Source organism: Meles meles, chromosome 3 (genome assembly GCF_922984935.1).
Source record: "Meles meles chromosome 3, mMelMel3.1 paternal haplotype, whole genome shotgun sequence".
Lineage (NCBI taxonomy): Eukaryota > Metazoa > Chordata > Mammalia > Carnivora > Mustelidae > Meles > Meles meles.
The window spans coordinates 40,668,205-40,740,293 of NC_060068.1; the positions used below are offsets into that span (position 1 = coordinate 40,668,205).

A 72,089-nucleotide genomic window follows, 5' to 3' on the forward strand; every position below is an offset into this window, starting at 1 on the left:
GTTGTACCCGGACACTGTTCCATTTCTTTTTGACGTCTTCTTGAGGGACTACTGAAGTGGTTTTTCCTTCTCCATATTTCTTAGATCCTAAGGGCCTCAGGGATGTATCCCCTTCAGTGTAGAAATAATGTGACCATTGCTCACAGTATTTGGGGACTTTCTGGAGATGACTTCAAAAGCTAAACAAGATTCTCCTGAATGTCCATAAAACGATAAGACATCTTTCATCTCTGCTAAAAAGTTCTTTGAAAACCAGAAAAGAGCGAAAGAGTAATTCAGAGATAAATCTTGGAAAGAAGGTAGAGGATCTAATTGGAGAATCTTTAAAAAAAAAAAATTAGATATGATCCTAAAAACATGATTCTGCAAAGGACCACATAGTAAATATTTTAGGCTTAGGGCCATATGGTTCCTGTCAAAACCGCTCACCTCTGTCATTGTAGCATGAAAGCAGCCATAGACAGTATGTAAATGAATAAACAGCACTGCGTTCCAATGAAACATTATTTATGAATAGCGGAATGTGAATTTCATGTAATTTTCATGTGTCACAACATATTATCTTTCTTTTGATTTTTTTTTCTTAACCATTGAAAAATGTAACAACCATTTTTAGCTCTGGAGACATACCAAGCAGGCGGTCCGGCTGGATTTGATGCAGACTGTATTTTGCCGAACCACATTCTAAAGAAAGGAAAGTGTTAATGCACGTACATGTGTGCGTGTGTGCACACACGCAAAGGTATTAAACTGGGTCTAAAGACAATTCCAAAAGAGTTCCTAGACCTTTAGCAGGAGTGATCTCATTGAAAAAAGTGATAGCTTCCTGAGGTGATTATAGTGAAGTACAAAATTATCACAATACGCGAGCTCCTTGGGGGCAGAGACTATGCCTTATGCATTTCAGTTTCCTTCGCTTGCCTTACAAATAGTCCACATTCAATTTATTTTTTGTCAATTGAATGCGTTTTAATGAGTTTGTTAAAAGCCATCTCATTACATGATAGCCACCCCTTGAATACTAACTAACGATTTAAAGATTCTTGGGCAATTTAGATCAATACACCTGTAACAGAGTATTAAAATATTATCTGTCATTAACATTTGGCTTATTTGTTGGTAATTCCAATCTGGAAAACTGTAACCTGTCTTTAAAAATGTCTTTTAAAAATAACTGAAAAACTAAAGCCACTCTTTTCTATACCTTATCATGTTATCAAAATTCTAGTTGGCAAAAAAATAGGCTATTCAAACTTCAAAGCTCCAATCACATTAGGATAGCCTGAGACTTATGAGGGAGTCAAAGTTAGGTTGCTTTATGACTCAAGAACATCCTTTCTATAGATTCTTAGTGTGACCCTCACTTAACATCAGAACTATAGATAGCAACCCAACTATGTACAGAATATCAGTGTTTCAGACTGATAGGTCCAACAGTTGTAACACAGAAAGAGCAGAAAGTGTACATTGTTTTTTAAGTTTCAAGAATTTTTACCGTTATCCTCAATTTGGTCAGAGCACACCTTAAGAACGTTTTCTACAAAACAATTTTGGAAGGTAAGCTGAACTCGTCTGTTGTCAACACCTTGCACTTTTCTCTCTTCTTCTGTCCCTCCTTCCCTGTCCCTTCCCTGCTCCCCATAAACACACAGGTACGCATCTACATAATATATACTCTCTCCCCAGGATGGCCAATCTGTTATAACATTTTCTCTAAAAAATTTCTTTCCGATCCAATCTTCCTTCATTAAAGCCCAATTTAGAGAGACCAGACCCCAGGCATGACCAGGAGTATCTTGATGCCGCAAACAGTATCTCCTGCAGGAGAGGACCCTCCCCGCTGAGCTCCTTCTCCGAGACACTCTGCGGCACACGCCCAGAGAGACCTCCTCGCTGAGTGATACACAGCACGGAGGGCAGCCGGACGTGAGGGAGGACCAGACCTTGGCAAGTCAACCCAGTGTCCAGTTTCAGACGAAATGACACACCAGAAAGAGGGCTGCATCAGTGTCCCACAGAGCTGTGTGACTACCATCCTGCCTCCCCCACTTCACTCAGGAACCTCACGTGACACCCCCGCACGGAACATCACAGGAGGGCCTGAACGACCGCTCAGCCGGGTTTGCCACATCAGGGAGGGCACCAGGAGCCACTTACAGTGATGGCAGACATGGGCCACAGCATGGGTCTCTGAACAGGGCGGCCTGCCTGCAGATCTGCACTCCCATTCCAGTCTCCCTACAGCAGCTAAAGCCAAGTCTTCAAAAGACATCAGACTGTGTCATTCCCCTTGTCAATATCCCCCAGGGGGCTTTCCATTATGCATGGGATGAAAATCCAAATTTGTCAGCAGGGTGAGCTGCACTCTTGTCTCTACCGTGGTGGGCTCATCCTTTAGCGTGCAACATTGGGTCCCCCTGCCTTCCTGCTTCTGGTTGCTGCGGCCAGTGGGAGGCAGCCTGGGGAACTCTGGAACATGGAGGTGAATGAAAGGATGGTTTCCCCCCAACTAACTCCCTGCTGGCTCAGTCCCCTCCTCTTCAGCTGCTCCCTCCCCTTGCCCACCTCCCTTCACCAGCCCTGGGATACTGCACTGATCCTTGTTGCTTTTCCTAAACCCTGCCCACATCAAAACCCTCTCCAAATAACCCAATTTTAGTGTGCCTTTGGCTTCCTCCTCTGTACGGCCTATAATGCCCTAAATGAGCTGACCTCTGCCTCCTATTCCAGCTTCATATTATTTTTTTTAATTTCATTTCATTTTTCCAGTGTTCCAAGATTCATTGTTTATGCACCACACCCAGCTTCATATTATTGAACTCACTCTCACCTCCTCTCAAGCTGCTTGGGCTTTCTCTCTGGTTCTTAAATATGCCAAGCCTGTCCCTATCTCTGGACCTTTGTCTTTGCCTAAACTGTCCCCTCCATCCCCCATTCATTTACATGGCTGGCTCCTCCCCATTTTTCATCTGGCAAACATTCCCTCCTCAGGCCTTCCCACACTACCCAATCTCTAAAACACCACGCCGCCTGGGATTTTAAGCACCAGAACTATCTAAACTGTCCTAAATAAACAAATAAACAAATAAATAAATAAAATGTTCTTGTTTATTTCTTTGCTTATTTAGTTTTCTGTCTGTCTCTTCTTGCTCTCCAGGACAGCAAGGATCTTCTTGTCTCTTGTTCACCCCTTTAAACTATGAACCCAGAACCACTCCTGATACACAGAAATGCTGCTGCAAAATCCTTTTCTGTTGAATTAATAAACAGCATCTTATATGTTCAATCTACCATGGGAGAAGGAGAAATTTAACTACAGAGCGGTCAAGTTGAAGAAAATCATTAAACCTACGCTGGAAACTTTCCAGTAGTCTTTCAAGAGTAGCAGAGTATTAAATTATCAATGATCTTTTTCAGTCAATAAGTACTTCAATCAATAAATGCCAGTCACTGGGAAAACAATAGTAAGCAAGATAGATCTGACCCTTTATGGGGCTTAAAGACATCTGGTAAGAGAGATAACTGGACAAGGAATCAGGGATATAACAATTTCCCTCGTGAAGTTTAGGGTAATTTGCGGCACACGGAGAGGGTCATGGAGACTCAAAATGCAGAGACTCTTAGACTGAACTGACCCAGAAGACCAGACACTGCCAGTGAGCAGAGTGACAGAGGAAACTAGGTCTTGCAAGCAGTCCATTACCACATATAGTGATACAGGTTATCAAGACTGTCCCTACCTGCTCACGTACCAACCACTCCTCACCTGGGCTCTCCACACCTGGGAGCTTCAACTGTACTGGTGACGAGCTTCCTTTCTACATCGTCAAACTCTGGTTCATATGTGTGACCTCCAACTCTCTTGTCCATGTTTTAGAATGGGAGTCATGTTTTCTCTCTCTCCTGGCACATATGATAATACCCAGCAGAAGAAAGGAGGCAAAATCACCTCCCTTATCCACCTCCACCCAAAATAATGTTTGAGAACAACCGAAGGTCCATTAAACAGAGCCAATAATATGCACAGCCTTTATATCTTATCTAGAAACAATGAGTTGAGTCTGATTATATAATTCTTTTAAAGAAGTATTAGAAATATTATAATACTATATTGTGATAGTCAGTACTTACAAATGAGAAATCCAGGATCTAGTTTTTCTTTGCAAGATTTTAAGTAATCTCTACACCCATTATGGGGTTTGAACTCACAACCCAAGATTAAGAGCTTCAGGCTCCACCAACCAAGCTGATGGGCCGGCTGGGAAACCGGGGCTCCAAAATGGCGGATCTTCCCGCCAACCCTCTCCAAGATGGCGGACTTTCCCGCCACCCTCACTGCAGCCTCCACGTCACCGCCAGGAAACTGAAACTCTCCACCCAGGAACTTCCCAATCGGGAACTGCCCATCACGGACTTCCCCCGCCCCATACTCTCCGATCACCACATACTTTGCCACATACGGACTTGAACCCATGCCGTACCTTGGTCCCACACACTTCCCCTGCCCCATACCCTCGGATCGCCACATACCTTGCCTTATATGGGCGCAAGGCTATGCCCTACTTCAACCCGATAAAAGGACCTTGCCAATTCCCTCCCAGCGTGACTTCCCCGACTCACTATCCCTTTCCCTCTCTCCCTGTGGGTCGCAGAACCTCGCCCGAGGGTGCTTGCAGTAAAGTTCATCTCTCGGATCCATTTGCCTCGTAGCCTTTTTCTCATGTAGCCTTTTTCTCACTCTCGCCGGCGGGAGCAACCTAACACAAGCGAACTAGGCACCCCTCCAGAATCTACTTTTTAAGTCCAAAAGAAAGTATTCTTAGCTCTTAATCTGTATGCAGTTCCAGTCAGGGCAGCGAGAGACAGGATGACTAAGTTGGCCAAAGCTTGGTGGGTCTTCAAATACCAAGGCTAGAACCCACCGGTGAGACTGCCTTGGCCACTGAGGCTTATCTGTGACATCATAAGACCACAGTAAGGTGAAAACCACCCAGGTATCCACGCTGACTATCCAGCAACAAACCTGAAATCAGAATTGTCGCTCACATGGCCTCCAGCATAAGCCTGCTTTCTGCCATTTATACATGAAACGACTAAAAACCTGTCAGGGTAAATGGCTTGCCAAGGTTACATAGTGTATGAGAGTACGAGGGGAAACAGAGTCACGAGGTTAACCCCGTGACTCTTCTAAAAGAATAGCTCAGTTATTTGGTCCTGGGACAGCTCCATGGCGTTGGAAAAGCCATGTCTCCTGAGGGAGATTGGCTTAACAGAGCTTCTTCAGGCATGGCTGTCACCTTATCAGAATGGCATGAGGTGATTCTCGGAAAAGGAAAACAAATGAGGAGTTTTCTGGCTCGGTGCTGAGGAAAGCTGAAATCCATTCAACTCTCTGCTTTTCAGCATTGCTAGTGTATCCTTTTAACGGCAATTGCTTCAACGACCACTGTTGAACTGCACTGAGCCAGGATTAATCCATCGCACAGCTCGGAGCCTACAAATGCATGTTTCGGTGCGTTTCAGAAATGACTCACTAAATCAATCTGTTTCTTCCCCTCTACAAGGTAAAGAGGAGTCAGTCTTTCCCTGAGATGCACCCATAATTTGAACCAAAAAACAGATCCCTCCCCTCTTTTACACAGACCAACTCCCCTATTTCACCCCATATCGTCCCTTTATTTCATCAAAAGTCCCCAGAAGAACTGCAGAAAGGGAAATTCATCTTTGACCCAGGCTGCACCTCTGAGAAGGACCCCTACCTACCACCAACCCTCACTTCAATCCTTGCTGTTGTATGGAAAAGGACACTTGAGGCAAGGACTGGAGGAAGGTAGGGTTAAGGTGGAAGGCGGGACGGGTGTCATGTTTGCTAGGTGTAGCCCTGAGCACGTTAATGGGATCAGAAGCAAAGCACTCACGGCCTCCAGCCTGTGTTCCTGCAAGGGAGGAGGTTGGCTGGGAGCTGGGTCAGAATGACCCATGCGATGCTCATAGTGCCCTGCTCTATTTTGCATGGAGCTACCCAAGGAACCCATGAGGCTAAAGCAGCACCCCTGACATACACAGAGTTTTCCCCTACATTCGCTTGGGCCAAGTACATATTAAAAGATCATCTGGAACTCAATCTAAGGCAACCCAGGGACTCTGCCTCGGCATCCCAGGAGTCAGACAGCAACAGCTGTACTTGGGGAACAGAGCAAGCCATCCGCTGCAGGGGACAAGCAGAAAACAACGGATTCCTGACTTGCTCACCATTCAAACCTCATCTGCACGCTCACTCTTCCTGACCTCTTGGAGGAGATCTCTGGAATTTCCCTCCGTTTTCTCAGTTTGACTGAGGCACAAGAAGAGTTTCTTTGGGGAAATAAATGCCCCTCAAACATGAAAATCAGCACTCCAAACTCCCAATTTCAAGTCCCTTTCCATCTCCACTGTGTTACTGTGTTCGGCCTAGGAACAAATAGAAGGTGGGGTAGGGCCCCTGGACTGCCCTCGCATTCCCAGCTTAATGCTCCCAGGCCTTGCTGCTGGGCCCAGAATCCAGACGCGGGCCCAAGGGGAGGAAGCACAAGGGGAAGGACACAGTCTGAGCATGGCCGTTTTCTCTGGGATCCAACATTTGGCAACATTAACCCAGCTCCTTGTCTCATGAGGCCATTGGAGGGTAACGCGGAGAGCCCCTTCTGGTGACCTCCAACCGAGGCCCTGGATGTGGTGATGCTACTTCTACTGGCTGGTCCAGTCTGACCATCTCAGCTCCTGAGCCCCCAGCGGACACGACCCCCCCCCCCCCGCCTGCCCGTGTGCAGACTCTCCTGTGCTGTCACACCACGTGAGTTCCCTGCCCACACCCTAGTCAGATCCCCACCACCCCACCATTACAGACTCTTGTGCCCCCCAGGAAAATTCAAGCCTTCTGTCCTGCTACTAAAGGGAGTGGGACGGCTCCCGGCACAGCCTTCTGAGTGTGTCATGCTGCCAGGCACACGGCTCTAGCCGCCTCCTCAGAAACGGTCAGACGGCCATCCCTTGTGCCCCTATAAACTCCACAGGAGAACTAGAAATCTGCAGGTGGACTTCTTGAAGACCCTCTCAGGAGGAGAAGAGGGCGACACGGGAGGAGGGAAGAGAAGGCCACCGCTCTCCCACTGCCTTTTCCTGAGTCATTCCTCCTTCCGGCCCGTGTCCTAGGTCCCCTCCAGGTGAGGTTCCAACACCCACTTTGTGCTGCTTCTTTTGCCGGTGCTGTGTGAGTCCCAGGCCCTCACTCGGAAATGCGGGCTTTCTGTTGCTTTTTTGTCTGCCTTTTGGACCTCCGCAAAAACCAGACAGAAGAATCCCATTCCGACAGCTGATGACATCGTAGCACTACTGTTGGCAAACAGATCCCATACTTGAGTCCAGGTGGAGTGAAAAATAGAAATTCGACGTACATAACCAACCCCTTCCACTTACTTATGACAGTTCCTGCCTTTGAAAAAGTTCCAGGCCATGTCTCAGACCTCATGACCACAGATGTCACAGGACAGGATTGAGGGCCTAATGGAATCCAATGGGATTTTTTTCCCCTGTTTTCTCAGCTTTAATTACTAAGGACCATAGCTGTGAGCAAAGACATGGGACAGAGAACTTCCATTAATCGGGGTGAGTTCCGGATCACCTTGCCTTGCCTTCTACTTCTATTTCACTGTCTCTGGCCATCTGTCTGTCTGTCTCTCTCTCACACACACATACACACACACACAGGCACACAGAGACTGCTCAAGCAAATTACCACAAACTTGGCAGCTTCAAACAATACACATGTATTGTTAACAGTTCTGGAGGTCAGAAGCCCGTTATCAATTTCACGGGGCCAAAATCTGAGGGTCAGCAAGGTCACACTCTTTCCAGGGGCCCCGGGGGAGAATATGTTTCCAGTCTTTTCTAGTTCCTTTTCTACCTGCATTTCTTGAGGCAGCTAGGACCCCTTCTTCCAACGTCAAGACCAGAAGCATATCATTCTGCTTCAAGTCATCACATTAACCTCTTCCTCTCCAGTCAAATCTTCCTCTGCTGTGATTGCATTTAGTTCGCACTTGGATAATCTAGGCTATCTCCCCATCTCGGGATCCCTGACTTAATGATATCTTCAAAGTCCCTTTTGCCATAGAAGGGCTACACGGCTGCAAGGACATTCTGTCGAGATTCAGACCTGGATGTTGATGGAGGACATTATCCAGCTTTCCACAGGGAGCAGTGGTGTTCAGGGAAAGAAAGTATCCTTTGCCGGGCACCCGTCTCAAAGCTAACTAAGAGAGACCTTCATAGGTAGAAGACCGTATCAACTGTGTCACCCCACAACCAAGCCCAAACCAGGTCCTTTCACTCATTCAGCTGTAAGGCTGAAAAGCTACACACTCCCTCTTGCAGCTTCCTGTTCAGCTAGAGATGCCATGGGGCAGAGTTCTCGCCGACAAGCCCTAACTGGAAATCTCAAATCCCAGTCTCCCTTCATCCTTCTCACCCTGAAAATAGAAAGGGAGAGCAGAAACTATAGCAGTCACCTCCAAGGGAAAGCTCAGGACACTGACAGGGGTGTTGAGATGCATACGGGTGACTAAACTAGTTCCAACGACCAGGAACACCAGCAGGTGAGAACAGAGCTGTGGGGTCAGCCTGATGGGGACAGATCCCAGCCCCACTTCTCGATGGCTGAGTGACCTGCACTAAATCACTCCCTGTGCCTCATCCTTCCCTCCTGTCATCACGAAGAGGCAATGAGATAGCACAAATACATGTCTGTCCAGCATAAGACCCTGACATATATTAGCTACGGTATTTTCTCTAGCCCAACCCAATTAAAAGGTTGCACCAAATCCTTATTAAGTAGGGAATTCACAATAAATATAATGTAGCCAATTCTGTCAAAACTCACAGTGCAGAAGCTACAAGTCCTACGATGTATCCACAGACAAAAGGAACCAGAGTAAAGGGGATCACACCAGCCCTGCCACCAGCTGCTGAAATGGGGGGAAACGAGGATTTCTACTTCCAGCACAGCAACCATGCTGTCTCGCTGCCCGCCCACTGTCATACACTGAGCACAGCACCCAGACCTCCACGTGCCATCCAGACCACAGTCAGAGTCCCTTATTTTGCACACTTCCAGGAATGGGAAGATAGAGTTCCCAAGAAGCAAGACCAGAACCTAACTTTATTTTTTTGATTTTTAAAATTTATTTATTTGAGACAGAGACAGAAAGCAAGAGCAAGAGCACAGGGGAACAGCAGAGGGAGAGGGAGAAGCAGGCCTCCCCCTGAGCAAGGAGCCCGATGTAGAGCTCAATCCCAGGACCCTAAGATCACCACCTGAGCCAAAGGCAGACGCTTAACTGACGGAGCCACCGAGGTGCCCCTAACTTCCTTTAAAAACACAGATAAGATGACAATTTCTTTTTTTTTTTTAAAGATTTAATTTATTTATTTGACAGGGATACACAGCGAGAGAGGGAACACAAGCAAGGGGAGTGGGAGAGGGAGAAGCAGGCTTCTTGCAGAGCAGGGAGCCTAATGCAGGGCTCGATCCTAGGACCCTGGGATCATGACCTGAACCGAAGGCAGATGCTTAATGCCTGAGCCACCCAGGCTCCCCAAGACGACAATGTCTTTTGTTTTCTTTTTTTTTAAATTTTTATTTATTTATGTATTTCACAGACAGAGATCACAAGTAGGAAGAGCAGCAGGCAGAGAGAGGGGGAAGCAGGCTCCCTGCTGAGCAGAGAGCCCCATGTGGGGCTCGATCCCAGGACTCTGGGATCATGACCTGAGCCGAAGGCAGAGGCTTAACCCACTGAGCCACCCAGGTGCCCGACAATTTCTTTAAACTTAGACTGCCTTAAGCATTAAGGGTCCTTAGAAGGAGTGTGTCATTCCAACACTCTATTTATGGGCAGCTGAAATAAGCCACAAGGATTCAGGGACATGATTTTCAGGACTGAATGGGCTTCCAAGGTGGTTAAGTGAAATCTAATTTGGGCCATTATTAGGACATCTCATGACTACCCCCTTTTGGTAAGACTCACCTGCAGCTCTCAAAGAGTGTTTTCTCCCCTGACATCCTGAACTGAGTCACGCCGATGAAGACCGCGAGCATTACAGTTAGTGGGTTGGAGAGAAAAATACCAGCCCTGGGCACTCACTGCAGTGGATGGAGGACATGAAGTATGGACAGTTGAGGGGACAAGGGGGGCAGAAAGGGAGGTATGAGCAGGGGCTAGAGTGGAGAAGAGCATGACAAGCGAACCACCTGGAAAAGACGATGATCTGACTGGAAGAAGCAGGGAGTCTGATGTCAGCACAAAGAAGCCTGGAAAGATTGGGGCGGGGGGGTGGGACACAGAAAATCAAGAACTCAATTATAAAAATCTCCCCTGGCCAGAGAATGAAGAAGGCAGTCTAACTAACAGTTGGGGCATTTCTCATGTGGCCACTGGGACTGCTGATATTTTTTGTGTGAGTCTAAAAGGACGGCCAGGATGGGTGTGACTTCCCGAGGGTACCAGGAAGGCTCCCAGGACTCTAAACCAATACACCGATTTCCCGGGAGCAGCAGAGTGCTGTCTCTCTGCAGCTCAGAAAAATGCTTTTACATTTTACATCGCTACCATCCTCTAGAACAATGTGACCCAAACACTTTCCGTTGTTGGTACTGCAAAAATTCCTTGTTGTTGCTGTTGTTCGAGAAATCGAGAAAGCCGGCTCAGCAGCAGCTCACCTTATCTCCCTCCTGTCGCTGGAAAGGGCAAGAGCACTTCAGGTGGGAAAGTAAAGATACTGCTAACAGGAAGGGCCCATGGAGAAGCAGGGTGCACCAAGGCCTCACCTGATTTATGCTCACTAATACCTTCTAGGAGGACAGAGACAATGGTGAGCAAGAATTGCATCGCATGGAATGTTTTGCTTCAAAGGATGCTTTGCCTCATTTTCCTGCTGCCCGTACATGCTGCAAATGAGAAAGGGCCCAGCTGACAGCTTTCCTTCTGATTTATAGGAAAGGTCACCTAAATCAAGTCAGCGTTTTGCTAAATATGAAGCTGTCCCATCCTCACCACCCCTCTCCCCGTTCCCATTAGGTTTTCTGTGTATCTGGAGCCGGGCATCTGTACCTATCACAAAAGCAATGGAAATGTCCTAGTGACTACTGTTCAAGGTGATCCAAAATTTAGAGGACAGTAGCTCAGGTCATACATCTACGACTTTCATAATTACTTTGAGTATGAATACGATGCTACTATATATACGTCATGCATGTGGCTAGAATATTCATGGACTCACACAGTAAATACTATTTGGATCAATGAGATTTTCATCTAATATTTATGGCATTGCCAAAAAATGAGACCAGATTCTGTAACATACAATGATATTAGGAAAATAGAACCCATTTTCCCTTACTTAACTTCTGAATTTTAAAGTATTTTCAAATAATACTGGTTTAAAAACTGTATATAATTATTGTACATAATTACAATGCTTTTTAAAGTATATCCCCTTATCTGTAAATAGTGACCTATTTCTCCTTCCAATGACATCATTTTCAATTACCAGAGACCCCCAAGGATAGAAAATAACAGAGTCTCAAAGCAACTACCTTCCTTAGAGGCAGAAAAAAAAAAAAAAAAAAAAACACTGCCACCAGAGATACCAGAAAATAAATTAACAGCAACAGATATTTACATCTCCTCAATAAAGATGCATCATCAGAAAGCCAGAACATAAATAAAGGCAGAGGAAAAACCCTTACACTTGCCCACAAAAAATTTCGCTGATGTGTCCAGAACCTCACAGTCTATAACACTTTCTATATTAAAATAGTATATCTCACCTGCCAAAAGACCAAGGTGAAAGTAGAAGGTCACTGGCGATCTTTGCTATTGTGTGATGGTTTGCCCAACAGCAAAGTTACCAAGGAGTGTGTCCTGTGATTGGGGCATGGCAGAAGAGGTCTGGCACAGTGGTCCAGCATGCACACTGTCAAAATCACAAGTAGGAACACCAGACCTATCCATGGAGCTTGGAATGGTCAGGTCAAACCAAGCTTGCCACAAAACCTAAGGAAAACCCCACACTGTCTGCAGCTCAACTCAGTGTTATTCTTCTTCTTCTTTGGGTCCTGAGGGCTTATTTTCAATTCAAAGGGCTATTCTTTAAATTGAGTCCTTTGGAAAGCCAAATTTCACGAGACAATGTATTCCGAGACAATTCTTCACCCTGCACAAACGTGTTCCTTCTCCTGCTTTCCCTTGATCCAATTCCATCAAACCAATTCAATTGTACAATTCTATTAAGACCATTATTTGTCTTATATTTGACATATCCACTTGGCTTGTATATCGGCTAACCGGGGGGGGGGGGGAGAAACCTTCCCCAAAGGTATTCCGGCCTTTCATGATAAATCATTTCAGATTTCCCTTTGATATCTGCTCTGATATTTTGTTGATTTGGACCTCAGAATGTCTTCTGATTTCTGGGGTTATTTTACTCTTTGTAATAATGCCATTGCCTTGTATCAGAACAAATAAATCCCCACAAATATCTAAAAATAAGTTCAGTTTTAGCATTCACCCTGCTATGCTAATTCCCTAGCATCTGAGAATTTTGGTTCTACTCCAAGAAATGGTCGTCTATCATGTCTAACTTGCTTTTCAGATATTTTCTATGATAAAATACAGGAGTTTACTCCTTTGGCCACACAGAATCATTGCTTTTACATCAGGTGCCTAGCTGCCACGGTAGGCATCCTGGTCTGCGCCATAGGCCAAGGCGTGCTCTGGTACCACTCTTTCTTAAAAAGAGGAGCCTGAACGTGGGGGTGATATTTTGCTGAAATACATTTCTGCCACATTTCCCATAGTGAAAGGCACTGCTCTTCAAAAGAGGTTATGGGCACCCCAAAGGATGCCCTGAGGAAGGTGGGGCTGGTTATGTATCCTCAACTTCTCTATGCACGTGTTTCTAACACTGGTTTTCTCAAGACAGGGCGCTGAGTCACACCGTTCTTGCCCCTCTCATAATACCTGACCAGTCTTACCTCAGTCCATTTTCCCAAGGGGCCAAACAGGGTAGCTGAACACAGAGACAAGATGAATGTTCTTTGAAGCCAAAGTCATCTTAACCAACTCCCAATAAATGCATTGTCAATAATAATTTTACTTTTGTGTGTATTGTCATAATTTTGTATATTTTGTCATGATGTAATAAATGCATGCTTCCAGGGGTGCCTGGGTGGCTCAGTAGGTTAAAGCTTCTGCCTTCGGCTCAGGTCATGATCCCAGGGTCCTGGGATCGAGCCCCGCACCGGGCTCTCTGCTCAGCATGGAGCCTGCTTCCCTTTCTCTCTCTCTGCCTGCCTCTCTATCTGTGATCTCTGTCTGTCAAATAAATTAAAAAAAAAAAAAAAAATTTTTTTAAGTTCTAAAAATAAATAAATAAATACTTCCTGATCCACTGTGTAGGAATAATTATAATGATAAGTGCATCTAGAAGAAAAATATTAACACTTCAAAGGCTTAGGTGATAAGAAATTTTTAAAATTTAAATGTACATAGTTATTTGGGGACTAGAGAAGTAGGGTGAGGTGAAAGACTTTCAAACATAACAATATATTAGGTCAGAACACATTTCTGTGGAGGAAGAACAATAGAAAGTCAATTGCTAACAAAGAAAGAAATGATGCAAGATTTCCTACTGTTACAGAAAAGATTCTTCATGAATTTTTTTTAAAAAGACTATAGGGGGAATCAAATTACTACGGAATTCATATGTGTTGGATACATTTAAAAGAGTCATCTAAAAGTTTAAGGTGTCAGTATTTACCAAATAATGGAAATTATATCCTTTGGAACGTTTAAATATATAATGAAAAATTTTAAGTGACAAGATGAAAGTGTGAAAGGCAGGACTTAATCTGAAGAGTATTATCACATAGTATCTAGGTATGTGAGAGAGAGAGAGAGGAAAGGCTTGCAAGTATCCATATCTGACACCCACCTATGAGTTGATATGCAGTGGCCTTTTAGTCTGGAAAGATTAAATAATTTTGCATTGGCATCTCTGTTATGTCAAACAAGCCAATACAAATAATTTGACATGGCCACCTTTAGTCAAATCCCACCAACTACAGTTAATTCAATGTAACACAATTCCCTGTTGGCTTAGTAGTTTTGGCAACACCAAGGAGGGGTACCATACTAAAAGAAGAGTGAGCAGGACAAAGTGCAGGTAAAGCCAAAGAAAACACCAAACTTACAAAGGAGACATGTGGTTATAAACTTCTGCATGAAAGGTCATTTAAAGACGTCAAGATAGAATATTTGCTGCAGAGCATGGCTGAATGCAGTAGTCTTGCTTCTTTTATTTCTGAACATCTTAGCTTAGCTCTCAGACCCTCATGGTAGAAACCTGAATATGTCAAGTAAACTGAGCCCATCCCAGAGGTCTGCCCCCCGCCAATTTTCCGTGCCACCTCAGACTCCTTTGGATGAACACATGATTCTTATCCTCTCTCACCTCTCTTTCTTCTTTTCTCCCTGAGGGCAATCTATGATCTGTGGAAGATCTGCGGACATGGGGAGGAAAGGGACAACATGTCCATGAAAATTCTCTGTCCGTGCTGGCCTCCACTAAGACGTAATCGGCCTCATGTGGGTCCCAGTATTCCATAGTGGCATCCAGTATGAAGTCTGCCATCCTGCATAGCTTCGGGTGGCCAGGACTCTCTGAGTCCTTCTCAGCCTAAGACAGCATCAGGCAAATGTATGTCATATATCACTACGGAAATTCCATATTCCATACATGGCTGAGATTCATCGAGACTCGCACGTGAAGTAGGGATTACATCAGACATTCTTTTAATTTCAATAAATCAATGGCTTAACATGTACAAAATGTCTACTAGCTGTTCCCAAATAAACTGGACTCACCCAAAAACATCTGCAAATTTTAAACAACACCAAACCGTATATTCTAACATTGCAGTGAATGTGAACTCCATGGGGACACCCCTTCCAAAGCTCCGTATCCAATTCTAAGATCACCTACCCTACTTTTCCCATTCCTTCCCATCAAAATCACAATCCACGTGCCTTCTCCCAGTTCCACTCCCTTACGCTGCATCATGAAGGCCCTCGGTGCTTCCCCTAAATATCCGTGAGTAGCATACTGTGTTCTCTCCATGGGTCTGTGGTCTAACAAAATCATACAACTTAGGGTTTTTCTCTCCTCATCTGCATCTGGTCTTACCCAAGGTTAAATGCTTAAAACAAAGATGGCATTAGTTTTTCCAGGGCCCTGTGGCTATGAGGTGCATCACCTAAAGAAAACATTCTATTAGAAAACAGAAATTGGGGAGTGCCTGGGTGACTCAGCGGGTTAAGCTTCTGCCTTTGGCTCAGGTCATGATCTCAGGGTCCTGGGATCAAGTCCCGCATTGGGCTCCCTGCTCAGCAGGGAGCCTGCTTCTCCCTCTCTCTCTCTCTGCCTGCCTCTCTGCCTACTTGTGATCTCTCTCTGTGTCAAATAAATAAATAAAGTCTTAAAAAAAAAAAAAAAGAAAAGAAAACAGAAATTGGGGATGGGAGGATGGATGCTAAGCTGCCAAACAGCATCCAGTCCAAGTAGAAGAAACTGAGGCAGACACCAATTTCACATTCTTTACAATGCTGTTAAGCAGACGAAACAAAAGCCTGTGGGCTAAAATTAAACAGTGAAAAGAAACAGGTAAATTAAGCAAATTGGTCGTTCACTGAATTGTCTCTCAGCAAATTAACCTAGAACGGACATAATTGGCAATAAAGAAGGAATGGAATTTAAGGAAGATTTAGTAATTGTCCCTGAGGGATGACCTAGCAATTGCAAATGTTGGATGTCATCACAAACAAGCCTTTTAAAGATCACTTTTAAAGCAATGCAGTGAGTGGCTAGAGTGTGGCAATCAGAAATACAGAGTCATGGGACAAATTGGGGGTGGGGGGGAACTGTCCTAATGTTACACAAATGGGTTCTAGTGGCTCGGGATAAATTTCCAGTGACAGCACCATGCATGATTCAGAAAGTGTTGTAGTATCTCAAACAACTTAGACAGAATTGAAGGTGACAGGCCTCACAAAACTGCACCAGAGAATTTAAAAAGTGGCTTTGGTGATGTTGAAGACACGATGTCAAAGAGGAATATGAAGACCACGGACACAGTGAAAGGAGGAAAAAGCATGTCTCTCCATCCACAGTTTCACCTAATATGATTGGAAACATGCGGTATATGCCCACGTTAAGTATCATAACCAGGCTCTTGACTGTTTCAACTCTATCTCTTCAGGTTTGTTTATTCTTGTTTGGGGGAAAAAACAATAGATTTTCTCATTGAGAAAACAGAAGATTGGGTTCTCTTTACAGATGACGTCTGCAGCACGTGGTGAGCGGGAAGGGACCTCCCTTGTAGAAGCCAGAATGACAGAGCTCAGGAAGTGACCTGGAGAGCCAGCCCTGGCACAGCGGCCGCTCACGCTGCTGGCAAGATGAAGGTGAGTGAGGGGAGAAGAAAGGATGCTCCAGGTAACGTCTGAAGCAGGTGGAGTCCTCCTCCAGGAGGAAGAGGCATGGCACTGGGGAGCTGGAAGGAAGTGTCTGCAGCAGACAAAAGGAAGAACTAGGTGAGACGGGAGTGTCCGTGAAAGGACAGACAGCCCAGAGCCAGAGAGGGATACTAATCTTTCTGCTTTCATCTAAGAATGAAACGAAGACAATACGGAAGTGACTGACTATTGCAGGAGACGAAACTGTAAGAGACGGTGGCATCTTAGTAGACCAGAGCCAGAGCCCAAGCCACTCCAGGAAATGCACTGACAAAAGGGAGGGAGTCTGAAAGATGCCTCCTACTTTCCCTATCACCAGGATGCTGGTACACTTCCCAGAAAAGGCAACAGTGGAAGAGAACCAGCACTGGGTAGAAAAACTCAAGAGAGGACAGAGCATAAAGAAGCGGAGTGAGGGGGCGCCTGGGTGGCTCAGTGGTTTAAGCTGCTGCCTTCAGCTCAGGTCATGATCTCAGGGTCCTGGGATCGAGTCCCACATCGGGCTCTCTGCTCAGCAGGGAGCCTGCTTCCCTCTCACTCTCTCCGTCTGCCTCTCTGCCTACTTATGATCTCTCTCTGTCAAATAAATGAATAAAATCTTTAAAAAAAAAGGCGGAGTGAGGCTTCCTTCCACTGCCCCTTTCCTTCGGTGGCAACATGGACGATACCACATTAATGTCCTGTATATTACAGGCATGGAAACTTCCATGTTCCAGGTGCTGTGTCAACAAATGAAAACTCCAAAATACATTTTAGAATCACCTAATTTGTCCCATTGGATGTAGAGTTTATAATAATGGGCACCTGACCTGGGTGGGAAGAAAGGAGGTACTTCGGATGCATGGAAGGAAGCCCCATGGGGCACCACCATGGGATGGTGCTCCGCTGGACACCACTGGGTCTGGAGGCTGATCTTGGGATCCCGAATCCAGGGAGGGGTCCTAGAAAGATTAAAGCCATGACTGCTCATCAGAGAGGACCTCCTCCTATTGGACTCCAAAAGTCACTGTCTTTTTTTCAGAAGAGAACCTCATTCTGATACAGAAACCTGGTGCACAAAAAGAAATGGTTCCTGTTTGTTACCTGTTCTGTTACCACACCATCAGTGTGGGTCAGTATTTCTCCTCCAGTAAGAATACTATTTGATGGAGCCTTAGGGACAGATGGATAATGTCTCTGTCTACACCACTGGAACCATTTGGTGGTGAGCCAGCACTAACACCAGGGACCAGCACCCACTCCGAACCCCATGCTATCTCATAGAGATGCTGAGCAGACAACTCCCAATACAGAGAACACGAGGATGGGGCTAAATGCCTTTTCTTGTGGAAGGATGAAGGGAGAAAGGGCCTCTCCGACACATTCAGCAACCAGGGAGTTAAGTGTTCTGGGCCATCTTCCCTACCGTGCAGGTAGTGACAGAGTCAAGGAGGTCACCATGGATACATCTGGCTGCATCTGTCTGAATTATTTGTATTGAACAGATTGCTACAGGCTGTTTTTTTTTTTCTTCTCCTGGTCTCATTATGTGTGTGTAATGCCAATTAAATAACGGGAATGAAAATTAAAAAGGAAAATATCTGCCCCTGCTGGGTTTAATCTCATTAGAGCAAAGTCAAATGATTAGTCCTAAAAAGGGATCCAACAGGCAGCAAAGACCACATTAAAGTCACAAGTGTCTTCTGCATCACGAGAAAAATAAATCAGAATTGCTCACTCTGTGAAAGACGCCAGAGCCATTCCTATAATAAGATTGTGTTAGGGCTTCGGCAGCATTGTGTCCCCACCTGAGCGAACAGCAGGGAGACTGCCAGGACACATCCCCAGCTTCGAATCTGTAACATAAAATTACCACAATGGGCATTTTAAGGACAGGTGTCACGTCTCCCTGGGTTGACTGTGAACCCCAAAAGATGCTTACTTTACAGTGCTCGTGGCTTACGTAATCTTCATGCATCTGACTTTTTTTTCCTAATTAACCAAAGCAGCCATCTATAAATTTGCCAGCAGCGCTGGGTAGCTCTCCGGGAAAAAAAAAAAGTGCAAAATGTAAGGGTCTGTCCAATTTAAGTCTCAGAGTGCATTTAAAATGAAGGGTTGGAGCAGCTGGGAAGTACACCAGCAGGATGCTGGTCCTCAGCTAAGCCTCAGGTAGAATACCAAATTTTCCCTTCCTTCAGAAAGTTTGAGAAATGTCAGCTACAGCTGTTTTGAATCAAGATGATTCAAGCAGAAGAGCTGGAATAGAAGACTATGCAAAAAATGGCCAAGCCCGGAGTGTTTTCTCCAGTGACACGCTGACATGAAGCTTTACTTTCAAAGTGCTCATATATTCTACCCCATTTCCCTCTCACCCTGAAAAGTTGAGAAAACAGGAACTATGCCAATATTTCAGGTGAAGAAAGGAGACACAGATACAGACCCCAGACATATCAATCACCTTTCGTGTATGGCCCCACCGAGCTTGCCAGTCCAAGGAGGCCAGCAAACACGCACAGCACATGCCAACACCTTTCTGGAAAAAAATTTCACCTGGGATGAGACATGAGCACCATGCCGTTGCAGGGTGTTCAAAATGAATTACTTTCCTACCCAGGACAGAGAAAACTGGACGTTTTCCCAGTCCCTGACCAGGGAAAAGTAATCTTCCTGATCCAAGGACCTTTAACAGGGGTCCAGAGTTAGGCCTCTGGGGTTCTCTGAATCCCCATGATTATTATGCAAAAGTGTGGAGTGTGTGTTTGTGCATGCATGCATGCACACACGTGAAAAATCTTAAGGATAACTTTCATCAGATTCTCTACCTCTATGACCTGTGAAAGGCCACGAATCCTTATCTCTACAGATGAAGGGAAGCCCAAAGTAAGTACTTTGATGAGGCTGAAAAACAATTAGAACTATCTGCCTCAGTGCAGAATTAGGAAGAGTGAAGACAGAAGAGCCCTGGATGAGAAACCAAGATTCTACTCACAAAAACTGGAACACGGTCAACTCTTAAAAGCAAGGGAAACCCTGGGAGGCAAGACACTCTCCAGGGGAGGCAGTGCTCTCCAAAGGGAAGATCAAAGTGTTTTGGACTTAGCCAGATAATAGATTTGCCAACATCAACCATGTGATCTTGGCCAAGGTATTCGACATCACTTAGGTTCAGTTTCCTCCTCCTTGAAATAATAAATTACAAAAATAACCAGTCCAATCACTCAGCATTGTTTCAAGGATTCAGTGATACGATACAGGTTAAGTTCCTGGCAAAAAGAGATCCTCAATAAATGCTAGTTCACTTCCCCCTCCTGTTTGGGCAGCTTGATAAAGGGTAACAAGAACAGAAAGGAAGGGAGGGAGGGGAGGGAGGGAAGGGAAGAGGAAGAGAGGAAGAAAGAAAGAGCTGACCCCGCCCCTGACATAGAAAAATTATAAGGAATCAAAAGAAGAGGGTCAAAATGTAGTTAGACATGAGAAGAGAGAAAAGGCACCCAGCGACTACACAGAATGAACCAAGCATGAACAGGGCCTCAGATATCCTTGGACCAACCCTGAGACACAGGAAGTTGGACTCACATCCAAACCCTGGAATTCCTAGTCCAGTACTCTTCCTTTTATTTCTCTCTAAATCCTGCTCCCATATATCTTAATTGTTTCATTATTTGCGTTCTGTCCCTCTCCACTTAACTGTATGACTAAACACAGTTAGCAATTAAATGAGTAGATCTAGTCACAGTAAACAACAAAAGGCAATGCACAGGTATCAAATAATATCCATATCACAAACCAACTGTCAGAGCCACAAAGAGACTATCAACACCTGAAATAATGCCACGTGGATGGTGGTCCTCCATTATCAGGAGAGGACTCCATGCCGAAAAGACACTTGAAAGGTACCCTTCTTCCTTGACACAACTATGGTGGCTGAGGGTCGTCAGCCTCCATAGGTGCCTGGTCTCTGGGCCCTGGATTCCCTAGGACAGTTCTGATTTTAAATTTTAGAATGTGGCAGGTCTCTTGATTCCTTGCCAGAGGAGTGGAAACTTGACACTGGGCCTCACAGCAAATACAGGCCAAGAAGCTGCCCCTGGGTGGGTCAGATGATAAGGAAAATCTCCCTTTGACCAGGAGAAAAGAGATGGGGAAAGCAAGACTAAGAGACCTTTCTTCATGGCTTCTAAAGAGCATAAAGTAGGGTCAGCACTGAGATACATACCAAGAACATGTCCCCACACACTGTTGGGGTGAAATTATTTTTCTTTGTCAAGATAACTGTCCCATGATGCTTTCACTTATAAACTTAAAAAAAATAAAAATAAAAAAGATACAATTCTCCCTTACCTTCTTCTTACCATATCCCGATAGTGATTTGTTTTAACCCAGTCAGGCTGGCATACTTTGACTTCATCTGCACATCTCTTTAAATATTTCTTCCTTGAAAATAATCGAATTGGCCCATCAGTAGACTAATGGACAAACTGTGTTTTAGGATGGATGGATGGATGGATGGATGGATGATTGGATAGATAGATAGATAGATAGGGAGGGAGATAGAAATAGATCCAGTCAACATTCACAGTTCTAGCTTATTCAGAGGAACAACAAAACCAATAACTAAAGTGCCTAGATTAATTAGAAACAGCATAAAAGTTACTCACATTCTTCCATATATATATATATATATATATATCCTTACCTCTCCCAACTCCTACAAATGCATAGAGGCATACACATGCCTACCTTGGAATTAAAGTGACCTCGAGGCATCTAATGTAATACTTTATTTCTCTGTTGTCAGAGAATAAAGACAGCAGAAGGACAGAGCCTAAGAAGGTTTACATTGACCACAAAAGGAATCCAAAACACGGGATGCCCCAAGAACTAGGGTGGAGACACAGGAAAGAATGGTGGGCTGACAGAAACCACAAACCAAGAGGCAAAGGACGGAGGGCAGTCCTATGGCCTGTCTCCATACAGCCTCTAAGAATAATGGGATGTGGGCACCATGTTTCTTTTCGCTTTCTCGGGCTGCCCTAGTCTTGGTACTCTGATACACTTGGTTGGATATTTTCTACCGGGTGAGGCTGAGAGAAAACCGCTGTTTTACATTCTGTTTCGTTGTGTTTTTCCACACAATACTTAGAAACTTTCCATTGGATCTATTCTGGGGCCTGACATGGGGAAAATCTGACATATGATGCTTTCTGATTTGGAAACAGATCTTCTGAAAGCAGATGAGCATTTTCTCCCTTGCACAGAGCAGGTGCTAAGGAAATACTGACAGGCCTGGTGGGATGGGAGGTCGCTTTTGTCCCCCAGCCCTCCAACATCAGTGCAACTACAGTCTATGCAAAGCCAAAGAGGATCCCTTAGACCCCACAGGAGAATTTTCAACAGAAATTCCCCCCTCGCCAAACCCGCCACAGATTCCAACAAGAAAAGGATTGTGTCACATTTAGTGGCAGAGAACAATGAGGTCTCTGTACACAACGGTAAATTGGCCCGCCAGGAAATGCCAATGCAGCTGGAGGACTGAGGCCCCTCATCAACACTTTGATTTCTTTTTGGAAAGGGGATAAATTATATACCAAGTAAACAAAGGGAAATTTATCCAACGTGCAGCATTTGGGGAAGCAGCAGAGGTCTCGGGCATCAGCCTAGGGCCTCACATACGGAATCTTCACCATTTCTATGGCCACAACACATGTTTCTGGGGTTACTAAGCTGAGCAGCCACTGACAGACCTGAAGCCTGCTGGTCCCTGGCACGACAGAACAGCGGATGGCTACGCTCTGTGCTAATGGCAACCACAACCACAGCACTTCTTCAACTATTTTTATTCTATTTGAGTATAGCTGACACACAATGCTACATTAGTTTCAAGTTCGACTACATGGTACTTTCTGAGCACTTGCTGGAAGGCAGGAATGCTGAGGACTATTTCCAAAGTGTGCTAAACACATACCAGATCTATAACTGATCTATGAACGGATCTATGTGATCACACAGATCACATAACAGATCTAAGTTATTATTAACTTAATTGAATTCTCACAAAACCCTTATGAGATAGTTATTATTATAACATAATAAATAAGTTTAATTTATTTAATTCTCACAAAACCCTTATGAGATAGACCTTCTACGGCACAGAAAGGTTAACTAACTTGGCCAGAATCACACAGCTAATGAGTGTCAAAGCCACGATTCGAACCCAATCCAGCAGTCTGATTCCAGAGGTATGCTTTGAACTACTGTCTTATTTTGGGGTCATTTGTTAATACCAAACTTGCATGTAGACTCTATTTCACATCCTATTTTTTTCCTCTAAAGCAATTCTTTCAGAGGATAAACTGTGAGTAACTTTAAAAAAAAAGCTGCTTTAAAAAAAATTATTTCCTAATCCTGTTTATTCTTCCCAGGAGCACCATCTTCTAGAAGGGGAACATTGGAAATAACCATACATCACACACCTGAAGCCATCAGGCCTCAGAATGTAACAGTATTAAACCATCTCAAGGTGGGTTAGTACTCAAACATTAAATGTTTCATTACTGGCAACTTTAGTTTCCATATAACCTTCTTTGGAGCAAAGATGAACATTTTTTTTCCCCTGGATGTATAAAGTATTATGTTTAACATGAATCGAATACAGCCCCATTTTTCCTACATTTCTTTCATCTGCAACAATGATCTTGAAATATAAAATGCATGTGCTCACTAGGGAACTGCAGAAAATTAATTCCCAGCAAATTTTGTCAATGACTGTCACTCAATTTCCCCCTTAAAGAATTGTTCTGCTGTTGCACAGACACATCATTAAGCATTGCTGTGAAAGGAGATAGATAACACATTCCTATTTTTCAGGACTCGAGTCTAAGGGGAAATCAGATCTTGCTTAGTATTGTCATAGTTGCATAATTGCCCTTAAAATCCAGCTGTGAGTCATGTTCCTACACGCAGTTACATGTGACCCAAGTCTTTTCTGAGCTGAGTACATGAATACTCTTTCTCCTCTGGCTCATTTGTGTGATAGCTGCTCACAGGCTCGCCACTGGTCCACTTTGACTCATGGGCTTCACAGACAGCTCTATGTCTTTGATCAGACTAAATTGCTCCTAGATAGAGTCTCCTTGAGGGCAGGAAACCTAGAGTTTATTCTATATACCTCATGATGTCAGTATGTAAATACTATGCACTCAGTAAATAATAATCAAATGAGTAAATTGCTTAACTGCACTAACAATGCATGTTTTAATGCACTGCTCTATTTTTCTTGTCCGGTGATATTTTGCTAAACATAAGACAAAGGACACAAAGTGTCTCATTTCAGCCTTCCGTATGACAGTTGTTAAAAATATTATCAGGAGCAGATGAGAGAAGATACTCCTCTGGTTATATAATTGTTTATAATGATGACTCTGAGTTCCCTCAAAACCAGTATTTCTGGCTTTGGGCCTCAAGATGAGAGTTCAACTTCCATGTAGTTCAAACTCTCCCAGATTGACCAGGCAAGAACAAAAAGTCACAAGGGAAGTAAAGCCTCAGCTTTGAGTGACAGCCTTGGCTACTAACATTAGGAAAAAAACTGTGACTGCAAAGGTTTCAAGGTACCCAAGAGAGAGTCTGGGAGGCAGACAGGACACTGAAGGAGGGAAGGGCCTTTGGAAAAGAAAGGCACTTGGCACCTAAGGATAAGATGGACCTGGACATTTTCCACCTTCACTATTTGTTCAGGTGAACACAGAGAATTCTGTAGTCTCATCAGCAAATCCAGAGTTGCTAAACATCACTAAGAACACATTAAACCGTTGAGCTGTTTCATTAAAAATAATGGATTGTATTCAATAATAGAAAACGGGAGGGATTTTGATTTAATCTGAAAGGACTGTTGTCATGGCTCTCACCCAATTATTAACTGATTGTCTGTAAACAAAGTCCAGAATTACCATCATTATCCCAAACACCTACTCTATCAGAACTACAAACCCAAATACAACTTGGTCAGTAAAATCTGCATATGCACAGAAAATCGACTTTGGGAGTTGAGCCTCAAAATGTGTATTCTAAAACTTTAAACACCACACACATTTTCTGGGCGATCAGATCTCACACATCCCACAAATTACTGGGGAGCATTCTATACCTTTCCCAGATTCCACGGTGGAATGAAAGCAGAAGGGAAAACTGATTGTAAACTTTTGCTTCAAGCCCTACTCCACCCAACGAAGTACCAGGTCTATTCACAAAATACAAAAGGGTGAGGTTTGGTATTATGCCATAATGAGCTTTTTTTTATCGGGCAAGCTGCAAAACATCTGGACGTCCCTGTAGTTCTTGGCAACAACATGCACATCATTTGGAGACCCTGATACAAGGGTATCTGCCTTAATGAACAGGAAAAGGGTCATACAGTGTGAGAGCCACCTTTCCATACTCCCACGTCTGTAACAAGACAGGGAAAACCGCCTAAGACAGGAACTCCATCCCCATCTGAACTTTTGAGGGAGGATCCATAGAAGAGCATCGATCCTAGATTGTGACTGAGGACAGCAGTAACTCACCTAACAATACTGCCAGTAAGAAGCAAGCTGAACAGTTAATTACCAGGCTGGCTTCTGAACCTAAGGGGAATCTTAATAGACAGAACTAATTAAAATCAATACTCATATGGTAATCGTGAAAAGAGAAAAGGCAGAGAGTGCTCAAGATAAATTTTAGAATGGAGAATGAGGAGCAATCTCAAGTCTTCGTGCCCATCTTGCTATCTGGTTTTACCAATAAATGTGGACCAACAGAGAGTCTTTCTGGAAAGGCCTAAGTGTAGATGGGAAAAAGAGCATACCCAGGTGCCCACCTGAAGGACTTTCTCAGCCTCTGGGGAGTGTGGTCGGAAGTGGTCAGGGACCTTGCATGTGTAAAGGCGGGGCCATGCTAACATTGAGTATTCCGATGCTGAAAACGGGGAACTTCTGGCTGTGTGACCTTGGAAAATGTGCTCAATTTCTCTGGGCTCCAGTTTTTTCATCTATAAAATGAGAGTGGGGGCATCTGGATGGTTCAGTCGGTTAAGTGGCTGCCTTCGCCTCAGGGCATGATCCCAGAGAACAGGGATCAAGCCCTTCATCATGCTCCCTGCTCAGCAGGGAACCTGCTTCTTCCTCTCCCTCTGCCTGTTGCTCTGCCTGCTTGTACTATCTCTGTCAAATAAATAAACAAAATATTTTTTTAAAGATTTTTATTTATTTATTTGACAGAGAGAGAGATCACAAGTAGGCAGAGAGGCAGGCAGAGAGAGAGGAGGAAGCAGGCTCCCTGCTGAGCAGAGAGCCCGATGCGGGGCTCAATCCCAGGACCCTGAGATCATGACCTGAGCCGAAGGCAGAGGCTTTAACCCACTGAGCCACCTAGGCGCTCCAAAAATATTTTTTAAAGATAAATAAATTTTTAAAAAATTTTAAATTAAGAAACTAAAATGAGATAGAAAAAGAGAAGGTCTCTGAGTTCCCTTCACTCAGGTAATTCTGGAATACCATAGCTCAGAGATGCAGATGAGAGCCTGGACTACATGTTCAAAGAAAAGATACAAATAATGGCCATCCCCTCTTTTTTTCCCCCACCATTTTTCCAAGCCCTCTTAAAAAGAAAAAAAAGTGACATTTCTTGTTCTGATTTTCCTTGAAAACAGTGAAGTACATCACACTCTGTTCTCTGTGCAGGGCTTCCATCAGTTTCATACACTGTGTGACCTTCAAAAACGCATAGTTTTGTTTAAAAAAAAAAAATCTTTGGCCAAATAATATATGGAAGCTTAAAATAAGTCAAGTCCCCAAACTTGATTATAACAGTGCATTCTGGTTTTTCTCTAGATTGCGGTGGCACTGTTCATTATAGGGCAGATCCTGGTAAAAGGCGAAGCTTCCCAATACAGCAAAAATTGTCCTTGTACATGATTCCAGGGTTGCTGAAATAACATTTCAGTTCTTTTCCTTTTCAATTTAATAATATGTACTCATGCCAGCTAAGAACAGCTCTACATGGCCATGTGACAGGAGGATAAAAAATCATTTTGACACATAGTGGCTGTGAGTGGCAGAAGGGAGAGAAACTTTATTTTTTTTAACTGTGATTTTTATTTATCTTTTAATTGTTCTTTTTAATTGGTCATCCATATTCATTGGAAAACATTCAGATAATACTAAAAAGAAACACAGTGAAAAGTTAAGTCTCCTTTCCACTCCTGTCCCTTAAAATACCCCTTCATTGGATGTGCCCGCAGGGACGACCAATGCCATCTGCCTCTCAAGTGGTCACCCAGAGATACAAGTGACATGCATATCTAGGACCCCTTTTCTTTTCAAAACACAAAGGTAAGCACCTTTAACCAATGGTGTATCTCCTTTTTAACTTAAATTTAAATCGGAGAGAGTGCCTTACCATTACATGCCTCATTATTTTGAAGGTACGTATTTAATTCTATGGATAGACATACTTTACAGAATTAGTTCCCTATCAATGGCCATTGTTCCCCACTCTTGAGCTATTATACTCACTGCTTAAGTAAATATCTTGGGACAGAACACCCTGCGCATATGCAAATGTATCCTTGGGAGAGATTAGAAAGAAGGCTTTGCTAAGCCAGAGGTATACGCATGCATGATTTTGAAAGATATGAAAAATGGTCTCTGAGAAGGTTATACCCATTTATATTCTCCTAACTAAAGGAGGAGAGTGCTGTTTTTCCCATCTCTGTCAAACAGTCTATTACCAAATAGTTTTAATATTTTAGCTACGTGAGGGATAAAAAAAATGTTGTGTTCTCTGAAAGCCACTTAGAATGAGGACGGTTACCTGTCTTGTTGTGTGTCTAAGATCTTGACGTTAACAGTGATGGCCAGAAGAGTGTGTCTTGAGACTTGCAACCAAAGGGTCTGAAAGAAACCAAGGGCCCCAGCTGTCGCCCTTGCCTCCCAGTCAATAACCAAGCATGGCGGGGACACTAGGGCAGGCCCGTCCCATGAGACATCTCTGAGGGCGGCTTTGGCCAAGGACTTACAGAAGTTTCCCGAGATAGCAGGGTGGCTTGGGGCGTTTTGCCCGAACTTTCTTTCACTTAGTATCAGACTCATATCATGGTCTGAGAATTGGCCCAGCCTCTCCCAGCTCCCTCCCCATTTCCTCTCAAAAGGATTTCCCCTTGCACACATCATCCCATCTTGACATCCAGGCCCCAGAGGATCCAGACTAACACAAAAACTGTTCCTATTCTTTGCACATCATGCTATTGTCCTGCTGGACTTTTATTGATTTACAGGTGTTCAAAGTTACGGCAAGCAACACTTTTACCAAATGACTTGCCATTATCTGATATGGATCTTGGCCTTTCTAGCCTCTGACAAGTTTTTCTGTTGCTCAGCAGTCAGGACAAAGCCACCTATTGCATAGTTTTGTTATACCAGCTTCCTCTTTCTAGGTCCTAATTTCTGTATTAGGTAAGTTGAATTATGCTACGGGAACAGTATCTCAATGCCTTAGCCAAAGTTTATGTCCTGGCTCACATGACATGTTCAATGCAGGTTGGCAGAGGGACTCAGCTCATGACTGTCACACGGATCAAGCTGACAGGGCTCTAAGCAGACACTTCTACGATTGCAGCAGACAGAAGGAAATGTGGAGAACCAAATTCTTCACACTTCCACCTATAAGCAGCATGCACCACGCACACCCACGTTACACTAGCCAAGCAAACCAGAAGGTCATCATCAATATCAGAAACAGAGAAGCGTAATGATCCATATTCAGAGGCAAGGAGAGCTGGACTTACTCAGTGCACAGTGCTCTAATTAATGCAATAAATACTGTCTACTCATTCTCTTCCCCTCTTCTCCTCCCGTTCCCTTCCCTACCTCACTCCACTTCCTCTTCCTTATCCTCTCCATTTTCCTTTAGCTAACTCTCTCTTCTAAGGCTTCACTGCAAAAGTCTTGAGTCGACTTTAATATAACCTTCCACATCCCTTTCGATGCCAGTCCCAAGTTCCCTCTTCTTATCCCAGTCACCAGCATGTGCAGCCTTGCAACTCACAGGCAAACCAAAGTCTGAACATTCAGTAAGAAGTGTCCAAAGTTCATGCAGATAGGCTGGAATTTTGCTTAAAGGAAACCTGGAGTTTGGTCATTTGGTCAGAATCCTGGAAGGAAAGGATTCACGACTCCATGGCATGAGCCAAGAGTGAGAGTGCTTCCCACATGCACAGAACCTATGTCCTGAAGCCACATGGAAGTCAGGGCTATCCTGCCAAATCCAGAGCCATGATTTCAGACAGATTTACTGATGAATGCAGGCATTTGCACAAGTGGATACCTCAATGGGCCAATCACAAGCTCACAGAAGGGCTTTTAGTCATCACTTTCAGCCAAAGGCAGTTAGGGCTCAAGGTAAACTAAACAGAAATGCTAACTCGTTCAATAAGATATCACTATTCCAGGTGGCCAGTTTGACCCAATGATTAAAAATGTCCCATTTCACTTGGCGGAAAGTGGTTTCTATTAAACTTCTAAAAAATTGATCCAAAGAAATCCTATGACTTATAACTACCTTTAGATCCACAGGGACCTGGAAACTTTGCAATTATAGTCATTTGAATCCAGCAAGAGATGAATTTCTGTGGCACCTGGTATAGATCCCACATCTTAGCCTGCAAGACAACCTAACAATGCCATTGTTTCAGGCCTTTCAGATGCCAAGACAAATAACTCGGGTGCTAGTCTTGAGGATTCTATGAAGTTGTGCTGAGATTTTTAGAAAATGAACTTCCCTAAGACAGGACTTCCACAACCACCAAGTACATTAGTTGGACTGGATGGTGGAAGGAGTTTATCTCAAGTTAATCTTTGGTGACTCAGATAGCCTCCTGAGCACCCAGTACCCCACAGATTTAACACTTCCACCCACCTGACCCCAAATTGTGTCATAAATACGTCAAAGTTGAAGAATTTTTTAATGTGTTTCAGTTTGTCAAAATAAACTCTTTAATTAAAGCCTTTCTACAATACCTTCTAAGCCCTCCTTTCAAAACTAAAAAACATCACCATCATGACAACTGGCCTTCACACTCCTCCCCATCGCCTCCACCCCCGCCACAACACTGAACGAATTTAATATTAAGCCTGCAAACGACTCAGGCCTTACACAAGCAAGTTCTGAATTTTATAATCATCTTCCTTGATCCCCCACTTCTGGGCCGCCAGCCAGCATGTGAAGAAGAAATGTGAAGGGTCATTTCCTGAGGTGAATGCTGAAAGTTTTTCAAAGTGATCGTGGGTGGCTAGGACCGCCTCAGCTTCAAAACCACTTTTTCCTGTTTTCATGCTTGATTTTGTGTGTCATTGACCAGCGAGGAGGGGAAGTGAAGTTCTTTCAGCTGTGCTCCATGCAGCCTCTGTTCCTCCCAGCTCCTTCCCAGCCCCCTCGCCGTAGGTCAAGCTCTGCGTCAGACTCTGCCCTCCACGTTCCAGAATTAACTGCCACCCTATTCAAATCTACGTAGCAAAGCCTCCAATCCTTCCTGCTGGTAGCGACCCTGCACTCTGGCAACTCTTGCCCATACAAATGGACTCTCCCAGGTAATAACCTAGTAGCTCTTACCTCCGTTACCTTAAATAAGACTTTTAAAGCATTTAATTAAGTAAATCCCTTTTAAAAGTGTCATCATTTCTTTAATGAAATCGATTCACTGTCTCTCGATTTATCTGGAAGAATCATCATGGCTCTATATCTGGTATTTCAGTTTCTATAAACCCTCACTCCCACTATTATGGACTTACATTTTCATTATATGCATTTGAGACAGAAAAGTCCACACTTAAGATACATGGTTTTTGGGGGGCGCCTGGGTGGCTCAGGGGGTTAAGCCTCTGCCATGATCTCAGGGTCCTGGGATCAAGTCCCGATTCGGGCTCTCTGCTCAGCAGGGAGCCTGCTTCCCCATCTCTCCGCCTTCGTGTGATCTCTGTCTGTCAAATAAATGGATGAAATATTTAAAAAAGAAAAAAAAAAGAAAGATACATGGTTTTTGCTCAGATACTTTGTCTAATATTTGGATATGCTGTGATCAGAAAGAGAGGATCCAAAGTTTTGGGCACCAAATTTTATATGCCCAGTATTGCTTTAAGTGTGGTGAAATGAACCTAAGAAAAAGGGGAAGACGATAGAAGGGACACTTGGGCTACTCAGTAATCCTTTCCACCCAAACGAGAAGACAAAAATAATAAAAACCTCAATATCAAGTCTACTAAAAGTTATTTGAAATAGTATTCTTAGCCTCTGTACGTTTTTAAAGACGTTCACTTAAAACGAGATGTAAAGAAAGACAAATACCTGGACTGCTACCGCTTTCCTTATCAAGTCTTAGCGGCTAGTGACAAATTCTGCTTCTCACCTTGGGCTCCTACTCCAGGCGTGGACATACTCCTCCGGTAAAGTGCCCTCAATTCTTCACTTGAGACCCCGATGTTCCCGGTGCCCGGGGTTCTAGAGCTTCTTGAACTGCTTTACACCTTACAAACTGTTTTCATGATACGAACTCATCCTTCTCCCCAGCCGGGGTGCTTTGATTTTGAAAAAGAGACCTAATTTAAACCGAGTCACAAATGAGGCAGCGAACCGCCTTTGGTGCCCCTACCAGAGCCCCCGGAGTCTGGTGCCTGGAGTGAGCATGCGCACTGAATGCCTCGCCCTCCCCGGTTGCCGCATGCGCGGGGAGGAGCCTAGTGAGCCTGCGCCCAGGCGCTGGGGTGTGCGCTCAGTGCAGAGTCCGGTGCTCTTAATGAGCGTTGGGACAAGGCCAGCAGGCCGGCCTTTCTATGGGAAAGATGGCATGCCCTTGGCGTCATTAACGTGGGATCGCGTGGTCGCCATTTTTGTTTTTTTTAAGATTTTATTTATTTATTTCACAGAGACAGCGAGAAAGGGAACGCAAGCAGGGGGGAGTGGGAGAGGGAGAAGCAGGCTTCTCACTGAGCAGGGAGCCTGATGTAGGGCTCGATCCCAGGACCCTGAGATCATGATCTGAGCTGAAGGCAAATGCTTAATCACTGAGCCACTCAGGCGCCCAGCATGGTCGCCATTTTTATAAGCCAGGGTTAGCCATTCCCATTTCTTGTCCATTATTTGCAACCAGAGCTTGTTCTTTTTCTGGGTTAGATTGCGTAGGTCCTTACCACCCTAAACAAAAGATGAGATACACAGCTGCTTTCTGTAAAAGTCTGGAATTGTTAAAGCAAGGATTCCCAAACTTAACTCTTGAAGACGCTGAGTCATGGATTGGAAGTCTCAAAAACCCACAGGACGATTTCAGCCCCAAATAGGGACTCCCTGAGCCCTTGCCGGTAATTCTCAGATGTGACTGCGAATTTTTCTTACCTGTTCCCAGCATGTCCCTCCTATGAAGGGTCCTAATCAGTGTAATCCCTGATCATTTGCTGGCCCAGACTCACACTCCTCCTAGAGACTGCTAGGGCGTGGATCGTAAGAGACATGCTCACCCCATCCCTCTTTGGTAGGCAGACTTTATCTGAGAAAAGCGCATATTTTCCTCTACTCCCATGGCATGAATTGTGCTGGGCCTACCCCTGCAGGGAGAAGACAGCCTCATTCTAACGTCGACTTGAAGTGAAGTTAAGCCTAATTTTGGTGTTCCATATTAACATGACCATTAAGCTAACAGTCTTTAAACCATATCTGCTGTATTTTGTGATATTTTGGTCTTCATATTTTCTGGTTGTTTTTTTTTTTCCCCATCTTGTCTAAAAGATAGATAAGGAAGAGGGTTTGTTTTGTTTTTAATGGAGGGCAGAAACTTATGTATATAACATCACTAGGACTTTAATGGGAAATATGCATGTATTAATAGGCCTGGAGACTTTACAGATGCCTAGAAATAAATCTGCATTTTTATATTCTAATGACCAGAAGCATTCACCTGAAGGAGATTCTCTATGCATTCTAGATTATGCTATAAACATAACTCAGCATTAGTATATTGAAAAACCAATAATACTAGACAGATGCTCCACATTTTAACCACAGTGCATTACAGAAAACCAGAATGCAAAAGAACCAACTTAACACAGATTGTACTTTCCCACAGATACAGTATTAGAGCTAGATGTTCTAATCCTATCTTGAAGACAGTATCAGATAAATCAGAGACCTGGTCACCTAAATCTATTCAAATACTAATTTTTTAAGATGTGGGTTAAAATTATCTTTTCTAGGACCTTCCCTATGTTCCTTGAGCCAATATGAGCTGAGATTTTTTTCCTCAGCCCCTTCCCAAGAGAACCATCCTCCTTTCTCCCTGCCAGTATCACACCTGCCTTCCTGGTTGCTCAAACTGTAATTTCTCAACTTTCCACCATCTGGAAAGTGACAGGCAACGGAGAAGTTGTTAGTTTTTTAACTAACTCTCTACTACAGTGGAATTGTTCTAAATTCCACTTTTTACAGTTCCACCATCTAACCTTAAAAGTTACAGTTCCCAAAGTGTGCACCAAGACACCCTGGGACACCACACTCATCTCAGACATCTTAAATTTCTGAGGAAAATATTATAATATTTGATATCTTTCAGACACAGCACAAACTCCTAGCTTGAGATAGTCCATCCTTTGACATTAGGTCACACTACATTGCTTTTCATGAGAGTCACATCTTTGCAAAACTGAGTTTTGGGTTTTTGCTCTGATAAAAAGCAAGTGTTTCATGAAAATCAACATGGAATAGGACGAAGGTGGTTCAGTCTGATTTCAAAGTTTGAGAATCTGGGAATTGCCAAACAGATACACATATCTCATTAGTAAGTAACTGTGGGTTTTTAAGAATTTTTTTTAAATTTTTAATTCATGTGTATTGTTTTTTTCAAGTGGCTATTAAGTTGTTGAGTTGTTTGGACCTAACTACTAAGGGTAAGAAAATGAAAAAGATATTTCCACCTCATCAAGGAAACATCCCTCTACAAATATTTTTATCTCCTGTTCTTATTTTTAAAAGTACTATGAAAATGTGAAAAATCTAAAGAGTGAATATTATATATCAAAAGATACAGGAATATGCTAAAGCCAATGCCCCCCAAAAAGTGTTTTTAAATTTATAAAAAATATATCCCTATGTAAGAGAACATAATTAGATGCAGGCTCCATTTTATGATTCTGAGGAAGAAATAAACTAATGAGGTTAATACACATTTTTTATGTTTTCAAGAAGAGAAATCAGTGAGAGGGTGGTTTGATTCTGATGCACAGAAGCTGGGAGAGTCCCAGTTGCTACTGCTGACATCTATCCCCTGAGACCTATTTCTAGTCCTTGGTTTTCTTCAAGGTCACAGTTCTATGTACCCCTCATACAGCTATCACCACAGTCCACAAGGAGTGATGAATATGTCTTCACTCCATTCCTCCCTAAAGAAAGTGGGCCTGGATTTGTAAATGACTACATCCCAGAACCAAGCACTGGGAAAGCTAAAAAAAAGAACTATTTCTGCCAACCCTTCCTGTCTTTTTCTTTTTGTGCAGGTACTCGATGCTTACCTTTCTATTCTTGAAGTTCTCAGGGTTAAGGAAATCAAAGAACCTAAAAAAAATCATAAAAAAGTTGCAAATTACTGTTTTGTCCACAAACAAAAATCACCCTGCAAAGCTACGCAAGGCACAAAGATTTTGAAACCCTTGCCTGATGTCACCAGAGGGTAAGGACCTTAATCACATTCTCCAGGACTCTCCATCTTGTTCCTGTTCTCCTGACTATAGGTTTTCCTTCCTTGACCAGCTTGTCGTCCCTGTCCCCAAAAGTTGTTTTACTTTTGTCAGTGCTTATCCTTGCCAATCTGCAAATCATAACCCTATATGACAACCTTGCTTCAAAAATGTAACCCTGATCTTCTGTGAGCTTTCAAAACTATCAAATTGAGTTCTAAGGCACAACGTATTTGTGACTGTTAGAAACTTTTAGCATCATCTTATAAGCTTCATCTTCATCTTCATCTTCAAGATGAAGAAAACAAGTAACATGACTTGCCTAGGTTCGCAAGGATGTAGGGAAACCTGTAAAGAATCTACCTCCTCTGTCTTGCTATAGGACATAGTACGCTTTTAAAAAAATTCTCTGAAGCAAGCTCAAATATACACCAAATATTAATGCAATGTGGGGAGCATTAATTGCTGTCCCATTGCTGTTCACTGCAGCCCCACTGTAACACAGCCACCCCTTTGAGGGATTGGGGCCATACCACCTTTTCTGGTCTCAGATGTGCTGGAGTATTGTGAGAAAAGGAAGGATGTACACATGGAATAGGGCAGTCTCTGTACTGGGCAGGTACGTTTCCTGGTAGAAGGACTGCCCTAGAGTTCTAAGTGAAATCTGGAGATGTCCACATACAGAAGAGCCAACCTAGTCCTCAAGCGCAAACGTGGGCAGTGCTCCCTCTAGTGGCCACTGTCTGATATGCAGGACAATACGAGTCAACACTGACCCTACTTGGAGGATCCTTTAAGCTTTCCATGATGGAAATCTTTCCATCAGAAATCTTTCACAAAAGGCTGGATTCTGATCTCACGGATCTGGAGACACCAATCAGCAGTGTCTCTCGGGGCTGTGCTGCTGGGAAGCTGTACCCAAGGCCATCCTCCTATCAAGACCCGTCTCTCATGCCAACATATGGGATCTCTATTCTTCTCCATTATGTTTATGTAAGGCACTTTTTCTATGGCTATTAATTCCTTTTTATTCCTTATTTCTTGACAGACTAAAAGAGTACATTTGAAGTACTCAGAAAAGAGCCTGCCACAGAGAAAGCACTCCATGAGAGTAAGCTGCACCGTTCTCTTTTTAGTCTTTCATAATAGGCCTTAAAATCACATTATTCCAAGATTCCAAGTCAAAGATGTTGAGGTATTATTAGTAGTCAAAAGCTGTTCTTAGTCATTAGCTTTTGACTAATAATGGTATCCAGCATTAGGTGAACATTTACTATATGTATGCACTGTCCTAATTGCTTTATCTAGTGACTCATGTATGACTTCCATGTCTATAGAGGTTGGTACTGCTTTCATTCCCCCTTTTACACACTAGGAAACTGTGATACACACAGAGTACATAATTTCCCCAAGGCCATGCAGCTAGTAAACAGTGGAACTAGGACTAGAATCTATGGAGTCTGTCTCTAGAGCTCACACTCTTAATTATTGCACTAAACGAACTTTCCAAATTCCTCTTTACCTGCGGACAGAAAGAACTTATACTTGAGACCCACTTAGGGAAACACAGAATAGAAAGAATGATAAAAATTGGTTAAGCTCCATTTTAAAAGGATATTCTTATTAGTGCTGACACATGACTTTCATGAGGGGACCCAAAGTATTACAGCTTATAAAATACACAACTCCACCCTATCATAATTTTGACAATTCTAAATATAAATTCCTAGTTGGAATCAACATGAATGCAATAGTTGATGAATAATCATTTTTCTTGGTCTCTTAGAATTCATACAGTATTAGAGAGTTCATACTTTTACTGGGTTTTAAACACATATTAATTATTGACAAAAAATTTATTTCTACATAAATTAAGAAATTACTGTATGTGACTTTGCCAAACCTTTTAACTTCTCCACTTTTCCTAAAAGGAAAGTTAGATGTAAAATCATTTCCCAATGCATATTTATCACAGAAAGTTTTATGCTTAAATGATACAATCCAGTACCTAGAGTCATTACTTTGAGAAAAATATTGATTTTAACTGTAACTGCTTAGCATTAGAAACATTAATAAGGGTTTAAATGTATTCACTTAATTCTGTCATGATCTGATTAACCATAGCTTTAAAAAGTAATCATATGTATTTTAATTCATGACACCTCATTTTTCTATTAGACTTATAGACATGGGGATAAACAAAAATTTGCCAGCTTGGAGATGCCTGGGTGACGCAGTCAGTTAAGTGTCTGACTCTTGGTTTTTGGCTCAGGTCATGATCTCAGTCAGGGTCATGAGATCGAGCCCCCTTCAGGCTCCAAGCTCGGTGCAGAGTCTGCTTAAAACTCTCTCTTTCTCCCTCTGCCCCTGTGCCCCGTGCTCTCCTCATTCTTGCTCTCTCCTCCTAAAATAAGTAAATATTTTTTTTTAATGTCATGCACATTTCCTATGGGCAAGTTGTCAAAATAAGGTCTGTCCAGACTTCAGAGTCAAACATGTGTGTTTGCATCGAGGAGCAATGGCACGAAGACCATGCACCTCAGTTCTCTCCCTTTTGCAGACGCCATTGAGCCCTGCGGGAGTATATATACACACAGCGATGTAATGTATCCTGACCTGTGTGTGCCCCCTTCTCCAGGGTCTATTCAGCCTCTCTCTGCTCTTTCACCACTAGTATGTCCACCTGCCATGTACATCTCACCTTCCCATTGGCAGGTGTGCAGCCCAACAAGGTAGAACTCACAGGTCACGGATGACTCAAGGTTACTTCTCCTTACCGGCCCCAAACCCAAGAACCCTCCTGTCCTCATCTGCTCTCTCTCCTCTCAGACACTCACAACTTCTCCATGTATCACGGCCAAGGCCACCTAGGCTCCCTGACTCCGGTCTCACCCCAACAGACATAGTCACAGGGTGAGAGCCCTTTTTGCTGAAAATATTATGAAATTAGCATTTGCACCATATTGAAAAAGAAAAACAAACTTTTGCAGCACAGGAAATATATAAAGAAAGGCACGTCTCCACTTGCCACATACTCAGCCCACTTCCTAGAGGACCTGTTTTCTGTATGCATCCCATCCATGTTTCCTTTCTCCTTTGGCACACCTGCAAACACATGTGTGAGTTCACCGTTCTGGTCTTCATCACTCCCACCGTGGAGGGAGGGGCTGATCCAATGAGTATGTGTCTAATAGCCACGATGGCCATTCCCTCAGAATGAACCTATGATGCCACATGTCCCTGTTTAGAAATCTTACAGATTTCATCTCAGGCATGGGACATTTTCTTTCTTTTTTTTTTTTTTAAGATTTTATTTATTTATTTGACGGAGAGAGATCACAAGTAGGCAGAGGCAGGCAGAGAGAGAGGGGGAAGCAGGCTCCCCACTGAGCAGAGAGCCCGATGCGGGACTCGATCCTAGGACCCTGAGATCATGACCTGAGCCAAAGGCAGAGGCTTAACCTGCTGAGCCATCAAGGTGCCCAGGCATGGGACATTTTCAGATGAACTGACAGGAATGGTCTCTTTCAATAGGAAGCAATCTCTCAGCTTTAACGAGAGAGCATGTGAATCTGGGAGGCATTTTCCCTGAGAGGTGAGATACATAGTACTTAGGTTTGAAGGCTCTGGAGCCCGAGCCTGAGGTTTGAGTTCTGGTTATATCCCATACATGTCATGTGATCTTTGACAAGCCACTTAACCTCCGGTTCTTTTTTTTTTTTTTTTTTGAACACTGTTATGCTGTAAATAAACAAATTAAAAAAATAAATAAAATAAATTAAAAAAACAAAAAAAAAAAGATTTTATTTATTTGAGAGAGAGAGATCACAGAGGCAGAGGGAGAAGCAGACTGGTTGCTGAGCAGAGAGCCCAATGTGGGACTTGATCCCACGATCCTGAGATCATGACCTGAGCCGAAGGCAGACATTTAACTGACAAGCCACCCAGGCACCCTGTGGTTTCTTATTTGGAAAATAGGAATGATGCCAATAATATCTATTTCACAGAGTTGATATGATGACTTAATGAGTTAATATTTATACTGTGCTCATAAAAAGTGCCTGGTACATACTAAGTATTACTAAAATGCCGACTAAATAACATCTAAAATAGTTCATGACACTCATTGTATAAACTCATACCCTGACTTGATGTATCTCCCACTCAGCATTACTTCCAGTTCCTCCTCCACATCCTGTCTTTGTACGTATTGGAGCTGCATGCAGAAATCACAACTTACCAAGTTAATCATTTCATTTTATGAGTTGAATTTCAATTTAAATCTCTAGTATTTGGATTTCAAATTAGTCTATGATCAAGCATTAATGGTGGGATGATGGTTACCTTTAAAATAGGAAATATTCTTACAAAGAAATTTTCATTCCTTTTGAGTTAGTGAGAAATTATTTATTATGTATTAAATTTTTGCTCTGCAATGCAATAGCAGATTGATGAGCTGTTGGGGCCTGAATTATTCTGCAGGCTGCAAGATACCTTTTGCTTGTATTCATCACCCAGCCCAGAACTAAAGCAGACACCGGAGAGTCTTGCTTCTGACCATCCCCTGTCCCAGTCAGCCCAGTTCAGCCCATACCAGCTTGCCTGGGGGAAGGCAAAGTCTCTCCCTGCACAGCTGGAGAAACCAAAAGTTCCCTACCCAGGTTGTCTTCAACCACCCTTCCATCAGGGTTCCTTATCTACACAGATGTAAGAGTTTGAATCAAATATTAGATCAAACCTTAAAATGCCATTCTAAACCAAATATTAAAGCCCAAATCTCATCCTGAGAAATCTTGTGTAATGGGTGTTACTCTCAGGAACACAGTTCCACACCACTGACCTCACTGGGATCCTGGTCTTTCTCTTCCTCCTCATCACCTCCTCCGTCTGACCATCTTATGTGGTCCCATATGAGGAGAAACTGCCAGGACCCCACACCCCTTTAAATAAATTACTCTTTCAATAAAAGTATGAAATGCTGGTTTTAAAAACTGAAGCAAGGATACACTCTGACTGGTGATTAACTATTTTTACAGAAGGATGATACTTACTCATTTACATTTATCTAGCATTAAATGGGATGCTGGGGATATGGGAATGGGCTCTGAATTCTGCTAGGAAGGACAGACCAAACACATGATCAGAACATAAACACAGAGTTCAGAGTTATGATTAAATTAAATGGTGGAATCAAATGAAAGTCTAGCGAAAAACCAGAGGAGAACCTACTCTAGAGCAGGGGTTTGCAACATCAACCCTCACATTAGAACCTCCCGGGGACTTCTGGAAACTCCCAATCACACCTCAGATCAATGAAAGAATGTCTGGGAACTTTTCTGGTTCCATACAAAATGGAGCAGAATGGAGAGCCCAGATATAGACCCTCAACTCTATGGTCAAATAATCTTTGACAAGGCAGGAAAAAAATATCCAATGGAAGAAAGACAGTCTCTTCAGTAAATGGTGCTGGGAAAATTGGACAGATATATACAGAAGAATGAAACTCGACCATTTGCTTACACCATACACAAAGATAAACTCTAAATGGTTGAAAGACCTCAACGTGAGGCAGGAATCCATCAAAATCCTAGAGGAGAACATAGGCATTAACCTCTTCAACATTGGCCACAGCAACTTCTTTCAAGACACATCTCCAAAGGTGAGAGAAACAAAAGCAAAAATGAACTATTGGGACTTCAACAAGATTAAAAAGCTTCTGCACAACAAAGGAAACAGTCACCAAAACTAAGAGACAGCCCACAGAATGTAAGAAGATATTTCCAATGATATGCAAATATAAGGCTGATATCCAAGATCTGTAAAGAACTTCTCAAACTCAATACCCAAAAAATAATAATCAAGTCCAAAAAAATGAGCAGAAGACACGAACAGACACTTCTCCAATGAAGAAATACAATTGACTAACAGACACATGAAAAATGTTCAACATCATTAGCCATCAGGGAAATTCAAATCAAAACCACATTGAGATACCACCTTACATCAGTTAGAATGGCAAAAATTGACAAGGCAAGAAACAAAAAATGGAGAGGCTGTGGAGAAAGGAGAACCCTCTTACATTATTGGCAGGAATGCCAGTTGGTGCAGCCACTTTGGAAAACAGTGTGGAGTTTCCTCAGAAAGTTAAAAATAGAGCTACCCAATCCCACCTCCCCCCAGCAACCCCCAGTTTGTTTTGTGAGATTAAGAATCATTTATGGTTTGTCTCCCTCCCAATCCCATCTTGTTTCATTTATTCTTCTCCTATCCCCCTAACCCCCCATGTTGCTTCTCCATGTCCTCATATCAGGGAGATCATATGATAGTTGTCTTTCTCTGATTGACTTATTTCACTAAGCATGATACGCTCTAGTTCCATCCACGTCGTCGCAAATGGCAAGATTTCATTTCTTTTGATGGCTGCATAGTATTCCATTGGGGAGGGTATGTGCTATCGTGAGTGCTGTGAAGTGTGTAAACCTGGCGATTCACAGACCTGTACCCCTGGGGATAAAAATACATTATATGTTTATTAAAAAAAAAAAAATCTTGGAAGGGGAGGCGAACCATAAGAGACTATGAACTCTGGAAAACAACCTGAGGGTTTTGAAGGGTCAGGGGTGGGAGGCTGGGGGAACAGGTGGTGGGTAATGGGAAGGGCACGTTTTGCATGGAGCACTGGGTGTTGTGCAAAAAGAATGAATACTGTTACACTGAAAAAATAAATAAAATGGGGAAAAGAAAAAAAAAATAGAGCTACCCGATGACCCTACAATTGCACTATTGGGTATTTACCCCAAAGATACAGATGTAGTGAAAAGAAGGGCCATCTGTACCCCAATGTTCATAGCAGCAATGGCCACAGTCGCCAAACTGTGGAAGGAGCCAAGAAGCTCTTCAACAGATGAATGGATAAAAAAGACGTGGTTCATATACACAATAGGATATTACTCAGCCATCAGAAAGGACTAATACCTAACTTTTGCACTAACTTGGATGGGACTGGAGGAGCTTATGCTAAATGAAATAAGTCAAGCAGAGAAAGTCAATTATAATATGGTTTCACTTATGTGTGGTACATAAGGAACAGCATGGAGGACAATGGAAAAGGAAGGGAAAAACGAAGGGCAGGGAGATCAGATGGGGAGACAAACCATGAGAGACTATGGACTCTGGGAAACAAAATGAGGGTTTTAGAGGGGATCTGGGTGGGGGGACAGGATAGCCTGGTGATGGGTATTAAGGAGGGCACATATTGCATGGAGCACTGGGTGTTAATGCAAACAATGAATCATGGGACACTGTATCAAAAACTAATGATTTACTGTTTGGTGACTAACATAACATAATAATAATTTTTAAAATGTCTGGGAGATAGGATCAGGCACCACTTTTGTTTTTTTTTTAAAGATTTTATTTATTTATTTGACAGAGAGAGATCACAAGTAGATAGAGAGGCAGGTAGAGAGAGAGAGAGAGAGAGGGAAGCAGGCTCCCTGCTGAGCAGAGAGCCCGATGCAGGACTCAATCCCAGGACCCTGAGATCATGACCTGAGCCGAAGTCAGAGGCTTAACCCACTGAGCCACCCAGGCGCCCCAGGCACCAGTTTTTAAAGTGGGGTCCACAAATGACTCTAAGGTAAGCTGAGATTGGAGTCAAATGCTTTACTCTTCCAAGAAAAACAAAAACAAACAAACAAACAAACAAAAAAAACCACTGTAGAGTTACAAACACCCCAAAGCAATTTGGTTCCTTTTTGATTAAATTTAAATTATTGTTATTACCTTAAGCAAGCAATTTAACCCCTCTACACTTCAATTTCCTCATTTGTAGAGTGGGCATAATATTATCTTTCTGTGCCCACAGTAGTAAATAAGATTATGCAGGTCAAGGGCTAACCACAGTAACCAACACCCAGGAACTGTCACATAAATGTCAACTGCCCGTGGTGTCATTGTTGCTGCTGCTATCTAAGTCGTCTTTATTGTTCCCGCTGCCTGCCCTGTTGCAGGGGCCTGGAATCCCCTCAGGGCCTCAAGCTGCCCACCACACAAACTCTTGGGCCTTTAACAACCTGCAAAGACTTACCTTCAGATTTCTCCCTGTTGCTTGCACCTCCCTGCCCTGTTTTTTCTGTTCTACACGCTTCCTTCTCACCTTGAAGAAAAACAATTGCCAACCTGGGCCCTGAAGAGACGGGAGAGTAGGGGCACCTGGGTGGCTCAGTGGGTTAAGCCGCTGCCTTCGGCTCAGGTCATGATCTCAGGGTCCTGGGATCGAGTCCCGCATCGGGCTCTCTGCTCAACAGGGGGCCTGCTTCCCTCTCTCTCTCTCTGCCTGCCTCTCTGCCTACTTGTGATCTCTTTCTGTCAAGTAAATAAATAAAATCTTAAAAAAAAAAAAAAAGAGACGGGAGAGTACAAGGCTCCCCTGGGGCCATGAGACACAGAGAGGATAGCCCTCTCCCTGCCTGTGTCCCTCCCAGGTCTTCTGGCAGTACCTTTCCCAGCTCCTCCTGGGATCCTCTTCAATGATTAATGCCCCATCACCAGGGAACCTATCTCTTTGCTCCTAAACTGAGCCAACCTCTACTTGTCTTTCCTAATTTCTGAAGCAACCTCAGAAAACGAAAACAACATGTACTTTTTCCCCAAGCATGCAATTTGGATACACAGGCATATGCCTGCGTGTATAATAATAGCAGGCACTATTCCCATGCCACTTCCAAGTGACTCATCTTCAACATGAAGATAATGTCTACAATCACCGTCAGACCTTTGTTCAGAACACAGGGCCACTCGTGGTCGGGATATAACACCACCACACCCTGAAATCCACCACTGTGACAGAATTATGATGGCATGCTTATCTTGGGTGATACCAGATCCAGGAAAATGACGTTCTTAAAACTGACAGAGGCAGATATACACGGAAGCCCGCTGCCGTGTGGTTGGGCAGAGCTGCTTTTGTGTGACAGAATTCGTCGTATGTCTGAAGACTCTCAGGCATGTGCTCAGAGTCCTTGCGAGCCTTACTCAGAATGAATTACAGCCAGCAGCCACCTATGGGATAGATTATTAATATTCATTTTCATTCAAATCACTTCTCTTGGTTTCACATAGAAGGGCTGAGAGCCACTGTGGTTAGCAGAGTGGAGGGAGCAAATAACCAGTATGTCAAACAGATGTACTGTCGTAGGAAGCACACAGCCCCCACCACCACTGTGGGAGCCCAACCTTGGACACCTCACAGCAATTATGAAGCATCTGTTACTAAATCATGAGAGGCTAAGGCATACCATGGCTTCCAAATTTGTAAAGATGACCCCAAAATACAACAGAACCATACCTGTGGATGTGGACCTCCCTGTCCACAAAAAAGCACTGACCACTTGCAAACAGGTGATGGAGTCCTATGGGGCCCAGTATTCAGAAAATGCAGATGCAGAAAAGTTTTTCTTCTCCTTCTTCCTCTTATTCCTTCTCTCTCTCTAACCGAGGACCACTCCCCTCCTGAGATTAAGAATAGGATGAGTGCTCTCCCACCTAACAATTCTAGTCCAAAGGTATGACCTCTCAGTAAATTGCCTGACACAGATTGGGTTGGAAGCATTGAAGGAACTGGTAACCAAGACCTTTACTCCAGTTCACAGATACAACCAGATGGGCCAAAGCAAAACAAATTAACGAAAGCCAAATACAGTGACAGCATAAGGACATTTTTCAGAATTCAAAATATTGTCAACGGCAGCTGAGCATTAAAATTTGGCTCCGGGGTCACCTGGGTGGCTCAGCTGGTTAAGTGTTCAGCTCTTGATTTGGGCTGGGTTCATGGGTCTCAGGGTTCTGGAATCAAGGCCCACACTGGGCTCTATGCTCAGCGGGAAGTCTGTTTGCGAGTCTCTCTCCCTCTGCCTCTGCCCCTCCCACCTCTCTCTCTCTCTCTCTCAAATAAATAAATCTAAATAAAATAAAATGAAACAAAATAAAATTTGTCTCTTGCATAAGCCATTTAAGTATTTGTCCCAAATCAAAAACAAAGTATGGTATTCAATACTCTACCAATTTTCATTTTTCTTCTTTAAATGATCATAAAATAGAGGATCTATCCTGAAAATCCATATGATAAATATAACAGCTGAAGGACAGCCACTGACTGGTTGGTACACTTACCAGTGAGGGGGAAATGCAGCGTATTTGAGACACACATTTCAGGAAGTTCTTTAACCTCATTGATTTCTGCTGTTTGGAGGATGCACTCTGGCAAAGAATAGTTGCCTCCGGGCACATATTATACGGTAAAATAGAAAGAGACAGTACCTGCCAAAAGAATTTATAACCCTCAGGAAGAAGATAAACATCCCACATTCACACCTCATTAGTATGCATACGTGTACAATCTGATTGTGTAAAAAGGGTTTAATATTCTGGGTACTGATGTTCCACTGAGTTAAGCATCAGTAAACACCTATAAGGGAACTCAGTTATTCAAGAAAAATTTTCCATAACTTTCCACTAAAATCTATCGTTTATAAATTATCAGCAGGAAATGCACTACCTACCAGTAAATCTTCTGCTCACCTTGACCTCAGGTGTCGGAGTATACTCAAAGACAAGCAACAGTCCTGGAGAAATGTGCTGATAGCTGGCTCACATTGTTTAAAAATGGAATGCCCTCGGGGCGCCTGGGCGGCTCAGTGGTTTAAGCCGCTGCCTTCGGCTTGGGTCATGATCTCAGGGTCCTGGGATTGAGTCCCACGTCGGGCTCTCTGCTCTGAAGGGAGCCTGCTTCCCTCTCACTCTCTCTGCCTGCCTCTCTGCCTACTTGTGATCTCTCTCTGATAAATAAATAAAATCTTAAAAAAAAAAAATGGAATGCCCTCAAGGAAATATCCCAGGTCCAAGCACTTGATGCTTTTCAGAATCCCCTAGGCGTGTGCTTCTCTCCCTTTGGTTTCGGAGAGAATGTGTGGTAAGAGTTCTGATATAGTCCTTCTTTTTTTTTTTTTTTTAAGATTTTATTTATTTATTTGTCAGAGAGAGGAGAAAGAGAAAGCGCAGGCAGAGAGAGAGGTAGAGACAGAGGGAGAAGCTGATGCTCCGCTGAGCAAGGAGCCTGATGCCAGACTTGATCCCAGGACCCCGAAATCATGACCTGAGCCAAAGGCAGATGTTTAACCCACTGAGCCACTCAGGCGCCCCTTGACATATTCTTTATGAATCTGGTGTGTGACACGTTAAAATATCTCAGATACACAAGCAAGTTAGGGCAGAACAAGTAATTCTAATAAATTAGGAGTGGCCCGGGGTTGGAGTAGCTCATGGAGATACCTGGGAATACATTTTAGTACACAACAAAAGGGTCACTCTACCTGAGGAATGGGGGGTTCTGCTCCCAGGTCACAGGGGAAATGCCGCTGGAGGGACTAAACAGTGGCAACCCCAGGCCCCCTCCCCAAGTTCCCCTGTATCTGTTTTATAGTGAGCTTTCAGGGAAGATTTCATGAAAGTCTGAGAACAGCAGCCTCGGTTACTTTGGCAGAGCTCAAACTGCCTTAAAAAACTGTGTTGCCTCTACTTGTGGTCTTTCCTACTGGTTCAGGAAAAGTGAAGAAAAAAAGGAGAAACATACATTGTGCATAGAGGTACAAGTCACACGCCAGGGAGGGGCTGACTTTAAACGTGCATAATTGAAATTAATCATCTCAAAAATCCTCTGCTGTGGTTGTCAGTATTCCAATTTGCCAAAGCTCAGGGACAACTGAGATCCAGAGAGGAAGCCGGGACTCGACTCTGCCTCCACGATCTGTGTCCTGGCGACGACCTCTTGCCTTCCAAGATTCAGGACTCAGGAGAGCAAGGAGCTCTCAGAGTGCTCGCTGCACAGTGGCAATCTGCTGAAATTAAAATGCGATCACTTGGGGTTCCATTCTACACAGTCCTGTTCCTGATTCTACTATAAACAGCAGCAGAAGCCAAAGATTTGACAACTTCCTACCCATGAACTATCTTTTTCGATAGATCCTTGAATAGGCTATTCACAGTGATTTTTTTTTAAAGACTTTATTTATTTATTTAACAGAGAGATCACAAGTAGACAGAGAGGCAGGCAGGGAGAGAGAGAGAGAGAGGGAAGCAGGCTCCCTGCTGAGCAGAGAGCCCGACGCAGGACTCGATCCCAGGACCCTGAGATCATGACCTGAGCCAAAGGCAGCGGCTTAACCCACTGAGCCACCCAGGCGCCCCACAGTGATTGTTTTATCTGAGCACGAGAACCATCTCGTTTGGGGCAATAACTGGCAGAATTTCAGATGAATCCACAGGCAGCCCCCTGTGCAATTCCTTCCGCACAGCCGTGTGAGGCTGTCATTTCTTCCTTCCACGGGCTGGGCCTTCCCTCCTCCCTGCAAACCTTCCATTCTGCGACCCCGCTTTGCTGTGGCGGGGCAGACGCAAGCCCAGAGGAGCCAAAGGGCCTGCGTCCCTTTTTAAGTCCGGGCTCCAGGGGAACAATGTAGAATTCCATGCGCAGAATGTGTCATGCAGTATTTTTCTGAAATTGCTGTTTTTGTATTTTGTGTCCGAGGGGACCCAGAGTCTGCTCTGTTCAATCTTCCCGCTCCCCCTTCGCGGGCCGCAATCACGGTGCTATCCTCTGGTGTCAGCCAAGGGAGGGCAAAGTACAACTACCACTTGATCCACGTTCAAGAGGTACGTTTTGAATATAAAGATTCTGCAGCTGTGCCTTTCGCCTACTTCTTGCTGCCATCTCTCGTCCTCCTTGCTCAATGCCATCCAGTGGGGCCCAGTTCTCCACCCCACGATGGAGAAGCAAGGAGGAACAAGAAAGAAGAAAATGAAAATACACGGGGACAAAAGGAGAAGAAGAGGAGAGAAGGGTGGTGTTTAAGGTTGTAAGAGGGCCGCCCTTTCTGCGTGTATCTAACGTGGACAGAGGAAGTTCAGCAACGGTGACTATTTGGGACACAAGCAGTATTGAGTTGCTGTCCAACAGACACACACAAATAAGGCAAGAACCATTAAGGGGAATTAGAATTTGTGGAACACCTACCCTGGGCTGAGCCTAGAGATCCCTATGGGATCTGTCTAAACCACTCAGTACACCGTTATAAAACTAAGAAACAGCTTCTCTCCCACCCAAGGATCTCAATATCCTGAGAGTCTCATGAGACCGCTGCCTGACCCACTGACTTCTTCTCCTCCCCTCTAGGAGCCAGACGGTGGGTTGAACTCAGCCAAATGAGGTCTGAAATGATGAGTGGATTCTGATGATCGCTGTCACTCTTTGCTCCGATTTCCATAAATAACCGAGGTAAGTCTACAGAGGCGTTTTTAAAATAAAGTGGCACACTGAAGGACACAGCTGGCAAAGACGGTCGCCTCCTGGCCCCTCCGACTAGCGAAACAGAGTGGGGAATGTGAAAGCCTCCGCGTGCCACAGCGACATTCTTAAATGGTCATAGACGTGCCTATGAAGGCACAGCCAGCAATAAGGGCCATCTTCAGCTAAAAGGTTAATTCTTTTAGCAGCTGAAAAGTTGCCCTCTCAGGCATATCTCAAAGCCGAGAATGTACTCCATAAGGCACAGTCTCATTGGGCATGCCAAGTAAATAACCTTGCTAAGAATTGGTGTGAAGAACTGCTGTTCTGACGGGGTCGCAGCGGGTGAACAAGGTATGGGGAGGAGGCAGTCAAGTATAAGGCCACGATGGGATGTGATTTATGGTGCTTTAATCATTCGGGCATGTCCAGTGTTAAGGGAGCTGTTTGCTTGGCACAGAGCGGGGGCTAACAAAAGCACCCAACAAGGAGACCTCAGTGGAAGGATGCCAAAAATCCAGCCCAGAGAACTTGGGGGATGATGGCACAGGGAATCTGCAGGGTCACAAAGGCCAAGCTTGAGGCAGCTAAGAAAGGACTTAATTATCCAGCCATTCTCATTTGAATTGGAGGCAGCCAGCAGGAGAGGCGTACTGGACCACCAATTAGGTTAGTTAGAAGGTTATTCCAGCTAAGGTCAGAAGTAGAGGTGAGGCAGAGCCCGCTGGGGGCAAAACATCAAAGGTGCTCTGGGCCATCGGGGGTTCCCCTTCCTACTGTGGACCAGGCCATTCCCATGACCTGACACTTCAGTAGGTCCTAATTTCTGGCACCACTGAAATTCTGACCTTCTGCCTCAGAGAAGAATGTCGTAACCCCGGATGCCCAGGGAACTTTCATCAGTACAATTTTAAACATATTTCACCACAAATTGAGTTTTACTGCCAAATGCTATTTTATAACAATGCTCTTTTTAGGAAAGCCTCCCTCTAACAAAAGCATGTTTCTCTCACGGCCGCAGACATCATGGTTCACAGAAGGAGCGGCAGGGGCAGAATCACTCGACAAGGCATTTCAGGCTGGACATATTCATCCTGGCTCCTCCTTCAGTTATGTTCCCAGAGAAACCCTCCTCCATTCTCTGCGAAAAGCCTGAATAAGTATATTCGCTCCATATTACACCCTAAGTCACTCAATCACAATAGAGAAATTGGTGTAGGACAGCGTTTAAAAGAATTTTAGCCACTCAACTATTTTTTTTTCCTTTTTCAGAGAGAGAGAGGGAGGGAGCATGGGGCAGGGGTTGGGGGGGGAGAGAAACTTTCTTTTTTTTTTTTTTTTTAAAGATTTTATTTATTTATTTGACAGAGAGAGATCACAGGTAGATAGAGAGGCAGGCAGAGAGAGAGAGGGAAGCAGGCTCCCTGCCAAGCAGAGAGCCCGATGCGGGACTCGATCCCAGGACCTGAGATCATGACCTGAGCCGAAGGCAGCGGCTTAACCCACTGAGCCACCCAGGCGCCCCTAATATGTTCTGTTTTAAAATATACTCTAACTAGGGGCGCTTGGGTGGCTCAGTTGGTTAAGTGACTGCCTTCGGCTCAGATCATGATCCCGGAGTCCCGAGATTGAGCCCTGCATCCAGCTCCCCACTCCACGGGGAGTCTGCTTCTCCCTCTGACCTTGCCCCTCTCATGCTCTCTCTCACTGTCTCTCTTTCAAATAATAAATAAATAAATCTTTTAAAAAAATACTCTAACTAAAATATGTGTGTGTGTGTGTGTGTGTGTGTTCTTTCAGTTTAGAATACATTTTGAGTTCACTGTTGGGATGGAAAAAGAAAAATTTATTTTGCTTCAGTGAAGCTCACTGGTAGAAAAGGATGTGAATAAGAATAAACTCCGGTAATTTTACCCCCTCATTAAAACCCATCATTCTGGTATTTCTCAAGGTTGGGACTGGCCGGAGGGTGGGGTGGGGAAGGGGGGGTTGCTCTATCTTCCACATCACAGTAGCTTCCCTTCCAAATGGAGAAGAAACACGTATAAAATGCAGCCTGACCCGGGACAATAGCTCAGGATAATAAATGCCACTTGGTGGATTAAACATTTATAAGATATTTTTCCATCTCTGCTTGGAATACAAATGAATATATTCTTGTCTCATGTAAAGTGATTTCTCACTCGGAGCTGAAGAGCTGTGTAACACCTTAAATTCTATGGGGTTTGCTTTTCTAATTATATTACCCGGGAAATAAGCTAACCAACTAGAGGACTTGGCAAGAGAGTCACATTCCAAACACCAACCACATATAAATAACCTCTCTTTACATAAAAATCCCAGTAGGCTGGAATAGTATGCCTTCACCACCACCAACACCAACACACACACACACACACACACACACACATGCCTGCACCATGTCAATATAACATTTTTCATTAAAGATTTCATTCCACATCACACAATGTGCCTCTGGTGTGCATGTGTGTGTATGTGTACATAAACTTTCACAGTATATAAAATAGAACAGCTATCTCATGTTTCCAAATGTCAGATTCATGTTTTCCCTTTGCACCAGGTGGGGACTAACAAAAGCACCCAATCAGGAGGCTTCCATGTAACGATGCTAAAAATCCATGCCAGCAAACTAAAGGGTTTTCTGCCTTTAATATGGCAGCACTCTGATGGAAAGCCGGTCAGACAGTGGGTAAGGGAAGCTGGTTCACACCCACACGAATGCATCAAAAGTCTGAATCCTGTCTTTTCCCCTGTAAGTTACCGAGAGAGGAAACATTTTGTTACTGGTGGTCACATAACTTTGTTTAAATACATCAAAAGAGAAAATTAGTTTTCCCCCTAAGGCAAGGGGTGAAGGCAATCTACAAATATGTGTTATCTTTTGCAAAATATATTAATTTGGTTTGATCTCTGATCATACCAATTACTAACACTCCTTCTAATGAGGACATGTCACTCCCCTTGGGTCTTTGCTTTCTATTTTTAAGTTTTTATTTATTTATTTGAGAGAGAGAGAGAGAGAGAGCAAGCACGAATGGGGTGAGGAGAGAGAAGCAGACTCCCTGCAGAACAGGGAGCCTGATGTGGGGTTCGATCCTTGGACTCTGGGATCATGACGTCGGCTGAAGACAGATGCTTAACCAACTGAGCCACCCAGGTGGTCCGGATTCTTTACTTCCTTGCCTTTGTCCTGTACTGTTGCAGTTCCTATGATAGAATGCAATATCATCATAATTTCTTGGATTAGAAATAATTCTCTGTAACAGTTGATTCAGAGAGGACCAAAATCATTGTTAATACCTGAGCAATTTTGTGCTCAAAGATTTGTATTAAAAATAAACTACTATTTTTGAATGAAATAAAAGTGTTATTCATGCTACCCAAAAAAGAAGGAAAGCTTTTTAAAGACATTAGTAAAAATATATGGTCAGAGAGCAGAAAGGAAAGATGTTTAAGACCAAATAAAAATTGAATTCCTATAATCATGTAGCAAGAAGGAAGTATAAGCCCCAGGCTCTCAGAAATCCAAGAAAAGGGCTGAGAGTTTCAAGGTAAAATCCCAATTGAGAAGATAATTCAGCGAGCCATTGTAACCATCTGGGGTGATGGATGTAAAAATACGCAGTGAAAGGCAACTATCAGAAGTCAACAATGTTTCCTTACAACTAGTGTATACACACGCAGAAGCTGCGAATTTGCTAGCTGTGCTTGTTGAATCCTAGACCACTTTTCCCTAGCCCTTGGATCAAGTCTTTGGAAAGAAGAAAAACACAGAAGAAAAATGTTCTATCTTCATGATTTCCAATATTACAGCTGAATTCTGATAAAACTGCATCTAAAACAAGAGGACTTTATACCAAAACATTCTCTTTTTATATGTTTATACCTAAACATTCCACTTTTTTCAAAAATCAGCTTTTGACAGCTAGAATGTGGAAGAGAACCATAGAATCTGAATTCGAGCTCACTGTGATACAGTGAGATACTCGGATCATGATCCAAGGTATAAAGTGCATTAAGATGACTTTACAAAGGGGCGCCTGGGTGGTGCAGTTGGTTGTATCTGATTTAGGCTCAAGTCATGATCTCAGGGTCATGAGATCAAGCCCTGCATCAGGCTCTGTGCTTGGTGTGGAATCTGCTTAAGACTCTGTCCCCCTCTCCCTCTATCCCTTATCCCTTGACTCTCTTTCTAAAGTAAATAAATAAAATATTTAAAAAAAATAACTTTACAAGGTTTAGAACAGCCTTATTACATACATGTTTGTCCTATCTCACCTTCAAGGGTTCTTGTGGCTTACATCAACAACCCTTCTTTAATCAGAAACACAGGCTCCCATCATTGGTATCCCTGGACTAATCAATTTACTTTCATTTCCCCCTTAGCTCCAGAAAGGGGAACAGGGAACATAACCCCATTCTGGAAGTGACTGTGACGTGGAGAATGTCCCACAAGACAAAGGGGGAGATGAAAAGCTGGTTCTTTCCAGCCCCTTTAGATTTAGAGATGTGGGGAAAGGAGACAAGAGTCAGAGCTAGTTAAAATCCTGACTCTACCACTTACTAGCAATATGACCTTGAGCAATATGTTAGCTCAGGCTGCTGTAAGAAAAATACTCCAGGTTGGGGGGGCTTAAACAACAAACATTTATTTCTCACAGTACTTGAGGCCAGAAGTCTGACAGCAGGGGTCAGTATGGATCTTGGTGAGGGCTCTCTTCCTGGTTTCCCTAGGGCTGTCTTCTTGCTGTATCTCACATGAGGGAAAGAGGGAACTCTGGACTTCTCTTCTTCTTGTCATGGGGGCTCTACTCTCATGACCTCCCTGCACCTAGTCACCACCCAAAGACCTCACCTCCAAATACCATCGCAGTGGGGATTAGGGTTTTGACATATGAATTTTGAGGAAACACACACAGTCAGTGCATAGAAATGGTTTATTTAACCCTTCTCTGCCTGAACTTCTCCATCTATAAATTAGAAGTAAATAATAGCACTTGTTGCTCAGCGTTGACATAAGGATTAAATCCTGTCTGTAGAACACTTGGGATGGTTCCTTTTACAATAAAAAATGTATTTTTTCATCATGCTTGCTCATGTTCTTTTTCATTACCTCAGAGGGTTAGGACTGAGGTTCTACCCTTCTTCACCTTGCATCTGGAAAAATTACAATATACCCATAGCTACTTCCAAAGTCCAGCTTCTACCCCATGCCTCTCCAATCCAACATGCATATTGCTATAGCTAAAACAGAGATGGGGGTCATCCCTCAGCAGTACCCCAGCACAGCAAGATAAAGAAGAAACCCTCCAATTCAACAGGCAGTGCCCTCCACGACCCAGCCCCTGCCTCCACCTCAGCCGCCGCACCTCTCCTGCCATGCTGAACCCCTCCTGAATTACTCACAGCTCACTGAAAACATTGTCATATTACTTGATTCTGGTTGAGAAATTTTGTCCTCCCAACCCAGTCCTTATCTCTACACATATCTGGAAAGTTCTTTATCATCTCTCAAAACTCACTTCAAACACTGTTTCTCCATAAGGAATTCCTGTTTCTTATCTAATATGGAAATAGAAATAACCATTTTTGTCCCACATCATACTCCATACCCAGTACTTATCTTATACTTAGAAAACTTGGTCTCCTGTGCTGGGCCCAGTACTCTGGAGGGTCCTACCCTATATTTCCTCTGACTGTGACCTTCGCCTGGGGTCAAGGAATCTAGGAAAAGTAAAGAAGAACTCAAGCACCCAGTGTCTGTGTCTCTCCCTCCTTCTAGACCCAACAGTTGGGTCCAAGAAGTGGCTCTAAGTCCTCTTCCAACGTTTGCAAAGGCCTTTTCCCTGGTCTGATTCCCAAGGGCAGACCTTGCCACCAACTTACTCACCCTGGATCACAGGGGTCGCCAAGGGGCAAATATTTGCAGGAGAGTAGGAATGGAGCTTAGACATGAAATTTTAATTGTTCACACATGCATAAAATGTTCTACAAGGTATAGGATAAAACAAGACATGGGGAAAAAATAGATTGGAGGAGCCATTTGTTCTCTTGTGGGAAAATGTTAGAAGCATGCCTATGTAATTTCTATCACAGAATATACAAAGATTTAGTGTTAACTATTTAACTTTATGAATATTTCTATGACCTACAAATCCTAATGTAGTCCTATCTCACTTACTCTTTACTCAAAAAAACCAAAGTACAGTTGATTCTCCTTATTTGTAGTAGTTATGATCCATAAAGTGGCCACGAACACTGAATTAGCAAATACCGAGCCATTGCTCCTACGGGAAATACAGGATTAGGTTCCTATGAGCCTCTGGTCATGATAGTTTCATCAACCAGTCAATGTGTTACCTTGTTTTGTATGTGTTTCTCTTTAAAGACACCTTATTTAATATATATTAGTGATTCATTAACATCAAACTCACAGTGAACAACACTATAATTCATTCTTGCCGAAGTTTAACACATGTATTTTCTCTGTAAGCACACCATAGCCTTCTTAGACTAAGGAACACGAGACAGTATTTGAGTACTACACTTGGGAGCCATTTAAACCATGAAATCACCAACAAAAAGCACAAAAGTGTGAAAAACATGGAATTAAATAGATTATAAAAAGGACCTTCACTTACAGCATGAGAGCTGCTCCAAAAGGCAGGGCATCACCTTCTTCTTCTTCATTCAGCAAGGGATATGCAGATTAGGCAATTCACATTTTTTATCACTCTGCAATGTCTGCAAATGATGGCAAAAGTGTTTTAATTTGGTGAGGGGGGAGGATACCAATGCATTTTAGCAAGTAAGTAAATCCACAAACGCAGACTCTACAAAAAAGGATTGACTATAGGTAGAATTTGGGGATCTCACTCCTGAGGATTCACCCCAGCATGGCTCCTAGGGACTTATGGAGTCTAGAAGGGGAATCCAGTCCTGTTTCCATGCCCCAAAGGAAAAACGTGGCTCATCAGCTCAGACATTCTACATGTATTCACTAAATGCCTCTTAAGAGCCAGACCCCGTGCAAAGTACCAGGGACTGAGAGTCACAGTTTGTTCTCAGCGAAGACTTAGACAAGCCAAGGAGACCACTTCAACAGTAGCACTAGTAAATATGTTAATGACAGATTGAGAGGAAATGACTTGGAGGGAAAAAAAACAAAAAAAACAAAAAAACATGGTCCTACAGGAGCTTTTACCAAGTTCCCCACCCTCATCCCAACTGGGGATGTCACCAACGCTGGGAGTAGTGTGCACAAAAACCTCCTCTCTCTTCTTCCTTGGTGTCAGAGTCTTCATTCTATTTAGGTACTTTCCCTCCATGTGAATCAGGGAGGGGATTCTATGGTGAGCCCAAGTGTAAGTCTACAATGGTTTAGATCAAGAGGTATGACACCATTCCCCTTGCAGTGATTACCATGCATACACCTACAGCTTCATGAGATATGAATGTAAGACTGTCGGGTCACATCTATGAAACAGCATCCTGCTCTTATGCAGAGACATGTAGCAAGAGCCAGACACTCTTCTTGTACTGTGTATGTCCTGTGGCAGACATCTGGGAACCATCAGGAAAGCTAAATGACACACAGAAGAAGGTAGGCAATGGCTGATGCCAACACTGAGGTGAATTAAGCAGTCTTCAAGTCCTCTCACCCCAGCACACATACATATACTCCTGAAGTAAGATAATAAATTGGCCTCATCATTTGTGCCAAAAGCAGCTTAACTCGAAGTGACACCATCCACATCTGAGTCTACTATATGAACTTACGGTCCTGGAGACATGCCACATAATCCCCCATATAAATCACTCGAGAAGGGAGGGCAAAGTGGGGATCTTCTCTGAAGAAGTGAAGATTCGGCTAACGTTCAGAAATGAGAAGGCATCAAGATGAGAGAGCCTGGTAGATCCCATCCAGTCCTACTGAACGTTGACTGAGCCCAGAAACATATATCTGGTGTAATCAGGAATTCCTCTTCCAAGGAATTCTTCTCATATTTGCTGCCCTCTCCTACATCTAGCCTTAAAGAGGTGGTGGTCCCTATTCTGTCATCCAACTCTTTGGGTTTACTTCCTGCACAAGAAAAGAGGAGACTATTCATACTATCATGTTGATCTACATTTGCTGGATTGATAATAAATAAAGTGAAAAATAACCTGAGTTGAGCTCTAATCCATATTTTGCCAATCCTCAAATCTGGTATTTCCTCAGAGTATAGTCTAGTCCCACATAGGAAAGACCTTCCAGGCAGAGAGCAGGACACAAGCAAAGAACCTATGGCAGAAGGAAACCTAAAGTCTTTACGGACCTGAAAGAGGGAGGAGGATGAGATGAAGCTAGAGAGGAGGACACACAGCTAAACATATAAGCTCGAGAGGGGATGGGTTATGGAATGCTCTGAGAAGGACAGGGTGGTATAGCTTCTGGCAGAAGGAACACCTCTACTAATACAAAAGAAGAGGATCAGGTGAGCTGGGAAGTGGAATTTGGAAGCTAAGAAGGTGCTCACCTAATGCTCCTAATTGATCTGGGATGTCCTGTGTTGACGGTTGGGGGAAAGGCTCCAAGTCTTTCCACAGACCATCCATGGAATTACATAGGAGCATGAATCCACTCCCTGGAAGGTAACCTCAGCCAAGAATGTCCCAGGTTTAGGTTCTCAAGGCTTTTTTTTTTTTTTTTAAAGATTTTATTTATTTATTTGACAGAGATCACAAGGAGGCAGAGAGAGAGGAGAAAGCAGGCTCCCCGTGGAGCAGAGAGGCCTATGTGGGGCTCGATCCCAGGACCCTGGGATCACGACCCGAGCTGAAGACAGAGGCTTTAACCCACTGAGCCACCCAGGCGCCCCTAGGTTCTCAAGGCTTTAAGAACCCCACACCCACCAGAGCCCAGACATTAAGCTAAATTAGGAAAGCTATGTCAGAGATGATTCAGTGTCTGCCCTTATACACCTTGTCTCAATTCCCTTTTCCTTCTAGGAGACTCTCAACAACAATAGTAAAAATGGTTTTCCTCTTCATCCCCTGACATGCAGAATGTTTCAGTACATCTCCTTTCCAAGATAATCAAGCCATGCGCTATACTGTTTGTGGTCATGGAGGAGGGGCATTCCCATAGATTTCTGCCCCCCCCCCCCGCCCCTAGAGACTTCTGATTACATTGCTTATGCTGGAAAACAGGGATTTCCACTCACCTACCAAAGGGCATCAACCCTACTTGCCTCCTTTGTATGGGAAATTAAATCAGGGCAGGAAGAGTTGGAGCCATGCCTACCTTTGGGAAAAGGGAGCTACTTTCAGTGCCTGCAAAATGATTTACTCTTCCAAGGTGACAAGAATGACATCAGCAGCAGGACATCCAACTTTAGCTGTGTTTTGCTTTTGCCCTCAAGACAGTAGCTAAATCTTCTTTGTTTTTTCATCTCCAGGGTCTAGCACTGTGTCTGCCACATGGCAGGTCCAAACAAACCCTAGTTCTATTCAACAGACAGCACACGTACATGCGCATGAGTCCTCATTAACACACTAGAAAGACTCTGCAGTCCTTTCCAGGATGTTCTACAATAGAATACAATTTCTGAGCAATATCTTCAAATGACCCAGTAAATATCTAGCCTTTCTTCTCGTCTGCTAAATTTCAGTATCAGATGAGAGCATCGTACAAGTATATTCTAACATTCTTCTTTGCTGCTGAAAGGTGAGGAAACGTCTTTCTTTTTCAGTGGTATTAAACTGCCTTCCAATCTCTCTAGGAAATTGTGCATGTCAAATGTAAGGGGAAAGGGAAGCCCAGCCTCCTGTCAAGGGGCCAGACATAGCTATGGGGTCTCCCTTATGTTTCAGCATCAAAGGCTGATGGTAAACCCTACTTCCCCAACATACCCCATAACCCACATACCATGTGCAGGAGAGCCACCCCCACACCCCGATGGCAGCTTGGCATGTTGCCATGCTTGCCCCTAAAAGGCCCATTGACTCTACAAAGGTTGTTACTCCCAGGTCATCAGATCCTGTTAATACTTCTGAACAGTGGAAACCCAAAGTAGGGAGCAAATTCAATCCTCACAGTTGTTAAAATCTTTATTTTTAGTCCCACTTGATTCTCCACCACAGGCACAATGATCTTTGTAAAATGTCTTAAGAACCTTATAGTAAATAAAAATGATAAATGTTGACCTTCATGGTCTCTTTCCAACCCTAAAAATCTATGACTCGTTTCTTCTCAAGACTTCACATTTTCAAAGCCTAAGGAGGTTTAAGTAACAAGCCAATGTAAATAGCAGGTAATGGGCCCTGAGAAATGTCCTGAACTGAAAGAGTAGTCAAAGGGGAGGGGGTAAGAAAGTGTAATAAAGCTGCAAATACCTTTACGGTTGCCATCAGAGATGGGGGGAAGCCTCAAAAACTGCCCTTGAGAGCAACTCAAAATGAAGCAGGCTATTAACACAAGCAGATACCACTGCTTGCCTTTGCAAAGCTGTTCTTCCAGAAAGCCAATAATTTTAACTCCACTCTTAAAGTGTCAAGACATGGCGCCCGCAGCCAGATGTCCCCACACATTACCCTTTCAAGACCAGGATTTGTTAAAGGTGCCTGGATTGTTGGCAGCCAAAGGGTGAGATGTGTTCCAGCCAAACGTTCAGCCTGGCACTGAGAAATATATTTTCCTCTCTCCACAGCAAGCACACACAACCACAAAGTTTTACCTAGAAGTTGGATGACACAGAAAAGCCAAATCTATTTTTGGCTCCTGAATCCTATTCCCCTTGCATCTTTCCCTCCGGCCATCTTCCCCTCACATATTCTGGGACCAGATCCAGAGCTACCATTTTCCTTCTATCTTTTCAAGTCTACTGAAAATCAAACAGCTCGAGGCCATGGCCATGGGGGCCTCACTGTTCCCAGAGTGGCCCAACCTCATCCACCTCCCCACACACTGTCTGGCAGCCTTCTGAAGGCATTGTGCAGTGACTGCTAGGTTTCCAGAATGATTTCATGTCCCCAGGTCAAAATCTGTGTTCCTTGGCCATGGATTTGATCCATGATATGTTGACCTATCAGCTCCAAACACTACCCTTCTTTTAGGAAGACTGGAAACTTTTCAACATTGATAGGAGGCTGATGATTTACACTGGGGGATGGAATTATTATTTTAAAATGTTGAATCTGGCATGAGATAAAACATAAAAAGGGGGTTTTGCTAAAAAAAATAATAAGGAAATAAAACAAATATAAATGAATAAAATTACCCAAGAAGTGGAACCATTTCCCCAAAACATCTTTTCTTTGCTATACTTCCTACTCCCATGACCTGATTTGCTTTCATACTCAAAATGTGTTTCAGACACCTCAGATCTAGGGGCAGTTTCTGGTCTTTGGTCTTCAATTTCCTCCATCATCATATTTTTTTGTAGACAGGCTGCCTAACATACTCACTGATGGCCAGCTCTTAACAGAACTCAACGCAACTAGTAAAATTGTACATTGTTTACATGAAGTGCCCCCAACAGTGGCCCGGCGGGATACAGGATGGGAGAACATGGGCCCATTTGGTTCCCTGTCAGGGCAAGAAGGAAGTTACAAACCAGTCTGTGTTCTGTATATGCCGGTCTATGTGTGTTGCTTGGAATTACCAATATGACATCCAGAATCCTGAGTCATTTTTATGTCCTAATTATTATTTAGAGAGCTAAAAAAAAAAATGTAGTAAGGGACTTGTATTTGGCAACTGAGTCCTGACTGACATTATTCATTTAAGTTCCATGTATTTTTGTTTCAACAAAGGAAACATTTCTCTGTTTTTTTATACCATGCCTACTCAGAGGGCTAATGTGCTTGGCGTTTAATCCACTGATACTATCCAGGTTGGTCTCTTTTTATCCCTTAGTATATGCCCTGGTGTCAGGGAGAGCATGATGTTCTGTCTTCCAGCTTTTAAAATTCTATCTCCCCAAAGCACTAAAGAGTAAATAACTTAGAAGAGAAAAGCTTCCCATAGCATCTTTCTAATGAAGAGCATTTTGGCTCTTTCCAGAATGTTCTTCACATCAGGGTAAGCATTCCACTTCTCCATAAGTACATAAACAGAACCTAGTATTATTAATCCTAAAAACCAACATTCTGTATTTTCCTCTTTCAGTTTCCAGCCTTCGATGCATAATGACATTGTATACCTCTTCGTCCTTTTTATCACGAGGCCAATTTCCTCCCCATTAATTAACCTCCATGCTAATCAGGTTATTTAAGACCTACTTGTAAAGTTTACAGAAAATAACAACATATCCATTATGTCAGCAATCAAAGCCAAACAAGATTGGGACGTTGCCAAGGATAAAATCTCATCAGTGAGATTCAGAGATCAAGGAGAAAGGGGTGTTGTAACTTCACAAGACTTGGCATCGTAGTGTCAGCAGAGGCATGATTTTTTTGTAAGAGCCATTTCAGAAGGAATCATCGAAAGAATAAACTGAAGGAGAAAGCTGGAACTATACAGCACGGCTTTTCCACCTTTACCCTCTAGCCCACTCACCCTCCACACCTTTCCGATCCCTGAGCCTGTGGCAGGAGTGGCTTTGCTGGGCTGACCCAAAATACCTGATTGGCCCAAACTAGAAAAGAAAAACAGACAAGTGCTGCTCATGATTCCTTAGGACCCAGTCATGGCAGGCAGGTTTTAAAGAAATTCCTTTCCTGGGTCAGACATACAGCACAGATGTCTCAGCAAGTTTACATGATCACGCAGGTGCTATTCCCTACTGGTCCTAGGGTGGGTTTGCCTGCTAGCTTCCAGCACAAGGCAGGGTCAGGTAGGGAACGACAGCAACCAACTTTCAAATCCCACCCTCCTTGAACCCTTTAAAAGAAAAAAAAAAAGTCTCTGTGTATCCCCAGGCATCCCCAAATACCAATATTATCAATTTCAAGGGTTTACTTACCACTCTCCTAAGGACCAGGGAGCAAACAGGAATAGTATAAAATACGCTTGCTCCTGGTCATGATTGGCTATTATGGGAAGGTGCATGCATGTCTGCAAATGTGTGTGTTTGTGTGTGTGCATACCTGTCCCACCACCTACACTTGGCTTTGGCCTGCTGCCCTGTTTCCAATATTTCTAGAGTAATTCCCTCTAGACTGCCTCCTGTACCATCATCCCGCCACAACTACTGATTATTCAGAGGAGTTGAGCACACACAAGTCAGCTGGGCTGCCCGAGTGAGGGAATTTCACGCAGATCACATCCCACTGAAGCACCACGGTGCTTAAACTCACATGGTATGGTCAGCACAGCTCAGATTTAATTAAAGCACTCAATCGCACCATTACCATTTTTGGTGACAGCTCAGGTATAAATATATTAAGCACAATTCTTTCCAGGCTCTGCTTGTCAGCATTCTCCTTAAATGCCCTTTTGTCTTCTCTACCCTCTTTCCAAAGCTCTGAACTTTTAGCTTATAAATGATTAGTACCTATACACTCCCCCCTCCCTTCAATTCCAAAGTTAGGATATAGGCAATGAATATACCACTACTTTTACCCGTAGATAAATGGAACGGAACCCAGGTATTTAGAGATTTAGGTGCGAGTGTGTGCAGTTTGAGTTCCCCAGGTAAATCAAAATTTATGTTCCCATTTGAAAACCACCAAGGGGGAAAAAAAATCTCTCACATCTCCATCGTGTCCCCCACTGATATGCTAGTAGAAGACTAGCTCTTCAAGTCCATGGGAGGATGGGGAGTATAAATACTGTGCTATAAATACTCCCATCATGGCCAAGTTTAAACTTAACATTTAGCTTGTATAATTCTTAAGAATTAAACAATGGTCTCTCCAGACCTGGTACAAACTGGTTCCAGCACACCAATGGTAGAGCAAGTTGGGGGAAAGATAGAGCAGACCTTATGGTCTATTTGATCGGAGCCCTTCTGAGGCCCAACCTGCCCAAGAAAAAAGAACCCCCCCCCAACATGAACTAGCCTAGCTCCCTGGAATTTACTAGAGTTTGAGTCCAAAACTCAGCTAATAATAAGGTGTTACCTTCACTCATTCAACAAGTGTTTTATTCAGCTCCCATTCTTCTAGTCAAAGTTGTAGGCACCAAGGACATGGCATTTGACAATATATTCCTTTTTCCTTCAAAAATGCAATACATATTTATTAAGCAATAAATATGTATCAAACATGATTCTAAGCCCTGAAGATACAGTATTAACAATTGTTTTTTTTTTTTTAATTTTAAATCCACCTCATGGAGTTTCGTTCTAGTAGATAAAGACAGTTTGCAAACAAACAAACAAAAAGTAAAACGTAAGAACATCAGATGGTTTGCAGCTAAGGGGGAAAAATGCAGTGGGGAAAACACATGGAGGGACTGGTGGAGGGAAAATGAATACAGAAGCATGGAAGGCTTTCTGGTGAAGTAGCATTTGAAAAATGACCTATAAAGGCAGCAAAGGAATGAGACATCTGAGGAAAAGACCACTGCAGTCAAAGGAAGCAGCATATACAAAGGTCAAAGGGGGGAAGAATATGTGGAAAGTTCCATTTGGGAGCAAACTGTTCAAGGAAAGAGAAGAAGAGTAAGGAATGGAGCCAGAAAACTAACAGAGGCCAGACCATGGAGCCATGCAGCCCTTAATAAGGAATATGGATTTTATTCTCAGTGCCATGGAAAGCCATTGGAAGGTTTTCACTGATTGGTGTCTTTGCAGAGGAGAGTGGGATGGGGGAGTGGGGAAAATGGGTGAAAGGCAGAGGGAGATACAGGCCTTGAGTTATGGAATAAGAAAATCATGAAACTAAAAAGCAGAGCATAAGGAATACAGTCAATGATACTGCAATCGCAATGTAATGGGACAGACGGTGGCTATATACATGCAGTGAACACGGCATAACGTGTAGACTAGTCAAATCACTATGTCGTACCCCTGAAACTCATGTAACATTGTGTGTCAACTGTACTCAAACTAAAAAAAATAAATAAATAAAAATAAATAAAATGGTTTGCTTGTAGGCAACAGCGTTGACACTATTAGGCCTTCCCCCCCCCTCCACTTTGTCTGTCTTTTAATTGGTATATGTTGACCATTCACATTGAAAGGGATGACTATTGATAAAGTCAGGTTAACATCTATCACGTTTGCAACTATTTTCTGTTCAATGGATTTATTCCTTATGTCCTGTCCACCCTCTTCTTTTTTTCATGGCCTCCTCTTGTTTCAATGTAGAGTTTTCACATGATTTCATTTTATGTCCTCTCTTAGTGTGTCAATTACTCTCCTTTTGTAAATATCTTACTGATTGCCACAGAGTTTGCAACATGCATTTTTAACTAAGTCCACCTTTACATGACCACATACTACTTCACGTGTGGTGCAGATACTGTAGAATTGAACATTCCCACTTTCTCCATTCTATTCCTGTGACACAGCTGACTTCACATCACTAACCATGTTCTAATCACCCAATGACTATTATCACCACTTCCAAAAACAATTATCTTTTTTTTTTAAAGATTTTATTTATTTATTTGAGAGAGCAAGAGAGAGCATGAGAGGGGAGAAGGTCAGAGGGAGAAGCAGGCTCCTCAAGGAGCTGGGAGCCTGATCCAGGGGCTCCAGGATCATGATCTGAGCTGAAAGCAGTGGCTTAACCAACTGAGCCACCCAGGTGCCCCCCAAACCATTATCTTTTTTTGTTGTTGTTGTTTATTTACAACATAACAGTGTTCACTGTTTTAGCATCACACCCAGTGCTCCATGCAGTACGTGCCCTCCCTATTACCCACCACCTGGTTCCTCAACCTCCCACCCACCTGCCCCTTCAAAACCCTCTGGTTGTTTTTCAGAGTCCATAGTCTCTCATGGTTCATCTCCCCTTCCAGTTTCCCTCAACTCCCTCTCCTCTCCATCTCCCCATGTCCTCCATGTTCTTTGTTATGCTCCACAAATAAGTGAGACCATATGATACTTGACTCTCTCTGCCTGACTTATTTCGCTCAGCATAATCTCTTCCAGTCCCATCCATGTTGCTACAAAAGTTGGGTATTCATCCTTTCTGATGGAGGCATAATACTCCATCGTGTATATGTACCACATCTTCCTTATCCATTCATCCGTTGAAGGGCATCTTGGTTCTTTCCACAGTTTGGCGACCGTAGCCATTGCTGCAATAAACATTGGGGTACAGATGGCCCTTCTTTTCACTACATCTGTATCTTTGGGGTAAATACCCAGCAGTGCAATTGCAGGGTCATAGGGAAGCTCTATTCTTAATTTCTTCAGGAATCTCCACACTGTTCTCCAAAGTGGCTGCACTAACTTGCATTCCCACCAACAGTGTAAGAGGGTTCCCCTTTCTCCACATCCTCTCCAACACACGTTGTTTCCTGTCTTGCTAATTTTGGCCATTCTAACTGGTGTTAGGTGGTATCTCAATGTGGTTTTAATTTGAATCTCCCTGATGGCTAGTGATGATGAACATTTTTTCATGTGTCTGATAGCCATTTGTATGTCTTCATTGGAGAAGTGTCTGTTCATATCTTCTGCCCATTTTTCAATATGATTCTCTGTTTTGTGTGTGTTGAGTTTGAGAAGTTCTTTATAGATCCTGGATATCAACCTTTTGTCTGTACTGTCATTTGCAAATATCTTCTCCCATTCCGTGGGTTGCCTTTTTGTTTTGTTGACTGTTTCCTTTGCTGTGCAGAAGCTTTTGATCTTGACGAAGTCCCAAAAGTTCATTTTCGCTTTTGTTTCCTTGGTCTTTGGAGACATATCTTGAAAGAAGTTGCTGTGGCTGATATCGAAGAGGTTACTGCCTATGTTCTCCTCTAGGATTCTGATGGATTCCTGTCTCACGTTGAGGTCTTTTATCCATTTCAAGTTTATCTTTGTGTACGGTGTAAGAGAATGCAAACCATTATCTTTTAAAGAAAATATTTATTTTACCTTCATTTATTCCTTCTACAATATATTTCCTTTCTTTATGTAGACCCAAGTTTCTGACCTAGATCATTTTTCTTCACCCTGAAGAACATCTTTCAACATCTTTTTGTAGGGCAGGTCTGCTAGCAATGAGTTCCCTCAGTTTTTGAATGTCTGAGAAAATCTTATTTCTTCTTTCAAGTTTGAAGGATAATTTGGCTAGCTGTAGAATTCTGGGTTGGTAGGTATTTTTCTCTCAACACTTAAAATATTTTACTATGTTTTCTTCTTTTCATGGTTTTTTAATCCTTGTTCCTCTAGGTAAAGGGTTTTTTTTTTGGGGGGGGGGTGTCTTTTTTGTTTTTTTTTTTAAAGAAGAGACTTTTTTTTTTAAAGATTTTATTTATTTATTTGACAGACAGAGATTTCAAGTAGGCAGAGAGGCAGGCACAGAGAGAGAGAGGAGGAAGCAGGCTCCCTGCTGAGCAGAGAACCCGATGAGGGGCTCGATCCCAGGACCCTGGGATCATGACCTGAGCTGAAGGCAGAGGCTTTAACCCACTGAGCCACCCGGGCGCCCCTGTTTTTGTTTTGTTTTTAATTTTCTATTTTAATTCCAGTATAGTTAACTAACATACAGTTTTGGGGCACCTGGGTGGCTCAGTCAGTTAAGTGTCTGCCTTCAGCTCAGGTCATGATCTCACAGTCTTGGGATTGAGCCCTGCATCAGGCTCTGCTCAACAGGGAGTCTGTTTCTTCCTCTCACTCTCCCTTTGTGCTCTCCCTCTGTCTCTCAAATAAATAAATAAAATCATTTTTAAAAATAATATACAGTGTTATCTTAGTTTCAGGTATATAATATAAGTGATTTAACAATTCTATTCATTACTCAGTGCTCATCATGACAAGTGTACTCTTTATTTGTTCTTGTTTTTTAACTCTAGTTAAAAATTTTCTCTTTGTTTTGGATTTTCTTTAATTTGAATATAATATGCTATAATGTAGGGATTGTTTGGGGGGTGTATATGTTTTTGGTTTTGTTTTTGGTATTTATTCTGTTTAGTGTTCTCTGAGCTTCCTGGGTCTCTGATTTGATATCTGTCATTAATTTGGGAAGCTCACAACCATGTTGTTTCAAATATTTTTTTTGTTCCTTTCTTTTTTCTCCTTCTTTTATTCTAGTTATTCATATTGCACCTTTTGAAGTTGTCCCACAGTTCTTGGATATTCTATTTTGATTTTTCACTTTTCTCTTTGCATTTCAGTTTGGAAAGTTTCTATTGTCCTATCTTCAAGCTCACTGATTCCTTCCTTGGCCATGTTGAGCCTATGGGTGAGCTCATCAAAGACACTTTTCATTTCTGTTTTGATTTCCAGTATTTCCTCTTGACACTTTCTTAGAGTTTTCATCCCTCTGTTTACAGTACTTGCCTGTTTTTGCATGTTCTCTGTTTTTCCCATTAGAGCACCTAATGTAACAATCAGTTATTTCAAATTCCCCATTTGGTAATTCCAGTACAGTGTGTCATATCTGCATCTGGTTCTGAGGATTGCTTTGTCTCTTTAGACTGTTTTTCTATTGCCTTTTGTCATGCCTTATAATGGTCTGTTGAAAGTTTCACATGTATCAGGTAATAGGAACTGAGGTACATGGTCTTCATATGAGTATGTCAATCTGCTAGGAGTTGGGCTATATATAACATTTTCTGTAGCTATAGGTGCCAGAGCTTCAAAGTCTGCCAGTGTCCCTATTTATGTCTCCCCCAATCTACCCCTGATGTTTGCTTCCCTGAGTATTCTCCTCCTCATAAAAAGTCTGTGTCTTCAAGCTCTTTCAACTATGACCAACTGTTATACTGGGTCCCTACTGATGTGATGGTAAAGTGTAGAAAGGGGTAGTATTACATAATCCTCTAATTAAACCTTACAAGTATTCTGCTTGGTCTGTCTTGGGGCTGTGATCTTCACAGTGTTTCTCCAGAGACATAGCTTCCTTTTCTTCCTGGCCCTGTTACCTATATCCACCACTACCACCATTCCATCCTTAGGTGAGACAGGCTGGAGGGAGCTGAGGTACAAGGAATGACCTGACCCGAGTGGCGACATGGTAAGCCATTCCCCTGGAGAGTGTCCTCTGGTTACAGAGAGGGCTCCAGGCAACTTTAATAACAATTAGGCTTCCCTTGTCTATCAGTTTCGTATAAAGATCATTCTCAAATCTTCACCATGAGAACCTGATGGGTTTCCTGGTGGTAAAGCCCATAAAGTGTCATCCCCCAGGTGTTTCTCACTCTCAAACCGTCCAGACTCAGCCTGTAACAATTCATCAAAATTACCACTTAAGTGTTCCTTATAGTCTATGGCTTCAGTAGCTTCTGCTTGAGGGAAATAGATCTTGGCCATGACTCCCTGGATACATCTTTTTCTTCACATTTCATACTGGGGTTGCCCAAAGACCTCAGTTCTCTCATGGGTCCAAAAATGTCATTGATTTTCAGTATGTCCAGCTTTTTTTTTTTTTTGTCATACAGATTAAAGTATTGGTTAAGTTTTTCACATTTCAGAGTGGAACTGAAGTCCATTAAAAGATTTTAAGCACAGAACTGATGTCACATGCCTTCTATTTTTAAAAGACCACTCTCTGCACTATATCTCCTTTAAAGACTCCAAAAGGAAGTAGGCTGGAATAAGGTAGGTCTTAGATAGTTTAGGTTTTCTCAGCAAGCATCATCTTAATTGCAGCCCAAAAATTCAAAATGGAAAAAGAAGAGAAGTCCAAGTTGGTGGAAGAATGGGAGACCTTAGTTTTGTCTGATCCCAGGAATTCAGCTAGAAAACTATTAAATCATTCTGAATACCTGCAAACTCAACCAGAGATCTAAGAAAAGAACAGCTGCAACTCTACAAATAGAAAAGCAACCACTTTCTGCAAGGTAGGAGGTTTGGAGAAATGAATCTGAGGCGATATATGGGAGGACAAACTGCAGGGGAGGAGGGAACCTCCATCAGCCCACTGCCTGAAAGTGATATAGCATCTGAGAACAACATCAGAACTTTTATTTATTTATTTATTTAAGATTTTATTTATTTATTTGACAGAGCGAGAGATCACAAGTAGGCAGAGAGGCAGGCAGAGAGAGAGGAGGAAGCAGGCTCCCCGCTGAGCAGAGAGCCCGATGCGGGGCTCAATCCCGGGACCCCAGGATCATGACCCAAGCCAAGGGTAGAGGATTTAACCCACTGAGCCACCTAGGTGCCCCCATCAGAACTTTTAAAGGTCTGCTCCCATGAGGGAGGTCTCTGCCTGAAAGGTGCTCAGGTGGCAAAGTGGTGCAGAATCCTAGATGGGACAGTGTGGTCTCAGCATTCCTGGGGTCACAGGAAGAGTAGAAGTGTCTGCATGCAGCAGAGTTCCCAGGCATCAGAGCAGGAAAGCTGGCTACAATCAGCAAGCCCAGGAGTGGGCTTTCAGCCTGGTGTTGCCATAAAATGAGAACTGCAGCATGGTTGGGTGACTACTTGCTAAGCAGGGGCCCAGTAAGCAGCAGAACCAGATAGACTTCCCCTCCTTCCCTGGGAAGAGTGGCATGGGAGCATGCCACAGGACTCTGCAGGGTTTGGAGACTCGAATAGGGGTCATGAGGCTGAGATAGAAACACTCAGTCACAGGCTGAGTGAACAAAGAGTGCAGATGGAGACCACGGAGCCAGGAGTGATTGACTGCTTTTCACTGGGGGAGTACTGAGGAGTGGGGACCCAAGCTCTCAGCTCCAGACTGGAGATTGGGAGGCTGCCATTTTCATTCTCTTTCCCTAAAGTGGCACAGAAAGACTTCAGGGAACAAAAGCCACATAGAGCTATCTGAAGCAGACTACTTAGTCTGACCCTGTGGCAAAAGCAGTGCAATTCTGCCTGGGGCAAAGACACTTGAGAATCAAAGCAATAGGCCCCTCCCCCAGATGATCAGCAAGTACATCCAGCTAAGACCAAGTTTACTGATAAATGAGAATAGCAAAACTTCAGAGCTACAGGAATATAGCACATAGAATTCATGAGGGTTTTTTTTTTTACATGAATTTTCAGTCTTTCAATTTTAATTTTTTTATCATTCCTTTTTAACCAATTTCTTATTCTAACAACTTTTTTCTTAAGACTTTTAAAATTTTCATTTTTACAGTTATATTCTATCCTTTCATTATATTTAACTTTATTTTTGTACATATATAAGTTTTCCTTTCTTTACAATTTTGGGATCTAGTTTTCTAACAAGCATACCAAAATATATACAGAATCCAGTGTATTGCTATGTTCTCTTCACTCATCTAATTGTATTCTCTTTGTATTCTCTTTTTTTGGGGGGGTGGTATTCAGGACTCTTCTTATTGGTTTAGTGTAGATTTATCTGGGGTCATTGTTGCCATTTAAGTATTTTGTTCTCTCATTCATCTATCCTTCTCTGGGCAGAATGACAAGATGGAAACTCTCAAAAAAGAGAACAAGAGGCAGTACTGACTTCCAGGGACCTAATCAGTATGGATACAGGTAAAATGTAAGATCTAGAGTTCTGAATAACAATTATAAAGATAGGAGCTGGACTTGAAAAAAGCATTGGAGACACCAGATAATCGCTTTCTGGAGAAACAAAAGAACTAAAACCTAACAAAGTTAAAATAAAAAAGGATATTAATAAAATACAATAAAAAATGGAGGCTCTGTTATGTTAGTTTAAGTGAGGCAGAAGAGAGAATTAGTGATATAGAAGACAAAATGTTGGAGAAAAAGATAAACAACTATTGGATCATGAGAATTTGAGAGATAAGTGATATCATAAAGTGAACCAATATTAGAATAATTGGGATCACCAAAGAAGAGGAGAAAGGCAGGCAGAAGGTGAGTTGGGGGTAAATTGTAGCAGAAAACTCCCCTAATATGGGAAGAAACTAGGCATTCAAGTCCAGAAGGTGCAAAGAACCCCCTTCAAAATCAATAAAAATAGGTCAACATCCCGACATATAATAATGAAAATTGCAAATGTCATGGACAAAGAAAATCCTAAAAGCCATTCAGGACAAGAGGTCCATATCCTGCAAGGGTGGAAACAATAGACTGGCAGCAGACCTACTCACAGAGACCTGGTAGGCCAGAAAGGACAGTCATGATATATTAAGGGTGCTAAATGAGAAAGCTGTGCAGCCAAAAATACTTTAACCAGCAAGGATGTCATTCAAAATAGAGGGAGAGATAAAAAGCTTCCATGACAAAGAGAAACTAAAAGAAATTGTGATCACTAAACCAGACTTGCAAGAAATATTAAAGGGAACCCATTGATCAGAAAGAGAGACCAAAAGTATCAAAGACCAGAAAGGAAAAGAGACCATGTATAGGAACAGCGACTTTACAAGTAATACAATGGCACTAATTTCATATGTTTCAACAATTACTCTGAATGTAAATGGGCTAAATGCCCCCAATCAAAAGACACAGGTTATCCGATTGCATAAAAAAGCAAAACCCATTGATATGATGTCTACTAGAGACTCATGTTAGACTCAAAGACACTTCCAGATCTAGCGAGGGGGTGGGAAACCATTTATCATATTAATGGACATCAAAAGAAAGATGGAATAGCAATTCTTATGCTGACGAATTATATTTTAAACCAAAGACTGTAATAAGAGATGAGGAAGAACACTATATCATAATTAAAGGGTCTATCAAACAAGAAGATCTAACAATTATAAATATTTATGCCCCTAACACAGGAGAAGCCACTTATATGAACAAATTAATAACAAAATTAAAGAAACACATCGATAATATACAATAATAGTAGGGAAATTTAACATCCTCCCCACTGCAATGGACAGATCATCTAAGAAGAAGCTCAACCAGGAGACAAGGGTTTTGAATGACACACTGGACCAGATGGACTTCACAGATATATTCAGAGCATTTCACCTTAAAGCAACTGTACATGGAACGTTCTCCAAAATAGATCACATGTTAGGTCACAAATCAGGTCTCAACTACTGCCAAAAGATTGGGACCATTCCCGTATATTTTCAGAACACAATGCTTCAAAACTTGAACTCAATTACAAGAGGAAATTTGGAAAGAACTCAAATACATGGAGGTAATGAGCATCCTACTAAAGAATGAATGGGTCAATAAGGAAATTAAATAAGAACTTAAAAATTCATAGAAACAAATGAAAATGAAAACACAACTGTTCAAGGATTTTGGGATACAGCAAAGGCATTCCTAAGGGAGGGAAGTATATAGCAACACAAAGCTTTCTCAAGAAACAAGAAAGGTCTCATGTACAGAACCAAAGCTTATACCTAAAGTTGCTGGAGAAAGAACAGCAAATAAAGCCTAACTCCAGCAGGAGAAGATAATTAATAAAGATTAGAGCAGAAATCAATGAAATAGAAATCAAAAGAACAGGGGGGGAGTCAAGATGGCGGGGAAGTAGGAGGAGGCACCGTTTCAACCTGTACCCTAAAGTGAGCTGATTACCTACCAAAGAACTCCGACCACCCATGAAATCAGCCTGAGATCAGAATTATACACGTCTGGATCTCTACAGGAGCAGAAGATGCCAGTGGCAGGTAAAGCAGACTGGGAGCGTCGGACTGATATCGGAAGATAAACAAAAGGGGGAGGGAGCCACCAGAGGCGACCGATTGGAAAGTAATACCCCAACACGAGAGTGCTCTGCGACTGGGGACGAGCATTAACTTGGAGTCTGGCTGAAAGCACTCAAAAAACAAAGAGCAAAGGATCGTGGGGGGTAATAGTGGGAACCTGGGTGGTTAGGGTCAGGGACCTAAGTCCCCGGACCCAGAACAGCCTCCCCTGGTGCTGAGCCAGAGAGTGGGGCGGAGAAATCAGGTCTCCGTCCCTGAGCCGCCAGTGCGCCTGAACGCCAGCGCGCCCGAGAACGAGTGGGGTCCTGCTCCCCTGAGGGGCTGGGAACCTGGCCAGACGGCAATCCTGAAACGCACGCGGCCCACACCCTCCCTTGGGAGAGGTGCTCATAGGTGTTAGCCTGGAGCTCTGGCATCCAGAAAAACCAGACATTCCCAGCCTGGGACAGCGGGAAAATCTCACTGTGCAATCTCTGCTCGGAACCTCTCTGGCGGTCTGGAGCTGCCTAGACAGCCACCACTGCCCTGGTTTTGGGTACAACGACGAGCTCCTGCATCCCCAGGGACAGTGACTCAGAACCGACTCTGTCAGCAGCTTTTGCAAAACATTCTGAGGCTTCTCTCTGAGAGGGAGGTCGGGGTGCAGTTTGCTCTCCTCTAAACCTCCAAAAACCATCAAAAGCTGTCAAGGCGAGAGAAAGCAAATGAAAGAACATAAAAACCCCCAGAGAACAAAAGGCTGAAAAAAACAGTTTCCTCAGAGCTCACCCCCTTGAGGGGAGCGGGAGGACCTAACT

General features: G+C 43.1%; 1 long non-coding RNA gene across 1 annotated transcript; it reads left to right on the top strand.

The window, feature by feature from the left end:
• Positions 1-30,126: 30,126 nt before the first annotated feature.
• On the top strand, positions 30,127-48,869 carry LOC123937983. The gene is made up of 4 exons (XR_006817646.1): positions 30,127-30,217; positions 35,394-35,456; positions 47,577-47,678; positions 48,709-48,869. It is a non-coding gene; the product is annotated as an uncharacterized LOC123937983 (long non-coding RNA).
• The last annotated feature ends 23,220 nt before the right edge of the window (positions 48,870-72,089 follow it).